At 35.6% G+C, this 59628-nt stretch overlaps 2 protein-coding genes across 3 annotated transcripts; both read left to right on the forward strand.

Moving 5' to 3' along the window:
• Nucleotides 1-4239: 4239 nt before the first annotated feature.
• tdo2b (tryptophan 2,3-dioxygenase b) lies at nt 4240-9469 on the forward strand. Of its 2 annotated transcripts, XM_058791874.1 has the most exons (12): nt 4240-4352; nt 4533-4635; nt 4786-4876; nt 4999-5069; nt 5405-5532; nt 5975-6161; nt 6245-6352; nt 6452-6563; nt 7210-7267; nt 7356-7435; nt 7525-7615; nt 8487-9467. In XM_058791874.1, the coding sequence occupies exons 1-12, from the start codon at nt 4318-4320 to the stop codon at nt 8644-8646; spliced, it is 1224 nt and encodes a 407-aa protein (XP_058647857.1). In that variant the 5' UTR covers nt 4240-4317; the 3' UTR covers nt 8647-9467. The 2 variants fall into 2 exon arrangements, with proteins under 2 accessions (XP_058647857.1, XP_058647856.1); XM_058791873.1 differs by having other exon boundaries at nt 6245-6563; nt 8487-9469.
• An 8295-nt stretch (nt 9470-17764) lies between these two features.
• On the forward strand, nt 17765-55544 carry col6a1 (collagen, type VI, alpha 1). Its single transcript, XM_058791863.1, is given in 37 exon segments — nt 17765-17962; nt 18319-18673; nt 19874-20003; nt 21466-21666; nt 21761-21920; nt 22242-22355; nt 22845-22865; nt 22963-22983; nt 23071-23115; nt 23244-23274; nt 23277-23296; nt 25388-25432; nt 25540-25566; nt 25697-25723; nt 25817-25861; nt 26857-26910; nt 28190-28252; nt 28397-28459; nt 28638-28691; nt 28820-28855; nt 28992-29054; nt 30758-30820; nt 33489-33551; nt 33650-33712; nt 33816-33866; nt 34321-34356; nt 35291-35353; nt 47078-47143; nt 48079-48114; nt 49366-49402; nt 51759-51767; nt 51908-52032; nt 52326-52435; nt 52620-52806; nt 53709-53880; nt 53977-54006; nt 54088-55544. Coding segments are annotated over 36 exon segments (3012 nt in total). The 5' UTR covers nt 17765-17962; nt 18319-18585; the 3' UTR covers nt 54681-55544.
• The last annotated feature ends 4084 nt before the right edge of the window (nt 55545-59628 follow it).

Consider the following 59628-nt stretch of genomic DNA (forward strand, 5'->3'; position numbering starts at 1 on the left):
AGTCAGTTATACATATACATTAATCTAGGGGCAGTCATACTGGTGATTTTTATTTATTTTTTACTTCCTATTATTTCTTATCAATGTTGAAAACTTTAATGTTTTTGATGAATATAAAGATCAAAAGAGCTTTTTTTATCAGAAACAAATCTTTTGTAACATTATAAATATAAAATATTTTTCTCAAAAAAAAAAAAAATTGCTGACCCTAAACTTTTGACTCTTATTGTAATCAAAAGTGATAAATACAATAGAATAACAGTTAATTTGTACAATATATGAGCCAAATTTAAAATAGAAAATCGTGTCAGCGGTTCTGCGTTTTGCTCTTTTGTTTGCTTTGTTTTTAGCGTTTCCCTGAATTGCTTTTCATGACATTCATTTCTTTTGGCTTCCAGCAGCAGCAGTAGTGCGAAGAGCTGACAGGGAGAGGAGTGTAGCACAGAAAGCTTCCAGAAAAAAAATGCTGGCCGTGAGGGGAAATATAGACACAATTCATTTTCAATAAGGGTAAGAAATCCTCTCACAGGATCAGCATCTTCAACAATAATGTGATATGGCCAGAGAGATCTTTCTTCACCTGCTGGGTCTCAAAGGGTGGCCACCTCTTTGAACTGTGTAGAAATACCCGTGTGTCTGGTAGAATCTTTTCATTCTTATGTCAGATCATGTGACCCGAGCAAGTGTCAAGGTCAGTTTGTTTAGGCGTCGTTTTCTGTGAACTCTTTCTGACGTGCATGTGCCACGGAGCAGGTGATTTGTTTTTACTATGTGTTTGCCCATAAATTTGTACATTAACCCGACTTAAGCCCCCATTAAAGCTATGACATCCTTTGACCTCAAGCTCTGTGTCTGAAATATCGATTTGTAGACTTTTTAGGTCAGGCCTTCTGGTCGGGCTCCAACTGATGTTCTGTTTCAGGATGCTGGTCTAACATGAACATACCGTATGCTTCCACAAACGTCTGCTCTTATGTAACAGCCAATCTTGCTGTGATCCCCAAAGGACCTCTCTGGAAAAGATGTAGTGACTTGGAGGGTTTGATTATATATATATATATATATATATATATATATATATATATATATATATATATAAACAAAAAAATGGACACCCAAACACCACATATGCTTGTGGAGTATTTAATTCAGTTACTTTTTACCAAGTAATGCAGTCTTGAAAATGAGGATTAAATTGAAGTTTTCTTCATTTTGATAATGTGCTTGTAGCTTTATGGTTCATCTCATTTTCATTTATTTTCTGCAGTAGCTTCTACATTGAAATGTATCCAGTTAACACCACATGACCTTGAAATGATAAGCCCCTGTTCATTGTGCACCGCTATTGGCTGTTTTTGTTGAATTTGCTGATAGTATAGAAGCTAATGCAAAAAAAAAAAAAGCAGAAAATCGAAATGTAAGTGAACTCTGAAAACAAAAACAAACCATAACTCTACAAGCACATTATCAATATATAAAGGAAATTTGGCCATCCACTTTTTGGCAGCTTCCAAATATCCCCAAGGATACTTATTTTAGTATCACTGTGATACTACTATAGTTTTTATTGATGGTTTAAATTTGTTTTTACTTTTGCATTTCCCATTATAATTTTAGTTCAAGTTTTAGTAGTTTTGTTGTGTGATTTTGTGTTTTTAATTTTTAATTTTATATATATATATATATTATTTTATATTTATATATATTCTGCCTAAATATGACCCAAAACATAATAAGATTTCCACACAAGTCCTGAAAGTAGACAAAGAGGACCCAATTATACAAATGAGACTTTGTCATTTATTTATTGAGAAAAATTAAATTTAAGTGTTACATATATATGCATTGTAAAAGTATGAGAATCTTTGATTTCAGTATCTGGTGTAGCCCCCTTTTGCAGCAATAACTGCTGGTAAAGTTTCTTGTAACTGCTAATCAGTCCTGTACAACATCTTGTAGGAGTTTTAGAGCATTCTTCAGTACAGAACTGCTTCAACTCTGTGATGTTGGTGCTTGCTTCAGCTCCTTCCACAACATTTCAACTGGATTAAGGTCTGAAATTTGACATGGCCATTCTAAAACATTAACTTAGTTCTTCTTTAACCATTCTTTGGTAAAATGACTTGGGTCATTGTCTTGCTGTATGACCACTTTCTCTTGAGACTCAGTTCATGGACAGATGTCCTGACATTTTCCTTGCTGGTATAATTCAGAATTCATTGTTGCGAGCCATACTGGTGCGTCCTGGTGGACTCATGATCATTACCATTAGCCAATGTGAGAAAGGCCTTTAGTTAGTTAGAAGTTACCCTGGGGTCCTTTGACGCTTTTTACAGTGATATATAATTTTGGATAATTTTTCTAAATAAATAAATGACAAAAAAATATTTTGTCTCATTTGTTTGATTGGGTTCTCTTTGTTTATTTTTAGGACTCGTGTGAAAATCTGATCATATTTACGTATAAATATAGAAAATTCTAAAGGGTTCACAAACTTTCAAGCAGCTGTAAGGGAAACGAGGTCAATTTAGCTCAAAGGGAATCATTTAAGATTTTATAGGGAATTTGAACAGAATCACTGTTTTACAGTCATCAACCTGAATCAACTCTGCAATGGATATTAAAATCCAAAATATAGTGAAAACACTATTAATAAGCACAGTAACAAGATCGGCAGTTTAAGACATGAACTTGGAAGCACAAAACACAAGATACTTCTCTTTTCAATATAAATAAGACTTTATTTGATAAATCTAAGACATGTAAACTAATCTAACACATGGACACATACATTCATACGAGTTGCAGAAAGAGAGAAAATGAGGAAAAGATGAGTTTAAGAGAATGAAAATGTGAAATCCCAAGTTTATAGCAATATGTGCAATTGCATAGACCTGAACAACCATCATTCACTAAATTGAGTTTCTCAATGAGGCTAAAATTTATATTAAATACACCAGCTCAGCTAAAATCTGGAGTTTACTTGCTTGCGTTGCCTTTGTGTTAAGGGATTCCCTTTTGTTGTTGTCTTTGCAGAAAGGGGGTTTCCCGAGGTTGCAGTTCAGTAGTCTTTGAAGTGATGTCTTGGGAAGCCAATGGTTGGGCGTTGGCTGAAGATGGTTTTGGAGTCAGTTGCTGGTTGAAGTTTGAAGCGGGTGCAGTCGGAGCTGGACTTTGCGGCAAACTTAACTTAACGAAACTCTCAACGGAAAGAAATTAAAGTAAAAGAATAAGGGGATGTAACGAGACTAGGTGGTTTTTCTTCTCATCGAGGTGTTAAGTAGCAGCTGGCATGTCAGATCACGCTGGAACGGCGCTCGAAGAATTCACGGGCAAAAAGCATGGCTAACAGGGGAACCCACCCAACGAAATCTCTACTAAGGATTTCCCTCATGTGACGGTCATGATGTGCTGTGTCTTTGACCATCAATCTTGATTACTTGCCCCAAATTTGACAAACTCCTTCCTGAGTTGGGATTATCAATGTGTTCTTTTGTGTTAATGTTGCCAATTGTTAACTGGAAGAGGCTTGTTAGTTAGGCTTGCTCCAGACTCATGGTGCCAGGGTACCGTGGACAGATTTATGACGATGAATTTGGCTCTTTGGGTTGTTCAGCACCAATTTGATCGAGTCTTAATTTGTCTGATTCGCTCTCTGATATCCTACACAGCACTGTCACTGTAAAAAGTGAAAGTTGACTTAACTTAAAAAAATTGAGGAAAGCCGTTGCCTTAAAATTATTAAGTACATAATAAAAAAAAAAAAAAAAGTTAAGTGAACTTGACAATTCAATTAACTTATTTTTTTAATTATCATTTACCTAAAAATTTTAAGGCAACGGGTTTCCTCAATTTTTTTTAAGTTAAGTCAATTTATCACTTTTAACAGTGTACACAGTCTGCATAGTTTTTCATTTAATTATCTTAATACATCAAGTTAATCTAAATGAAAAAGAGAACTGGTCATTTAGCAACTAGCTGGAATAAAATAAAATTTAAAGTTATTTTTAGATTTCAGGTAATGTTCATTAAAGTAACAAAAATGGTTTTAGTTTTAGTTAGAAACTATAACAACCCTGGTCTACATGGCTTTATTTGGCTTGAAAAAAAACAAAAAAAAAAACCTGTACACAAACACACACACTCACATGCCTGCAAGCGTGTCTGATTTGATAGGCAGGGTCTGGCTCTCCAGCATTTGATTGGACTCTGAAAACCTTTAAATGCTTCACTTTGCAATGAAGCACACATAACCTTGTGAAAACCTTCAGTAAACATAGATAAGCTCAATTTCTGTTGGACATTTTGAGGAAAAACATGAGTGGATGTCCTTTTTTGGGAAGAAAGTATCCGTATGTTTTCAGAATTCGTTTTTAACTTTATTTGTTTTTAATTCCTGTCAAAATCAAATGAAATACAATGTAATCAAAATTAAATGTAAAGTTTTTTTATATTTTAACTGAACATAATTAAAATATAAATGGGTGTATATATATATATATATATATATATTTTTTTTATCTTAAAATTAGATTGTTCACCAGTAAACCCAGTCAGGCAGAGGAAGAGGATGAATCCCAAAAGGGCATCAACAAAGCCATGAAAGGAGGAATCGTCTATGGAGAATACCTACAGGTAAAAAGTCATCAACCTTTATATATGTACTGATCCAAATATTAATTATTCATATTTAACTTTGAGCAAGTTTTGCTGCAAATGACTTAACCACATCATGAAATGCTGAAATGCATTAAGGTGTAATAACTTTGATCTGTTTGCTGTTAGCTTGACAAGGTGTTGAGCGCTCAAGTTTTGCAGAGTCAAGAGAAAGGTAACAAAATCCATGATGAGCATCTCTTCATTGTTACCCACCAAGGTAATCTATTTCTATACTATATGAAAACCTGTTAGCTCTCACATAACATTATCAAAAACATTTTGTGGTTTGAGGGTCCATTTCCACATATCCTGACTGTTATTCTGTGTCTTCACTTTTAGCTTACGAATTGTGGTTTAAGCAGATACTGTGGGAGCTTGATTCAGTTCGGGACCTGTTCATTAAAAACCATGTGAGTTAAACTAACAAAATCAATATTGAGTTGTGGACAGGAAGAATTGATTGCTCCTCAAGCTTTTAAAATAAAGGTTTGTTTTTGGCATCAATGGAATCATGAAGAACCTTTAACATACATGGAAATGTTTCCATTCCACAAAAGGTTCTTTCTAGAGGAAATGGTTCCTTAGATTTTTTAAATGTTCTTCACACAAAGTTCTTTTAGGAATTGTTCACTGAAAGGTTCTTTGGGGAAGCAAAAGTGGTTCTTCGGTGGTATCACTGTGAAACAGTAGGTGTATTTTTTGTAAAAAAAAAAAAAAAAAGATTAAATGTGGACTTTGTCCACAGGTTCGGGATGAGAGAAACATGCTGAAAGTGGTGAGCAGGATCCACAGGATCACCATGATCTTCAAACTACTGGTGGAGCAGTTTGCTGTCCTGGAGACTATGACTGCCCTGGACTTCTTTGATTTCAGGTAACATCCTCAGTCAACACACTCTCATGGCAATTCATAACTACATTCATACAATCACATGTTTGTGTATGATCTGCATATGTCCCACTGACAGTCAGATTTAGGGGTGGACCTCTGTATGTGTTTTCCCCCCTAAAAATCATGTTTCTGTATGAATCACATCATACTAATTCATACAAAATTGCCACCTCATAAAATACTTATGTTTTCTGATGAGATCTGGATGGCCTCAGCTCAAACAACCCTGAAAAATAGATCTCAATTTTACAAAATGAAGAAAAAAAAAAGTCATGAGGTTAATATAGTTTACATTTGCATTGACATAAAAAAATAAGTAGATGAATGAGATGCATCCTTTAAGTGAATCATTTAATCCAGAAAAACAGTTTGAGTGATTTGTTTGCGAATTGGGCAGGTTTAAGATGTTGCTTATGTGTTGTAGGGAGTATCTGTCCCCAGCCTCGGGGTTCCAGAGTCTTCAGTTCCGTCTTCTGGAGGCTAAGATTGGTGTGGCGGACCATTTGAGAGTCCCCTACAACCGACGACACTACAGAGATTCCTTCCATGGACAAGAGAGCGAGACGCTGATGAGTTCAGAGCAGGAACCCACTCTCCTTCAGCTGGTGGAGGTAAAACTCTCATCTTCAATAATGAATTTTTGCACTATTTATGGCACAATTAGTATGCCATTTCAATTATATAATGATTGTAGCAATGGCTGGAGAGGACTCCTGGACTGGAAAAGGAAGGATTTAATTTCTGGGGGAAACTCCAAGCCAACATCGAAGAGGGTCTCAAGATGGAGAAGCACAAAGTGGAAGTTCGTCCTGCTTTCTTTTCCGATCACAATGATTTTTTCCATTCCGTTTTCTCAGAAATGTTGCTATGCTCAAGGTTTGCTCATTGCTTTGACTTACAGAAAATGGAAGATTCTGAGGTGAAGGAGGACCTTCTGGCAGATCGAAACAAACAGACTGAGGTCTTCACCGCCCTGTTTGATCCAAAACGCCATGAGCATCTTTTAAGCAAAGGTGAGGATTAGCTCACAATGCTTTGCTAGTAGTAGTGTAGTAATAGACTATTCAGAGTTATTATTGTTAACTAAACTATTAAAAACCTTTTTGTTGATTGGAATATAAATATTAAATGAAAAAAACGAAATGCAATAAACACACTGCAGTTACCAAGGCTGACTGGAACAGGAAATAAATAAAAACTAAAATGGAACTAAAACTAAATCAAACCTTAAAATTAATATTTAAAAAGAACAACAACAACAACAAACTAATAAAAATGACAAAAGTGCATAATAATGACTAAAAATTCAACTAAAATTCAATGAAACTGAAAACATAAAAATAAAAGTTAATTTAAACTATTAATAAAATTAGTGGATGCCATTTTGGACAGGGCCTATGGACCCATTTACCCATACAAAGGTAAAATGCAGGTAATACCATGTTTTTAGATACTATTATAATACCCATTTCAGTTCTGTACTGAGAAAAAAGTGTAGAACTATTTTCACTCAGAAATGTCTAGTAAATTTGTACAGATAATACTATTAATACTATATTTCCTTGTAAACTGTCTAATAATCTGTTTTATTTACTATAACTTTGAAAAGTATTTTTACAGTCTATGGTGCATAAATAGTTTCAATCTTTTCCCCAAAAGGTGAACGGCGACTTTCTTACAAGGCCCTTCAGGGAGCTCTAATGATTAATTTCTATAGGTATGTGAGGTTACATTTAATCTACTATATTCACTATATTCAATATTTTTATAGACAGTGAATATCTTCATCCTTTTTTGTATTCCAGGGAAGAGCCTCGATTCCAGGTGCCCTTCCAGCTCCTGACTGCACTGATGGAGATCGATACGCTCATGACCAAGTGGAGATGTAAGTCTTTGATTCTAAGCACAAATTCAGGAATCTCCACGTATACGACAGCCATATCCCACACTAACACCACAAACCTTTCCCTCCAGATAACCATGTCTGTATGGTGCACAGAATGATTGGGAGTAAGGCAGGGACAGGTGGATCTTCAGGCTACCAATACTTGCGCTCCACTGTCAGGTTTGTGTCTCACTAATGATCTGAGAAACATGCTTTTTTGTTCCAATCTGAAATACTGAACTACTCTAGGGTTTTGTGTTGTTTTGGTCATTTTCTTACTCTATGGTGGCATGATTACAGCTCATCACCTCATCCTGATCTCAAGTTATGATCCATAATGCTCACTTATCTTCGCTGATATGGTTTACAAGTGTTTGACACATTTTCATTGTGTTTATTGGAGTTCACACAGTGATAAAAATCTGTGATAAACAGTAACACTTTAACCTCAGAAAAGTTCTACACTGTAAAAAGTGATAAGTTGACTTAACTTTAACAAATTGAGGAAACCCGTTGCCTTAAAATGATTAAGTAAATAATAATAATAAAAAAAAAGTTAAATGAACTTGACAATTCACTTAACTTATTTTTTTAATTGTCATTTACTTAAAAAATTAAGGCAACGGGTTTACTCAGTTTTTAAAGTTAAGTCAACTTATCACTTTTTACAGTGGAAACCCGTTGCCTTAAAATGATTAAGTAAATAATAATTTAAAAAAATAAGTTAAGTGAATTGTCAAGTTCACTCAACTTTTTTTTACTTTTTTATTATTATTTACTTCATAATTTTAAGGCAGCGGCTTTCCTCAATTTTTTTTTTAAAGTTAAGTCAACTTATCACTTTTTACAGTGTGAGGAAACCCGTTGCCTTAAAATTATTAAGTAAATAATAATAAAAATAATAAGTTAAGTGAACTGTCAATTGTCAAGTACTTAATAATTTTAATGCAACGGGTTTCGTCAATTTTTTTAAGTTAAGTCAATTTATCACTTTTTACAGTGTAATAAGATTGACCACAAAATGAAGATGCCTTGTTCTCTCATCTTTCAGTGATCGTTACAAAGTGTTTGTGGATTTGTTCAACCTCGCGACATTCCTGGTACCTCGTGCCTGGGTGCCCAAACTGAACCCAAACATCCATAAGTTTCCCTACATGGCCGAGTTTTACGACAGCTCGTACAGTTCATACAGCAGTGAGGATTCAGATTAGAAAGATCAGACTTGTTTGTCTGTGCTTATGAAACAAAATGATGTCCAGAAACTCAGGAACAGACTCTGTATTGATCAGCCAAAGTTTGTGTTTTTTGTTCCATTTACATGATTGATTGATTTGCTGAGGCACTGAAGGTCTAGAAACTTCTCTCAAGATGATGTAAAGTAAGTTTCATGATGAAGTGATTATGCATATACTGGAAATCAAGAAATCTTGTGCATACTATTTATATTTTAAACATTTATGTAAAAAATGTCTCTTTTGTAATATATTTTTGAATGAAGCACATATCCATATATGAAGCACACATGTATATAAATATATGTATGTATTTTGTAAGCTGTGCATGAACAATGATAAAATAAAACCTGTCTTAAGTAGCATGGGTATATTTGTAGCAAAAGCCAACAATACATTGTATGAGTCAAAATTATCGTAAAGTAAAGATCATGTTCCATGAAGATATTTTGTACATTTCCTACCATAAATTTATCAAAACTTAATTTTTAATTAGTAATATGCATTGATAAGTACTTCATTTGGACAACTTTAAAGGCGATTTTTTTCAATATTTAGATTTTTTTTCCTCCTCAAATTCCAGATTTTCAGATAGTTGTATCTCAGCCAAATTTTGTTCTATATACTAACAAACCATACATCAATGGAAAGCTCATTTATTCAGCTTTCAGATTATATATAAATCTCTATTTCAAAAAAATTGACCGTTATGACTGGTTTTGTGGTCCAGGGTTACAAATGTAATTTTTACTATACAGTTAAAATGCTTATTTTATGCTTAAGGTGAAAATACTGTGCACCACATTAATAAACAAAGCAATATTTTTCACTTAATGCTACTTGTGAAATAAATACTAATACAGAAATTTCTCCAAGTTCACTGGCTTCTGTTGGTAAATATTTGTTTGATCGCAGTCACTCTCACATGATCTTTTCATTTTGAATGAAGGGTCACTTTTTTTTGCCCTTTTTTTTAAATGAACATATGAACTGTTCCAATTCAGTGAAAATAGACAAGAAGTATTTTGTTTCATCATTTAAAAAAAGGCAAAGTGACCAATCATTCAAAATGAAAACACTAATAGATCATCTGAGTGACAGCGTTAAACATATATTTACCAACAGAAGCTGGTGAATATTGTGTAATTGTGCTAGTTGTGTTTTTTTTAATTGATTAATATCTATATTAGTAATATGAACTAATACTGAACATTGCTTCTACATAATCTATTTATCTTCTAGTAAATATCAATATTTACTAATAATTTTTTAAATCAGAAGTTCTGTCTGTTAACAGCTACTTCAGTGTGAACTCACATGAATAAATATTAAAAAGTAATATAAAAATTCCCATTAAAAAAAAAAAAATTAAAAAATAAGTTGGAAAGCTGAGATCCACCTCACTGTAAGATCCACTCTCTCTCTCTCTCTCTCTGTCTCTCATAGACATAGACAAACACTTTGACCCTAACCCTGCTGCTGTTAACTATAACACTGATTTATACAGTGAGGTACAGTGGTACAGCGATTTGTGTAATATATAGGGAAACAACATGTGAGTTCTGTTAAAAAATTAACTGCACTGTCCACAATCAGATGTACAGAGGGCATGAATCTGCTGAAGGAGTGTTTGCATTGAAAATAACAGAAGTGCACAGTCATTGGCTCTGACAGAAAGAGCAAAGAGTAATAGATACATTTGCACTCAGAGTTTAGTAAATAATTACTGTATATATTTATTTATTTAAAAGGACTTTTCCAGGAACATAATATATTTATCAACTTTCAGCTGATATATATGTGTAATACACACACACACACACACACACACACACACTCACTCACTCACTCACTATTTCTTTTTTAAGAAATGGTGTGATCTTGGTCCACTCTTCTTCCAGTCTCTTCCACAGTTAATGGGTTTCTTAGCCATAACTTTGTCACCAAGGGTTTTCCAGAGATTTTGAATTGGGTTTAGATTAGGACTCTTGCCCACTATTTTTTTATTTCAATGTTTTCAGGTTCAAGGAATTGCTTTACCTGTTTTGCAATGTGACATGCATATTGTCTTGCATGGAAATTGCAGGCTGAATGGGAGATGAACACAGGTAAGTAACCACATGTTGCTACCCTGCCATGTAGCTGTATTAGCACCCAACTTTTTGATTCTTTCTGCTGATAAAAGGTTTGGTCACCGCAGAGTGGGTTTTCAGTCCAAATTCTCTTAGGGTGTTTTCACATGGTATATGTGAACAAACCATGTGATCTCAGACCCCCCTAAAAGGACCCAAAAGCGAACCGTACTCAGGAGGTGGTCTGAGTACGGTTCGTTTGTGGGTCCGTTTGTGGTTCAATATCTTCATGATATGTGAAAGCAATGAGATCCCGGCCCGCTTTGCGTTTCATTTCAACATGTGTACCTGGAGGCTTGCCATACCTGCAGCCATGTTACGTCACTGCTGTAACAACAGAAAAACACTTTTCACCATGACAGGTTGTGGGGTTGTGTTGTCCCAGGAGGAGAGTTGTGCACTTATTGAAATTTGGAAAGATGATTACATTAAACGCCAACACGCCAACCCATAAAAACATAAAAGTGTTTCTTTTGTTTGCCCAAAAAATGAAGGAAAGGGGATATAACAGAACTCCGCTACAATGCCGCATTAAAGTGAAAACACTTTGCCAGAAGTACATGAGCACCTGAGATAAAATCCATCGAAGTGGAGAGTCTGTGGAAATAAAGGATTCCTGTCCCTTCTATGAAGATTTGGACGAAATTTTGGGTGCAAGCGCTTGTGCTTGCCCCACAAATGTTGTCGAAGGTGGAAGTGTGGCAAGCAGCAGCAGTTGTTGATAGTGTTGGAAGAAATTTTTCTTTTTAGTTGCTATCCTTTTCCTTTTCCGTTTTTTCAGATGCTTTCCTTTAGTTCTGCTTTGTCTGACTCTTTCTCTGTTTGTCATTTGCTTCAAAATGTGCCACATCCATGTGATGACAACATGTGAAGATGCCATTTGAATACCCAAAATCCACTGCTGCAAAGAAAGCTGGGGTCTGAGTTCTTATAAAGTTGTGGTGTGAACAAGAAAGGGTCTGAGATCTCTTCATTGCTGAAGAGGGCCAAAAAAAGAACTTGGTTCTCTTTTGAGTCCACTACATTGTGAACACCAAAAGGACTGAGGTCACTTTCGGCTGGTTCCCTTTCTGGTTCACTTTAAGTGAACTGGGTTTGGTTCTCTTAAAACAAACTATATGTGAAAACACCCTTAAATGTCGAGACACTGTATGCCGAGACAGATCCTTAACCTGTTCAGCGCTGAACTGGCAAGCAATTCCAGCTGCAGTGTTGAACCGATTGAGATTCTCTGCATTATCCTGTCCTCCTGTGCATTTGTCTTTCATAGACGATCAGCCTTTTTGGAGGACTTGGATGAGTTAGTGACATTGTAAAGATGCAGTATTCTAGAAATCACAGATTAGAAACGACCAACTTCTCTTGAAATGGTTGCTATTGGCCTTCATCTGGACAACCTGCTGTTAGAGGGTTTCAGTCACTTTAGAACGGCTCACCATCTTGAAAAGTCAGTGAAAAATGCAAAGTTAAGCTGTGAGTTAAACAGTGTTTGTCAGATAAGTAAGGAGATTAGCAACAGGTGCCAAATTAATATCAATAACTTGTAGGTATCTGTAAGTGTTGTCTAATTTTAATTAGTGTTCTTTTTCAAATATCTCGTTTATTTTTTAATTTTTTTGTAAGTTGTTCTTTTTGATGACACTCTGTGTGTGTGTGTTATATATATATATATATATATATATATATTTTTTTTTTTTGTCAAATTTATTTTAACATTTAACATGTAGTACATGTTAGAAAACAACATGTTATGATGTAAGTCACCCAACCAATATTTTTATTTGTTTCAACTCTGTTTGATTTCAACATAATTTCAGCGTGTGTATGAGAACTTCTTGAAAATTTCCAGTTCATTTTAATAATACTGTGATAATACTGATAACTGTGATAATTTTGGTCACTTATAACCGTGATCTGAAATTCTACCTTTATTCATTTGATCTAATAACCATAGCTAGCTTATGTAAAACAATTCTGATAAAATCTTTAAAACAGATAAAAATAAATCAATAATGTTTTTAAAGAAAACATGAAAATGTACCATTACATTATTGGAATATTTGCTTAAAATGTCAGGGGGTACTTCAGGGAAATAATTTATGCTAAAGATTTTCAGCTGACAAAAAAAAAAGAAAAAGAAAAGATAGATCTAGATAGATAGATAGATAGATAGAGCTGTACTTATACACTAGAGGGCAGAATATATCCAACAGTAAATGAAGGTTGTTCTGGCAATGGAAGCATCATGTGACAAGAAAAAAAAAAAATCTTGTACTTTCATCTTAATCCTTGGTGAAAGAAAGCAGCTTTTGAAATCATGCTAAGTGCCTGACTGACTATAATTAGTAGACTACAATGTAAAGCGTTCTTTGAAGGATGTAAGTGACAGACGGATCGGCCTGTAAAGAGCGTTGCTGGGCTGGAGCAAGGACATACTTTCACTGGGCTGGACACCAACTCAGGAAATCTGTCTCCTTTGAGAGATTCAATTAGTCCCCTTAGTATCACAGTTGATTGTTCTACAAGCATTTCCTGCAGTTATCTCCAACCAAAAGCTGTCGACACGGAGCTGCACCACAGAGGCAGGGAAACAAAAACATACAGACAAAGCAACATGTTAAGAAAAACCTCCTCCTTGCCAATGTAATTCATCTTGAACTAGGTTTTCCTGTCAAAACGTTTCTCATGAAGGTTTCAGTGGAAGTCCATTCAAGATGTTTTCATTAATGTGCTATTATGGTAGCCTGTCCGTCTTTCTCTGGAGAAGTGATTCTGCACAAATTGTTTCTGTGGAAGTCTCATACAATACATGTCAATGCGGATTGGGATTTTGGTAAACATCTTCCCAGAGTTCGGGAGAAAGAGCAAAGTGACTTCACCAGCTTTCTCCATCTGGTTGGCAGACTGCACTTTAAGATTAATGGAAGTGTCACAGCTCTCGCAGCCGTTTGAGTGCAGCTCAGGTCTGTGTTTAATTAGCTGCAGCTCTTCAAGCGTGATCGACCTTGATGACTGCCCTAAATTGATCCTCTGAGAGGTATTTGTAGAGTGATTAGACTCTTGTGGTCAGAATGCTGTTTTCTTCGGTGTTTTACTCTCATTCTCTCTCTTTCAGTCTCATTACACCCTCAGGAGGTGATTTAATTAAAGTCAGCTTCAGCTAAACACTGTTCATTTTTCCATGACACACTTGTGAAAGCATCATACCTTACCATGCTGAGTGAACACTGGTATCCAAGATCCCATTCACCATCTTACTATGTTTTATCTTCTCTTTTTATAAGAATATATAGGCCTACCTAAATAACTATGCTTACAGTTTATTCTCCGCCACCCCACAAAAGCTCATACGGGACACAAAAGAAACAATAGGCCATGATGCCACTGTATGAGTGAATTCTGATTGAGTTCAAATGGAATTTAGCATTGAATATGTACAGTAATGGCCTAATGGTTAGAGAGTTTATTAAAAAAATGTTCTCTCTGTAATGACCGTAGCCTTTGCTTCTCCTCTCCTAACAGGTGTTTTTGTAATAATGTGTTTTCCAGACATTATTCCAGAGTAATGTGCCTCCCTCGATCTGTCACATGATCACATGATTTGGAAAATCATGGTTTTGCTGAAGTGTAAAACAGGAGATGACACTAATGTGCATCTGTGCCGTCTGGGATCAGTTTGTTTTCTCATTAACATGGCTGCATATCACCTGAATTAAACTCTCCATGTTCCGACAACATGTGTAGGTGATCTAACGTCTGTGACAACATCTGTTCACCATCTTAAATTAATAGAGGAAATGGGGCAGAATTATTCGTGTGCAATAGAAATAACGATCTGATCCACATAGATTGCTTCGGATTATATTGCATAACGTAACTCCTCCATCATACGGTTTCATGCACATGCTATAAACGTTTTCATAATTCTAGTAAAGTTGGCATCTGTATTCAAATGTGCTTGGAGCAATTCTCAAGCGCTTATGATCTCATCCCATGGAAATCTCACCGGCTTTCCTATTTGGATCCAGATAGGAGTAGTAATCCAGTAAGGAAGGCCAGGGTATTCATTTGGTGAAAAGTTGGGATTTTTCCCAATGCTCGAACGAAATCTATGACTGATGAATTATTCACAAGAAGGTCAAAGCACAAGGATTATTGTCTTTTTCAGATCTATGCTTTCCTCTGTCTCTCCTTGCTATAGACAAAACTCCCAGACTTCCAAATACATCTCACCAGGGCTATAGAGCTGGAAAAATGAAGTAATATGCATAAATAACGACATAAATTACAATAAAAATGAATTTTGACATTCATCAGACTTTTAAGCTCACCAAAAGATTTATATTTCAAATATATGCAATTCTTTTTTTTTTTTAATTGACTGTTTCCACTAAAATATTAATACGAGCACAACTGTTTTCAAGACTGATATAAGAAATGTTTCTTGAGCAGCAAATCAGCATATTAGATGATATCCGATGATGAGCTTTGATGCTAAAAATTCAGCTTTGCCATCACAGGAATAATTAACATTTTAAAATATCACAATATTGCTAATTTTACTGCATTAATGAGCAAATAAATGCAGCCTTGGTTTGCTATCAAAAACATTTAAAAAAATCCTACCGACCCCAAAGTGTTGAACAATACAACATTCAGAGTTTGGGGCGTTTATGTTACCTGCTGTTTTGTGATTGTAATCTAAACCCTTGAGGGTCCCTAGACGACCAGAGGTTGAGCTTAACCCCTCCCTCACCCCCCATTTAACATGTCGAGATAACATTCATTTTAAAGGCTGTGCACTTTGACCTGTCAGTCTGCCTTTAACTTTGAACTTTCTTCTGTTCTCACATCTGCCTTCTGCAGTTCTGCTTCAGCAAAAAAAAAAACTTTTTTTTGCTGATTATTGCACTGTCTTACAGTATGCTTCCCTCTCGCGCACAACATTGAAGAATCCTGATGTCATTCACCTCGATGAAGGCCGAATGAACCAGCGCAGCTGTCAGATTCTTCGCAGATTTACAGTAAGCCTCCACTATTAAATCCTGATTATTGCCAGATGGTTTTCCCCCCTTTTTCCTCCCAGTCTTAGGGTACAAAATTATTTTTCTCTTTCTTTCTTTCATGGAAGAAAAAAGCTAAGAGAATGAGATCAGTGGAAAAAGCTTCCTGAGCTCTGGCCAAACATTGGACTCCTGTAAATAGAATTTTCAAGGAGAAATGAATCCTTTCTTTCGGGGGAAAAACACACCCATTTCCCTTCAGTTGCCACTAGGCAACTATTTTGATCCAAAACATACAGTAAACATCCCATTTCACACTTTCACCCTCCCTCTCTGAAGTATAATCATGATATTTTGTACCTTATAGTATGACGTAAACATTATAGTACCATGGTACCACCACAGTCCTTTTTTTTTTTTTTGTAAAGAACCATGACTAGGTTTCCCCAAGGACCACCCTGATCTCCCCTCTGTGTCGTTCCAGCTCGCGCGGTGTTCATTACAGACCGAGAGAGGAAAAAAATATTCCTCTAGTGGTGAACCATACTGCTTTTTTCCCTCCTCTATTTTACGCAACACTGCTAGATGTACAATGAATGTAGTGTCTTCACTTTACTGACTTTACAGTCACTCTTTCCCGGTTTTGAAACGAAGCTGCTCTTGCTTGGACTCTCTCAAAGCAGTTAGATATTTTCCCATCCTCTCACATGCGAGTCTGTCGTTATGCGAATGAATGATGAGGTCGTTCTTCACTCACAATGTTGTAATTATAATGTTCCAGAGTGTCATCTTGAATTTACTGTAGTGCTAATGGGAGACATTAACCCAGACACAAAGCATCATTCATTAACTCCCGAGTAAAATACTGTTCCACTGTGGTCCTGTCATCGTTAAAATACTGTATATGAACATAAAGGTATAGATCATCATTTATCTCAATCGATGCCTTCATTTGGTGTGTTGATTTACATCAGCTTCATGTTATAGATCTCAATCCAGAAGCATTAGGCCTGTAACCACTATGGTGAACCCATTCCACCAAATATTCAGATTAGTGGTCAACCAATTATGTTTTTTAATTGTTTAAGTAATACATGTGTAATAGCCAGATTAAATTTGTCGTTTCTAATTTGAAATTGTGATTTTAAGGCTTTTTGTTTTTTAATTCTGTGAAAATGTGTATGTATTCTCATCTAAAGTTGAATTACATTTTTATTTGTTATTCATTTTGAGATATGATTATGCATTCAGAATGGGTAACATGGTTGACAGTTAATGCTTCACATAGATATGTATCTCTATGGATATTCATACAAGTATCCACTTATCAGTTATGTTTACATATATTATATAGGCCTACATATTCATTCAAAAGTCCGGGCTCCGTAATTTTTTTTTTCCCTCAAAGCATTTATTTCATTAAACATACGTTAAAAACAGTACTGTGAAATGTTTTATGCAATTTAAAATAAAATATGTTTTGACACACACAAATAAAAACATGTTTTATAGATATAATATAGGCTATACAACATTTGTGGAAGGAAACATTCTGTTATATAGAAGTATGAAAAACCTCATAATCATAATCAAGATCTCAGTGAGACAACATTGAGCAAAGCATGTTCTCATGTTCTCTTCTAAAATGTTTAAACCAGTGTGACTTATTAAAATCCGCACATGGGTGGCGCTGTTTCTCTTTCAAAAACAAACGTTAAGAAGGGAGTGGCGCTATTTTTTGCCGTTCATATGTTCCTCTTAATTCTTTCTTTCTCTCTGTCGTCTCATCAATTGGTCTACAAGTAGACGAGATGCAGATGTGGAAAGACCTTTACCCTCCCCCTCTGGAAGAGAAAAGACATGTCAGATGTCTCGCTTATTCGTTATTCTCACTCTCTCTCCCTCTCCTTCAAACTCTTCACCTCTCAGCTCTTGACAGTTGTGTATCTTTAAGTGCACTTTTATAACCTCTCATACACACATTTCATCACAAAGACTGCATCACACATCACTGACAGCACGGCTCTTTCTGCATAACCTCATTAGGATGGCTCATTCTTTCCCACAGAGCATCATTCTGCTTCTGCACATCCAAACCGCAGTGCTTCATGCCGCTTGCACGTTCTCACACACCAGAACTTTACCCATTTAGTTTCCAAGGTAACCAAACTTTATGCAAAAAACTGGACACACTTGGACACAACTGGTAACTTGGTATTATAGACCCATTGAAGAAAACAAAAAGAAATTGAATTTAATTTAAAAGCAACAAATAAATCTTCTTGAAAATATATTTTCTGACAAATTGATTTATGATTTTATGATAGTGGCAATATTTATATATAATTTATAATATATATTCTTAAAAAAAAAAAAGTTGTATTTTGGTTAGGCTATTTCCAAATTATCATTATGCAACAAAGCGTTTTCAAACAACAGAATTAAGGTGCATTTGCCGCATTAAATAGATTATAATCAAGTGCGTATTGATTTTGAATATACCTCATATTTTGAAGTGTTTCAGGGCCTAACATCGGTGTGCAGCAGTAGGATGAAGCCCTGAAGTAGTGAAGAGTGAACCGAACTCCTCCTCCTCCTCCCTCCTGCTGTAAGGCGTTTCATTCTGCTGTGCGCTCTGAGCGGACGCGCCACCGTGCCACTGTCCGCCACTTCATCTCACCCGAGCCTATTTCTATATTTCATCTGAAATCATATCACTCCTTCTGTTCTGTGTGTCCCTAAACCTCAGTTTGCACGGTTAACGTGCAGTAACATCAGGATCTATGGCGCTTAATGGATATATATTGACCGCTCTGTGCGCACTGTGGGGAGGGATCATCGCTCAGGATGTCCAAAAAGTCTCCTTCAACGGTAATTATAAATATATATATTTTTTTTTCCGTCCATGTTGCATTGATTATCTTATTTGTAAAGTATAAATATGTTTTGCATGTTCGGTATTAATGCTGTCGCTGTGCGTAAAAGTCGGTTATAAGTTACATTAGACTGATATTAAATGCAGCTGCAAATAAACGATGGACACATTCTGCACTATATGGCTTTTCAATGCATTTAACATTTGCTCTTTTGTTATAATAATCATAGAAAAACGTTATAATAAGTTATATAGAGGTGTTTGAAATTAAAGTATATGATATTGTGTTGTGAGTGGAATCATAGAAAGGTATAGGCTAGTTTAGGATGGTAGTATAGTAAAATATAGTATAGTGTGATAGTTTAATGAGTATAGCAATCGAATTAATGGAAAATGACATATCCATCCATCCATCCATCCATAAATCAGGAGATAGCTATGATGATGTGATGCTGCTTGTTTCAAAGTATATGCAGGAGATTATTATGTTTGATGCACCAACAATGAGCAAAATGATGCTTCATAGCAAATTAAATCAGGGTAGTGAGTTCATTTTTGAGATGCATCTTATGTATATGAAGAACCCTTGTGCCTCTTTGCAAAAAAAAAGGCCTTGGTTTAGGCCACATTTATGAATTCTTCCTATATAATCTGTGCTTAAAAATAAATAAATAAATAAATATAAAATCATTATTGTAATTGAGTAAATCTTATCTGACTGTCCCAAAATTGGATTTTGAGGTTCATTTGGTTAGGTAAACATTTTGTGACTGTTGGGCGGTTTATTTTATAATTTACATCTTAGTGCATCTGTAAATCCTGTATACACTATCTCAGTCACTTTAATACTGTATTCAAATGATATATAATATCACATGACTGCAGGGTTTAGGTCAGGTGATGCTAATTTCTCAGATTGATAATGGAGCAACAGCTTTATCACCCACCAATAGGGGGAGCTCGTTATTTTTCCTAACTAACCATAATTATCATGACTAGGAAGTGAACTAAGTAAACACTGAAAGTTAATATTTATATAGCATTGTGAACATGAGAATGCATTGCTACTGTTTACACACAACCATTTTCATGCTGTTTTTTTTTTTCTAGCGTATATTTTTCCTGAAATCAAGTCCTGATAGACTGGACCCATTAAAAACTGATCATTTTGTGATTCTCCTTCTGTCTTCCTGCAGAGTGTCCTGTGGACTTGTTCTTTGTGTTGGACACGTCTGAAAGTGTGGCCCTCAGAGCCAAACCTCCAGAGTTTTACATCAACCAGATCAAGACCTTCACAAAGCTGTTCATTGATCAGCTAAAAAATCTGTATGCTATCTTTAAATTACATATTCTGATTGATGTATTTTAAATATTTTGACCAGGAAATTGAGCATTTATCGATTTATATCATATCTAGCATATGCTTTACGAAGTATATCTTAAAAAATGCAGATTCTTAATATGGAGCCTCCCTTTGGTGGCTGCCATATTGAGATCACATGACCAGGTCAAACAATATTTTTTCTAATTGCGTGATGCTGCATACTGTCAAGAGGTGCTATTTAGCATTTTTGCATACTATTATAGTTTTTACTAATGTTTTAAATTAGCTTTTATTTTTATATTTTCAGTGTGTATTTTAATTGTACTTTTTAGTAGTTGTGTCATGTGCATTTGACATTATTACTATTGCTATTATTATTTTCAATTATTACAGTTTTATTTATTTATTTTTTCTTCCAGTTTTAGTTCTGTTTTGGTTTTAATTCATTTTCAGTTAGCAATCTTACAGCTTATTCCGTTAGTTACCGATTAAGCCAACATTTTTAAATTTTCTTTTAGTTTTTCATGTTATAGCTATATTTTACTTCGGCTTTATTCAGTAAACAAAATGTTTTTAATAGTTTTAGTTTTATTTTACTTACTGATAATATTTTTGGTCAGTGTTGTTGTATCAGCCAGCAAACAAATGTTTTCTTAGTGCGCCTTTAAAAATGAGTTTATGTATACATTTTCACTTTATTGCTTTGCTTTTTAACGTTAGATTAGGGAAAATGTATACACTATTAACTAAGAATTTTCCCTCATTAAACTCCTAATTGTCTGCTTATTAATAGTTAGTAGGGTAGTTGTTAAGTTTAGGTATGAGGTCGCGTTAAGAAGTCTAGAATGTGGTCATGCAGAATATGGCATTAAAAGGGTCATGAACTGGTTTACATAAAAAACCCCATCATAATTTAGAAACAATAAGCTATTTTCTGTCCTGTTTTGAACCCCCCTCATCAGAAGGCAACGCAAACACTGTTTTTCCACAACTTGGCATTGCACAGCGTCTTGTTGTCTTCAGAGCCATCTTTATCATTTGGTTTCTGTGTAGACCTGCGCGTTTGCCTCTTTCGTAAACACTATATGCACGAATCGGTGGGTGGGGCTAAACAGGCAGTGATGTCGAAGCAGGCGTTGATCTAAAGCTGCAGAAGTGGTGCTTATCCACACACTTACATCATAGAGTAGAACATTCCACAAGCTGTAATTTTGGCAGACTCAAAATAAGCTGTTTGTAGACCAACAACAAAGTTTTGAGTTCTGAAACTTACGGGATGTTTTTATAGTACAATGACCTCTCATATGCCAAAAGATAAAGGAAATTTGGTTTCTCAGTTTATGACCCCTTTAATACGTGCCTAATAAGTACTAATAAAAAGTCAGTACGCTAGTAATATGGATGCTAAAAAGCAACTAGTTAATAGTGTTATCAATTTGATCATATCTGTTGTGTTGTTGCCAGACCACAACCATGTGATCGCAGTGTGACGTGGAATTCTGGAGCGCTGCATTACAGTGACGACATTGAGCTGGTGATGGGACTAGTTGACTTGAAAACAAGGCGTCTCGACCTGAAGGCAGCCATAGACAAAATCAAATACATCGGCAAAGGAACATACACCGACTGTGCCATCAAGGAGGGTATCTCTGAGCTGCTCCGAGCGTATGTGAAATTCGATATTGCTTAAAACGCCATTTCAAAATGTGATTCATACAAATAGCCAGGTGTGAAAACAGTCACATGCATCTGTCTGCAGGGGCTCACATTATCATGAGAATAAGTATATCGTGGTGGTCACGGATGGCCACCCTGTGACCGGCTACAAGGAGCCATGTGGTGGGATCCAAGAGGCTGCCAATGAGGCACGACAACATGCCATCAAAGTGTTCGCTGTGGCCATCTCACCTGACCAGGAGGTACCATACAAATGCTACTTTTCAAGTGCATTGCATCACATTTTCTGACGTGTATAAGATTGAAGCATACAAAGGGTTTTTAGTTAGATGCTGTGTGACTTTACTTGATTTGAAACACATGGCAAGTAAACAATATGAAAACTCAGACATCCTTTTCCTATGAAAGTGGGCGACCATAATGAGCAGCAGTGAGGAGTAGACATACAGATGGTCAAAAGTCTGGTCACACCAGAAAACACGAAATGTGATGCTTTTGATGAGAAATGTATTGCGATTGTATTTGGACAAACAATGATTTTCTTTGAACTGTCTTCTTCTCAGGACACCAGACTCTCTGTCATTGCCACAGATGCGAACTACAGACAGAACTTCACCGCTGCAGACAACTCCCGCTCCACGCAAATGAGCACTATAGACTCTATCATCAACATGATCGTGAGTGTCATAACACAAACTCACCACAACAATGATGTTTACGTGCTTTTACTGTGGATTTCTGGGTCAGACTGACCCAAACACATACAGAATTGATTTGCCTGAAGATAAAGGATTGGGAACTTTGCTTGAAATTGCATAATTATATGTTTATTTGAGAAAAGAACTATATACACTACTGTTCAACATTTGGGTTGAGTAATTATTATTATTATTATTATTATTAATTCACTGAAAGAAATTAATACTTTTATTTCAGGTTCATTAAGTTGATCAAAATTGGTATAGACATTTATAATTTTACAAAAGATTTCTGTTTCAAATTATTGCTGTTGTTTTGAATTTTCTATTCATCAAAGAATCCTAAAAATACTTGTTTTAAGCAGCACAAATGATTTCAATATTGCTTTCAACCTTGAGTTCATGCCAGTTGTGTGTGTAGATTTTGTCTGATGTTGTCCTCTTCCCTTTTTTTGCTTTTCATTTTAGACAAACGAAACAAAGGATGTGGTATGTGGCTTTTCCATAGTTTTTGTACATTTTTATGCATTTTATTTTTATTTTGTATATTAGGACATTAATGTTGTCTTCTCAATCTTTCCTTCAGTGCTGCTCCTTTGACTGCAATGTAAGTAACATTACTTGCCTAACCCGTGCAAACAGATCTTGTATGGATGTTTTCAGATTTTAACTGTTTCATGCAATATTTTGAAAGGCTCCTGGAGGCCCTCTGGGACCCCCTGGTGATCTAGGACAAAGAGTGAGTATTAAAAAATACATTTTTATGTCTTTATGTTGGCTCTTCATCCATACGCATAGAAACCAACTGTTGATTCCTATGAAATGCATGCACAGACGACTGTGGCCTAACCTTTCCTTTTCCTGCAGGGAGAGGATGGAAGACCAGGCATGCCAGGAGAGAAGGAGATGTTGGTGCTCCGGTAAGCATCTGCTATCTTTTACATATACTCCTGTTCAGAAGTGATAGTGAGTGTTTGTAGGAGTACATCTGACATTTCTGACCTCCTCCATTCTGTTTCTGATCCAGAAAACACTCGAGATCAATTGCAATGCTGAACTTTGATGTTTAAGCAAGCATTAATATTATTATTGCTCATATTTAGACAGGGTTTTGAAAAACTCTAAATCTTAACTATTAAACTTTTGCATAGAACTTTTCGACTTAAAATGTTCAACTGGCAGATGATAAGATTCCAAATTTTAGTGCTGTCAATCAATTAATCACGATTAATCACATCTCAAATATGTGTGTGTACTGTGCATATTTTTATGTATATAAATAAATATACATAATAAATATACACATAACCCACACATGTATTATGTAAACAAAACCTTATTTTGGAAGCAATTTATTGAGATTAATTTTTACAGAATTAATAGAAGTGAGGTGTCAGAACTCATTTCTAAAAGCCTATTCACACCAAGGATGATAACTATAAAGATAATACTAAAGGTAATGTTTTAAAAATCATTCTATGATTCTATAAGAATAGGGATGTTCACACCACAACTTTTAAAAATATGTGACACTGGACCACAAAACCAGTCTTAAGTTAGCCAAAAATACATTGTATGGGTCAAAATTTTCTTTTATGCCAAAAATAATTCAAATAAAGATCATGTTCCATGAAGATATTTTGTACATTTCTTACCGTTTGTTTAGTAATATGCATTCCTAAGTACTTAGTTTGGACAACTTTAAAGGCGATTTTCTCATTACTTTGATTTTTTTTTTTTTTGCACCCTCAGATTCCAGATTTTCAAATAGTTGTATCTCAGCCAAATATTGTCCGATCCTAACAAACCATACATCAATGGAAAGCTTATTTATTCAGCTTAGAATCAAAATATTGACACTTAAGACTGGTTTTGTGGTCCAGGGTCACATATCAGCACAGAGAAGCAATATCATTGGGATCACTCTCTCAATATTTTTTTCCAGCTGATGAATGATATAAACATTGACAACCAATCAGAATCCACCTGACTTTCAAAACTGCAGTGTGCGCTTATTATAAACAGAACGATATCATGCGTTGGGGTTGACGCTAAAATAGTTATCCTAATAGATATCTTTATAGTTTTTATTGTTGGTGTGGCTGGGCTTTTCGCTAATAATTTTACTAATAATTTTTCAGCTTAAACTAAATGTGCGGTCACATTAGCATTAGCAAAGAAGTTTTCGGTTGGTCAACGTCAACTTGAACCTGTTGCGAAATCTGCATAAGGAAACTTTTCACCCTCACACAAAACTCCTGATTGTGTAGATTTCATAAATACATTATTTAAATGAATGAATTTTGCCTGCAAAACTTAAGAATGAAGAATGAAGTCAAAATATACAACTGTCAGGTGAAAAGTCAATTGCATGTTCCTATTATTGTGCTGATTAATACTTTTCACATGGCTATGAGATCATTGTGTCGATTAAATGTTCCATGTGTTCCTGGATTTCTTTGTTGATAATCCAATCAAAGCAAAACCCTCGACTGACCCAGAGGTCTTTCATCTTCTGCAGCTGTTACAGTTTCAACGATCAGTAAATTTTTTTCCCCCTGAATTTGCTGGTGGACTTCCTGTCTGCCACATGCGCAGAATTTTACAATGTTTGTAAGGATATATTCAGAGATTTGGCTCTTATAAGTGTCATAAAAGATGCACACACACCCACACACTGGAAAACATCCAGCTATGCCATTAAACAGCGTATGGTGACTGCGCCAGCTATCCTGTTATTTTACAGCAAATGCTGATTGTGTAGACATAATAATTACAGCATACATTTGACTCCATAAAGCCCTGTAGGAATGTTTTTCTTGAAGATGTTATCTTGATGACTTTAATTTGCCTTGTTTATCCTCACCTAAGGCATTTGGGGTGATCTTAAATGGGGTTTAGAGGGCAGCCATATTAACAAATGTCTTTGCATTAGGGATTTAATATCACAACCACATCCAGCAAAACTCTGTTTGGCTTTCTCTCTGATGTTTCTTTGCTTCTCCTATTAGGGAAAAGTTGGTGATCCCGGTCCTGTCGGTTACCAAGGAATGAAGGTCTGTCTTCCGCTCTTTCTCACAAGTGTTTACATTCTGTTTATATTGCAGTTGATTTGTGCACTCTTGCTGAAACGATAATCTATATTCTTTTCCTTTCCTTCCAGGGAGACCAAGGAGTAAGAGGTGATAAGGTAAAAGAAACAGAGCTTCCTTGCAGATTCAACGGACATTTTTATCAAAAGCACATTCCAAGTGTCTGCAGTCAGTTATTTCATTCTGGAACTGCAAAATGTCACAAATGCACTTTTGTTTTATCTGCAGGGAGATAGAGGTCATAAAGGCTTTAAGGTGAGCTTGTTTATTGACAGTCTCTTTAGTTGTTGAGTCTTCCCATTTCCCAGTTGTTTATTGTGCTGAACTGAATCACAATCCTACTTTTAGGGAGACAAAGGTCAACATGGTCTTGATGGCGTTGATGGGCGTAAGGTAAGTGCTTATGTCCTCTTCTTATATAATACAAAAACAGCATTTTAAAGGGATAGTGCACCTAAAAATTAAGATTCTGTGTAGTTTTTTTCTTCCATGGAACAAAAAAGAGAAATGTTGCCTAACGTTCGCTGCAATTTTCCAAAAATTAACAGTGAATGGAGTCAAGGACCGTCTAAGAATGACTAAAAAAACATCATAAATGTATAAATAAAATGGCTAATATGACTACATTTTAAAGAGACAAGACTGAAAATTATTATTTGTCAGTACCGCATCCCCTTTACTTTCACTGAGCAGAAAAGAGCAGTGTGAATGTTCTGCAAAATATCTCCTTTTGTGTTCCATGAAAGCATAAAAGTTTAACAGGTTTTAAATTACATGAGGGTGAATAAATGAATTTAATATTGAAGAATAATACGCTGCTGTTAGATTTGATGTTATTTCTCTCTCATCTTCCTGTGCTGCTTTCTCTGGCATCCTGTGTCAGATTTCAGTTTAACAGTATGTGAACAATACTGACTCTTGTCTGTCTGACACTTGTTCCATTTCTGGTTTGTGTCTTTTCTTAACTGTGTCTGTGCTTTGGGAAGGCATTCCCAGTCTTGTGTCTCTGACCCTTGACTTGATTTCGTCTTCATCCTCGGGTCATTTTGCTCCTCAATTAGTTCTCAACATGTACTGTAACTCTTTCCAAGGCATTATCCATTCAACAAATCACTGTCCTTTGACTTCACTCCCCCATCTGCACGATACATCTGAGCTCACAGTAAAATTTGATCATAGTGTGATTTACAACATGCATCTCTTGCTGTTGTTATTTTCAGTCTCCATTGCATACAATCTTGTTTTGTAATGCTTTATTTAGTACTTTATTTCTTCACTCTTTCTTTGCATGATGTCACCCTCGAGCTAATTAAATGCAGTTCAGGGTGTTTGATTCCCACCGTAAAGAAGGGTGTTTATGCTTTGTGTGCTTTTATTATATTTCATAGGGTGAGGCGGGATTCCCTGGCCTTCCAGGCTGTAAAGGGTCACCGGGGCCAGATGTAAGTACAACTGATAAAAAATATGTACTTTTTTAGGGGGGAAAAGTGTGCATCATCTGCACTTTTTATTATTTTATTTTATTTTATTTTATTTTATTTTATTTTATTTTATTTTATTTTATTTTATTTTATTTTATTTTATTTTATTTTATTTTATTTTATTTTATTTTATTTTATTTTATTTTATTTTATTTTATTTTATTTTATAGATGTAAAAAAATACCACAAAAGCTAAACTGCATAGGTTACATTAGGTTTATAGTATAAACCATTAAAAAAGTGTGGGAATAATATTTTTGTCGATCTAATCCTAGATTCTGCATACTCATATTCTTCATATTCAAAATTCAGAAAACAAGTCTTAATATTTCTTGCATTTAAAATGATCTTGTTTACAGGGTATTTAGGTATTTCTACTAAAGGAAAAAAACAAGAAAATATTTTTAGCAAAGCAACATTTACAATCTTTATTCTTTCCTATATTTCTAGTTTTTTGTACCTTTAAATGTATTAGTATCACATGTGTGGATGGCAGTATGCATAATGAAATTACATGCAGATGAAGTCATGCATAATAAATCACATTTTAAACTCCATATATGGTTATTTTGGCAAATGAATTTCACATGTGCATGTATGTTTATAAATCTGCTAAGTGGGATTCATAAAGTGAACGTTGTGCAGGTTAGAGTGCAAAAATATCTAACCTAGTTGTTTGCAAAATCTTCCTTTTGTGCATAAACATACTTTTAGGATGGAAGGTTTTATACTTAAGTACTTACTTACTGTAAGTGTTTACAGGTGTTTTATATGTTCATGGACTCCCATGACTGTCTACCAGCTGAGTGCATGTTTACATCAGATTACTTTGATCCAGATGCATTTGAGATTTATAGATTAAGTTATAGATCCACACGTTTAGATATCAGAATCTAATTGGCTGATTTGGATCTCATTCTCCTTTAAAGCATCACCTCGATAGGACTGTAGATGCTCCCGCCCCTTTGAGCAATGTTCATAGGCTGTACAGTGTGTCAGTCAGTTTCACAAGCGTCTGTTTCCACTCAGCCTGCATCTCGAGGCCAGGACGTGGGATGTTTGCCTCTTGAGCAGCCAAACATTGACCAAATTTGACATCCAAGCTGCTTTCAGAACTCTGCACAGAGTTTGTACTTTGTTTACATTCTGTTGTAAAGCATATGCTAAAAGAAAAGTAGGATATTTGGATGTATGTTCTTCTCCATTATTCATAAATAAACTTTTTTATTTGATTTGGTAGGGCTTGCAAGGAGAACCAGGTCCTAAAGGAGACCCTGGCCAATATGGACCCAAAGGAGGAAGAGTAAGGAATTTAAAATGTAGATGCTCACCAAGGCTGCATTTATTTGATTTATTTGACAAGAGATCAGTGTGTGATATTATCTTTTTGTAAGTCATTTCCAGCAGTAAACCATCTTAAAGCTAAAGGTTTGATTGTTGCTTTCAGGGAGATCCTGGCAAAGACGGTGAAGCAGGAAGACCTGGAAACTATGGGTCTGCGGGGCCGAAGGTACAGAGGAAGATTTTGATCTTGTATTAAACACAGTTTTACATCATGACTTTTGACTGGTAAATGCAACATAGCCTTTGACGTAGGTTAGTTATGATTCACTAATGCTGTTGTTTGGCAGTATAACTAGTTTAAATGGACATTGGCTCATCTGCAAACTCATTGTTTGTTGTTTCAGGGAGATAGGGGTCCTCGTGGAGCCAATGGCGATAAAGGCGAGCAAGGAGATGACGTAAGTGTTTTCACTCTTTTTTTCACTTTTTCACAGACTTGGATTCTGAACATTCAGTGTAGTAATGTGTGACAGACCTGCTTTTAGTGTTATCTAACAGTTTCTTCAATTTCCTGTTCTTTTTTTAGGGACTACCAGGACCAGATGGCCCAAGAGGAGACAGAGTAATCAAGCATTTAAATGAACTTCTGTTTTAGTGTGAATGGTTGTGTTTTAAGCTGTTTGCAAATGTGTTTTTTTTTTACATGTGAGGGTCAAAATATGCAGGTGATCTGATGTGTTTTTCTGTTTTTCTGTCAGGGCACAGCTGGTGAGAAAGGTGAACAAGGTTCCCGTGGTAACAGAGGGCCCAGAGGCGACCCTGTAAGTATATGTCACATTTAGAATATATCCCACAATGCATCTCTTCCAAACTCAATGGTTAAACCCTGCTAATAATTTAAAGTGCATTTGAAATGACTTGAAATGACATTTACAAGCCAATAATAATAACAGTAATTTTGCAGACCTGAGCATCATATACAGTTCAACAGATGCATTTTAATACTTAAAAGCATACAAATGTTCCTCCTTGACAGAAATATCTTACACTCTGTGTAGTACTACACCATGTGACAATATATTAGGCTGTAGGGTCGAATGAATGTCTGGAACTCATTTAGGCTGTAAATTCCTTCAAAATTACATCATAAAAAGTCAAAATGATGGCATACTAGGTTATAATTATGTCATTAAAACTTTATGTCATAAAATCGACTTTTTGTCACAGTTAGAGCTTTATGTCAAAATTTTTACTATGTAATTTTTTAGACTATAAATTCCTCCATAATTATGATATTAAAGGACAAAAATGATGAGAAACTAGGTTATAACTATGGCATAATTTGGAATTATTGTACACAAACGTTTCGGCTCACGTTTGTGTTCTTGTCCTGTTGGTGATAAAGAGAAGATGTGAGTGCATGTGTGGATCATGGTTTTTTACAATAAGTGATTTAATGAATTGATGCACCTAAATGAAAGATCAAGTGACGGAAGAGCGTGGTGCAGTCAGCTTTGTGTTAATTTGGAATTATCACATAATAGATTATAACATTATCATAAATTGTAATTATGGAATAAAAAGTAAAAATTATGACATAACTCCATTATAACTATGACAAAAGTCAAAAGTATGAGATAAAAAGTCATAAATATGACATAATAGATTATATCTATGGCATAAATTGTAATTATGAGATAAAAAATTGAAATTATGACATAATATATTATAACAATTACATAAGTTGTAATTATGGAAAATAATGACATACTAAATTCTCACTATGACAAAAGTCAAATGTATGACATAAAAAGTAATGAATATGACATAATAGATTATAACAATGACATAAATTGTAATTATGGAATGAAAAGTCAAAATTATGACACTGCATTCTAACTATGACAAAAGTCAAAAGTATGAGATAAAAAGTCATAAATATGACATAATAGATTATATCTATGGCATAAATTGTAATTATGAGATAAAAAGTTATAATTGTGGAATCAAACGTAAAATGATGACATACTACATTCTAACTATGACAAAATTCAAAATTATGTTATAAAAAGTAAAATTATGACATACTAGGTTATAACTAACATAATTATGACAAGAAATGTTTCTATGTAAATTTAACATGATTATAACTTATAATTTTATTAATAATAACAATATTTTTGATTGTAATATTTTACAGACATTTTTTTTTTCATTGAAATAACACAAAAGTAAATTTCTTTTTGATTTCACATTGACACAGTATTCTCATTAATAAGTGGTTCTAATTACTCCCTTTTAGTCAAACACACATTTTCATAAATCAAACGTATCTGACATATAATATATGCACAGATGTACATAATGTCTGTTTCAAACAAATTCATTAGTTATCAATTGTTCATGTTCTGTTCAGTAAATTGTTTGACAACTTAAGCCTCTGGATGTTTATGCACTCAAGAAGAAAATAATATTGTGAAAGAATGATACAAGTGACATGAATGTGGACTTCTTACTCTGACAGGGTGAACCTGGGCCCCGGGGTGAACAAGGACGTGAGGGGTCAGCAGGGCCAAACGGAGATCCGGTGAGTGAGTGACGAAAACCATCATGAGTGCTATACGACAGATTTGAAGTGTGTAAGAGTGGCTTCTTCAGCATTATCCTGCTTGAACTGAGACACTGCGGGAGTTCAGTCTTCTAAACTCAGTCCTTTTATCATCTTTATACACTTCCTTAAATGTAAATCCAGAATTATACATTGCAGAATTGTGTAGTATGTAAGGCATAAGAGCTTGAACAAGGTTGAAAGCTTATGACCTCAGGACACAGGCATTCTGAGAGGCCCTCTGTAATCTCTGAGATCATTGGACCTCTGGGCTGTGTTTAGGAGGTAACTTGAGGATCAAAGAATTACGACCATTTGTGATGGTTTGGGCAGTGGGAGGAGAAAGAACGAAAGATATATATGTTCCCAAGGTCAGATGGACTCCAGATGGACAATGTCAGACCGGCTGGGCGAGTTCAAAACTGAGCAGCAGATACAGTTCAACACATGCATTTTAATACCTAAAATCATACAAACGTTCTTCCCTAACAGGAATATCTTACGCTCTATGTAGTAAAAGATGACGTCGTTTGAGTGTCCAAAACTAATTTAGACTGTAAGTTCTTCCACCCAGGCCCTAATCACATAAAAACATAGATAATTTTAAATAGAAAAGTACTGGTGATTGTTTTTTGAAAAGAAAAAAGGAAGACATGTAAATATTCATAGCAAGTATAACCAGTAATTATAAATTACGCCCTAACGAGGTGATCTGGACCACCTCCACCATACTTTGGTAAATCATAGATAAAGTCATGATCGTGACATGAAAAATTGAACTTTTAATGTCATAATGTCATGTCAAAATTTTGACTGGTAAACTTTTCAACACATGATTAATTTCATTTTTTTCATGATATTTGCTATTTATCTCATAATTATTTACTTGTATTACTCTAAAGGGGTCTGACTGTTAATTATCCAACTAATTATCCATACAGCTTCTTAAAAAATTAATGTGAAATGAATTCAATTGTGATTTTATTGTTATTATTTTTTTTATACAATTTTTATTTTGTGAAAAAAAAAAAAAAAATCCCCTAAAAAGCTTTACCTAAAATCTTGAGTATTTCTTTTAAAAAACACTTTTGGTGGTCTTAGCTTGGCCAGTCTGGAAAACCAGTTGAGATGAGCAAACTGCAGCAAAGGCAGTTTTTTTGTTTAGTTTTTTTTACACAGGGACCACGTGAGTAAATTGTGTTTATCTCAAGACAAACATTCTTGTCTCAAACACACTTTTGACTAGTTTTGAGGCATTGAGTAACATTCATTAGAATGGTTCAACTTTAGGAAGGACATTAAGAGCGATTACACTTGCCAGACCTGACTCAAGATTCCCTGCTGAAACAAGCTAATCTGCTGAGATTTGGACCCAGGAGTCTTGAGGCTTACAACATCATCAGCAGCTGCGCCACAGAACTCTGTCAGCACTTGATTTCTCTCTACAGCTCTTGTAAACTGCCAGACCAACTGCGAACAGACCAACAAATTTCCGTTGCCTCTCAGGACTCTAAATTTCCTGTGCAGTTTACGTGAGAGTGTTCAGAGCATATGCGTGCCCGAATGGTTCCTCAGTTTCATGGTTTTCTCAAAGTCATCTGTTGTTTCTCAAAAACAGCTGCTCTCCCATAATCTTCGTTAGACTGCCGTTATCCCAAAAATGCTCAGTTTTGTGCTTGAAGTTCCCAGCGAATCATGAGTTTGACTGTTCGCTATGAGTAACTCTCGTTTTTTATTGGTTTTGTCCTGGCAGAGATATTTTCCAGTAGAGTTGAGTGGGTGGGATGGGAAAGAACCGAGTGTTCAGATAGGTGGAAATCTGGATGCGTTTCTGAACTCGTGAGCCACTGCTTTCTCAAAGCCTGTTTTTTTACTGATTTAATTTGCCTGTGTGTCAGATTCCCCTCTTCGAAATGTAATGCTGCAGTAAATAAAGAAAAAATATATAACAAAATATTTTTTCTTTACTGAGTCATTTTCCGAAAGTATATTTTTAGCTGATGACTCAGATGTCTAAGGCCAGCAAAAAGCTAAATGTAATAACGTATGATATGATAACTGTATGATTCCAATATGTGGTCATTTTGTCATGAATGGCTCTCTGTCTTCAGCCCTTGACTCTGGAGTGACTTTTATTCTCCACCTTTAAACAAGACAGTTACTACAGTTTATTATAAAAAAATTAATATGACACTACAATTTACAATTACAATTTAAAATAACAGGTTTTTGTTTATTTTAACATACTTTAAAATATTGAATTCAAAATTGAATTTTCAGCATCATTACGCCAGTCTTCAGTGTCACATGTCGATTCTTCAGAAATCATTCTAATATACTGATTTATAAGTGTTGGAAACATTTGTGCTGCTTAAGATTTTCTGGGGCCTGTGATACTTTTTCCAGGATTTTTTAATAAGTAAAAAATTAAAATGAACTGTGTTTGTTCAATATAGAAATTTTGTGTTACAATATACACTACTATTCAATCTAAATTAGTTTTCTTAGCTGGTTTAAGATGATCTCCCTACTTGGTCATTATATAAGAATAATAATATATTAATAGTTTTTCAACCCAGACAGAGGGATCCTAATATATTCAAATACCTTTAGGAATATAATTATAATTTTCCCCCATTTCCAACAGGGTGAGCCAGGAAGGGTGGGCGCCCCAGGTTACCGTGGCGATGAGGGTGCTGCTGGGCCAGAGGTGGGTGATATCAACTAGTCTTGATTTACCTTTTAACCTGACTTGCTGCTACATCTATGACTGACCTACATTTCCCATGCTGCATGTCTGTGCTTTAGGGAGCTAAAGGGCCCAGAGGAATCAAAGGGGCCCCAGGAGACAGAGGCCTGATAGGAGAGAGGGTGAGTTGATCCTGTTGATCTTTAAAACTGGTTTTAACTAACCAAAGACAGTTGTCCATTGCTTTAATAAAGTTTTTTTTTGGTTTGTTTTTTACCTTCTTAGGGTGAAGATGGACCACCAGGAAACGGAACAGAGGGCTGTCATGGTTTCCAGGTAGAAGACCTCTCAGTTTATTTAACGTCTTGCCTTTAAAGTCCGTGTGAACAGGAAGTTGCTGCCGCCATTATTTCAGTATGGTGACGTATTTCGAACTGAAATGGAATATTGAATAGAGGGCAGGGTTTTATTTTTGCGCTCCTCCTCTCATCTCTCACTCGCAGCAAACTAACGGTTGGAGGGGCGTGGTTAAACATATTCTTCCCATGCCATGGCCCAAGCCTCAAACAGGAGTGCCATTCCAGAGCTGAAACAAAAGATCAGATTTTGATTAAAGTTTACCAAGACAAACATTTTCAGTGGATTAACTTGCATGGAATAATTGCACACTTTAAAACTAGTAATGTGCACTAACAAAATAAATATTGTAAATTTTGATTTAATGCAGACTTTAAACTCATATCTAGTGGAGTATCAGTATTGTTTACGTGCATGTTTTATGTCATTTTAGGGTTATCCTGGGCCCAGGGGAGATCAAGGAGCACCTGTAAGTATCCTGAACCCTACAGAAGATCTGTTTTTGAACACAACCCAATAGTGTTCCAAAAGTAAAACGCCCATTCATTTCTTCCACTGAGAAACTGATTTTGATTGATTATGAATAACACATTTAATTTGTTATGTAATGATACAAGCTTATTTCATTTTTTTTTTAAATATTTCCAGTGAAGAACCAAATTATTCTGCAGAGAGATCCATTAATCAGAGTTGCCGTTGCAGAAAAACCTCCCACTCTCATAAATCATTGAGAAGAATTTAATCCAATCTCCTTATGCTATCAAACAGTTATATATTTGTTAAGTATATATACATATATATATATATATATATATATATATATCTTAGTTAAGTGTATATACGTATATATACACGTATATATATATATACTGTATATATATACACACACACACACACATACAGCATATATTTTGAAAATATTTAAATGTGTATATTTATGTCATGTGCATATAATTTATATATATATATATATATATATATATATATATATATATATGGAAAAATTAATTGAAAAAATCCTCCACAACTGAGTTTATAATTCACGTCTGTGGTTATCATGAAATTCAAAATGATTTACAGATTAAAAGAAATCCTCCATATGGAAGATGGTGTTAATATTGAGAATGATTCATGTGATTTCTTAGTGGTTTTTATTAGCATGCCTAACTGTTGATTCACAATGTCTTGATTCATCAGGGGTTAGTGCATGTGTGTCTCACAGCAGGGACTGTGTATCGCAATAGAAACACAACAGCTCATCCCTAGCAGATGTAAATCGTCTAGACTGAGGCCGAGTCCAGACGTTAAGAGGAGACAGTTGATGAGCTGACACAGCAATACAATTCCTCTCATCTAATCTCCCTTCTTCTCTCTTGCACTTTCTTTAACTTCTCACTTTCAAGGGTGGAAAAGGAACCCCTGGACCCAAGGGAGATGATGGAGAGCCAGGTGACCCTGGATCAGATGTGAGTCACTTTATATGCATTTGTGCTTATCACTATATATAACTGTCTTTTCTTTCTTCTCTCTTCTTTAGCCTCTTTATCATTTTTTCTCTGTCTGAGAGAAGTCCAAATTTTTCATAGCGTGCATATCACTTTTCTCGTTTTCCTTCCATTTTGACTGGTTTTTCATGAAATTCTTCACTTCTGAAGGAATGTTCTGGGTTCCACACAAGTTAAAAACTGTCCAAAACACTATCATCAATGGTTTAAATCAGGAATATGCAACTCTTTTGTTAAAATAGTTGGCAGCATAAATTCAGAGTCATGCAAAGGAAAGAATTAACATACACCATTGTGCAATTCTCAGTTTTTCTGATAATAATAAAATGAGCAATATAAGTGAGCAAAATAACATGGCTGCCCCATGATGTGACCTGCTGCATCTTAAATGCAATTGCTTTTTTAGGCTACTCTTCATCTTATGTGATTGTACATCATTTTAAGCACATTTTTAAAATGGAACTATGGGTAGTTGACATATCAATGTGTCCTATGGTGTGATGGAAAAATGTAAAAAAACTAAATAAAAAAACCCTCTAACACTGAATATAAACCTCTCGCATGTTATTTGTATGTTGTTGTTTTTTTCTACATTTTTGCTATGTCACACCATAGGACACAGTCCAATTTTTATTTGTCAACTACCCCTATTTATTTCTGCATTTAAAAAAGGAAAAAAATGATGGAATGTTATGTGTTTGTTAAAATGATAGTTCACCAAAAATGAAAATCCTGTCATCATTTACTCACCTTCTTGTCGTTCCAAACGCATAAGTCTTTGGTTAATCTTCAAAACACTAATTAATATATTTTTAATGAAATCTTTAAGCTTTAGCTTCCGTGTGGAGGGACAGAAATTTCATTAAAAATATCCTAATTCATGTTTCAAAGATAAGCCAAAGAATTATAGGTTTGGAATGATGTGATGGCATAATTTTCACAGTGAACAATGAAGCACATATATCATGAAGAGTCCTGGAGCCTCTCTCAGCGTTTTGGTCGCTGTCTCCAGTGTTGAGTTCATGCAGCTGTGTATTTCTTGTTGTCATGTATACAAGGAAGCAAAGTTTAAGGTCTTGATCTTTTTTAAGAAGACTGTATTTTTATTTACACTAGTTTTAAACAGTTACAAAGGAAGTCTTAAGATATTTGATTTGCCTTTTTTCATGAGAAAATCACATCAGGGCCAAAGTTTGTTTTTTTTTTGTTCGTTTTTTTCTCCAGTAAACTTACACATGGTAAACAACTTTGTCATTGTTGAATGCATGCATTAACAAACAAATCTTTCTAAAGGCATATAATAATTGAAATCAGTTTGGATAAACAAGAGAGCAGAAATTTGTTGGAAGTTCATGTTTAACACTTTTCTAAAGCCAGACTCCTCAGCTGGGTTACATTTTTTTAACGGCCCCCACACACATTCAGTCCAACAGAGAGATCTACAGCACTCTCACAAAACAACATGTGCTGCAGAAGTCACAGGTTTGGGCACAGCGCTGCTTTTTGTGCCTGATGATTGATTTTAGATGGTGGAAATTGTAGCAAAGATGTTTGGATTTGGTCAATTAAATTAAGGTTCTTGCTGTCTGGTGAGATTTTCGTTATGTTGTTTTAGAACAGCTAATAGGACAGTTGTTGCAGTGGAGGCATTATTGGCAAACATCTTGCATCTTGCACCTTTTTTGGCCAATGGGAATTTTCAAGATGCTTGATTTAGCCACTGCAAAAACAGCCTTTTGTGAAGATGCAATGTCCATTTAGTACACTTTTAGGTGTATTAGTGGGCTTGCTAGTACATAGTATTTGATTCAGCTCCTAAGTTTAACAATTTTTGCAGTCCATATGTGCTACATACTGTACATGAAAGCCATAAATCATACAACTTGTGAAAGAAAGGTGTGCTATTACTTTTATAAGTGGACTTAATTATTATTTTTTTTTCCTTACAGATAATAAAAAATATGAGAAAAAGGCCATAAACTTGCACATGAATTGTGCTTGAGCCTTATCTATGGCTGTGTTTTGTTTTTGTTTTTTTTGTTTTTTTCTAACCCCACAAATGTACAAACATCTGAAAGATACAATTATTCTCAGCCTTGTCTGTATTTACATGTGGAAATAATCTGATTTCATTCCAAAATAAACTTCTCCATCCATCTGGGTGGTCAGAAAACCACTAGTAGCCTAGAAGCAAAGAGTTTGATCCCATGCATTCATCATTCAGATTTATTCCCATCAGGAGATGGAAGTCAGCGGGGACTTGACAGGGAACCAACAGCAGATATGATGGCTAATATTGTTGTTTATGTTGTCTAGCTGTGCGCTTCTGCAGTGCAAATGTTTGAAGAAACTGCCCACACATTCAGTGCTTTGATCATTCCATCCATTTTGCACATCTGCAGGATTAAGATAGCAAAAGCATGGACTGCAAACATTTTAATGTCACACCATACTGTAGCCACTTCCTTACATCTGGAACATATGTGTTGTAGCACTGGGCAGTATGACCCCAGACTGTATATTGAATTCCTGACTAAAAAAAAGAATGATATCATGATATATACTGTGATATAAAATGACCTTGAGTGGCGAGATGAATGTCATCTGTAAACATATCACACATGCTTATATCAAAGCTCAGAGCTCATGTTTAATTTTTACATCAAAACAATCTGAGTCGCTTCATTGTGGTTGAACAAGCCGACGCAAAATGGCAGTAACTACACATGCTCGCTAGCTTTCATCTTCAGTCATCTGGAGTTGATTATTGGTGATCTAACGCCCAGACTACTTCACTATTCATCACTGTGTTTGTCTTAGTCCATGCTAAACCAAAAACTTCAAGGAAGTGGTGGAGACATGCATATGTGGAAAGATTGTTTTGCAGCTGTTGGCTTTTCATGGTCCTTTCTTTAGAAATGATGTTCTAATTTTAAAATTACTGTTCTATCACAGCAAAAGAGGAACATTGAGAGAGAGAGATAGCTTTTTGTTTGTTTGTTGAGTAGTGATTGAACACACACTTGAATGTTTGGGCTCCAGAAAGGCCTTTATTAATCATACGGGATGTTTACATGCCATACACATTTTGCAGCAGATGTGTGTAAACTGTTTACACATAGTGATCTTTCTGTTAAAGGCATACAGTATACCCTTTCTGTAGACTTACGATATTGGATGTGTTTGCTAAGGCAAGCATCACTGTTATTATTTCTTATATTTAGTGATTTGAATGAAGTAAACACATGCTGTTAAACTTTTCTGGACTAAGCAATTGGCTCATCCAAAGGAAAAAATAAGTTATTTTGAACTTTTTATTCATCAAACAAATCTTGAAAACATGTATCATTGTTTCCACAAAAATTATAAGTAGCAACTGTTTTCAATAATAATAATAATAATAATGATGATAATAATAATAATAATAATAATAGTAATGATAAATGTTTCTTGAGCACCAAATTGGCATATTAGAATTATCTCTGAAAGACCATGTGATACTGAAGACTGGAGTAATGGCCCAGCCATCACAGCAAAAAATATATATTTTAAAATGTATTAATTTTATTACATTAATTTAATTTATGAATTAAATTAACAGTTATTTTAAATTGTAATATTTTTTCATAATATTATCATTCTTTTTTAAATTTTATTAGTGGTCAACTGATTTTACCGATACCGATAGCTAGGTTGGACCACACTGGCCGATAACCGATTAATTAAAAATTGTTTTTAAAAATAGGTACTGAATGAAAGCTAAAATAGTGAACTTTAAAAAAAAAAAAAAAAAACACAGTACTGAACCACATTTAAATTGGAATAAAATGTTAGTATTAAATATTAATTATACATCAATTTTAGTTTATAGTTCATTAACTAACAGATGCATTGAATTCAAGCAGTGGTCCAAAACTGTTTATTGAATCCCCAAACAAGCAAAAGTTAACTTCAAGAATGAACAATGTTGTGTTGATGAGTTTGAAGTTTGGTGTTTGACAAAACAAAGCAAAACAGAAAGAGAAAGTGTGATATATATTATAGCACAGTACACAATCTCCAATCCTAGGTTGAAGTCATTATGTACATTAACAGTAATGTGAGACAAATGTAATGTAATTTAATGGAAAGGTGTGTGATAGGCGCTCTGTGGCGTGGAAGGATTTCTGTCAGTTGCATTAACATATCATATTGCTTTGTCACGTCACTAGCTTTAAATATGCAACTTCTCTGAATTAAAGATGGTAACAATAAACTAATGCAAATAGATGGTAACAATCATGGCATTACATATTTGGGGCAGATTTCCGTGTGTTTTGGTCACATCGTTTTAACTGCTTAATTTTCTACTAATGTTAGTGTCCTCTCAGCTTTAACGGCAAACATACTGTTGTTTTTTCTCTACTAAAGAAGCATCTAGTCAACAAATTAATTACTTTATAATGATATGGAAACATGTACTGTAGTGTACTGTATACGTACGGTTTCGTTGTCAATCTTCCGCATGTGAATTGTCCTGCTCTGTGCAGCGCAAGGTGTCAGTGATTCGCTTCTAAAGACAGCGGACCCTCCTCAGCTGCTCTAGCAACTGACGCAACCTGGAAAACCACCAATATGGATTTTTGGAAAACAGCGATATTTTCAGCAATCGACTATTGGTCCCAATTAATCGGCAAAACCGATCAATCGTTCGACCTTTATATGTATTTTTGATTAAATAAATGCAGCCTTGGTAAGCATAAGCATTTTTTTAAGCAAGCAGCATACAGTATATGTTGTTTTGTTGTTTAATTATTATAATTATATGTTATTTAATTATTATAAAGTATTTTATTTTTGGACATTTACACCATTGTCTTCTATAGTGACCCATGTGGCAAGGCTGGAAATGCAACATTGCACTGTGTTATGAATAGTATTCAGACACATTTCGGAAAGACAACTCGTTTGTTTAGCCAGAAGAGATCACTTAGAGCATGTCTGGTGCCTAAAACATGAAAAAGCAATGGCTTCAGACAGATGCTCTCAAAGATCAAACACACACACTTTACAGTAATTAGAAACGTACCCTTGTGTTTATCACCTCTCTGTAACACTCTTCAACTGCTCACAAGATCCTGTGCTAGTGCTCGTTTCGGAGGGTTTCATTTTACTGGCTAAAGACCCCCTGTAAAAGTTTTGAGTAGTTTACCATACTTAAGTTCATCTAGACAATGGAAACATGCGTTTGGTTGCGCAAAGATCAAAAAGAAGAAAACTGACTATAATTCCAAAAGTAATCATTAGCAGAATTGCAGAGACCATAAATTAAAATGTTTACTATGTGTTTTACAACTGAATCTTAAAGCCTGGCCAGAGGCTCTTCATAATAAACACCAGATTTGGAGGGAATAATATACACAATAACATGGAGGGAAGAACAATTTAACATGTTCTTAACAAAAACTGATTTAAAGTAAAGTTAAACTGCTGCGATTAAACACACACTTGAATGTTTTTGGCTACAGAAATGCATTTATTAATCAAACGCTATGTTTACATGATATCTAAACATTTTGCACCATATGTGTTTTGGATGTTTAAACTTTACACGCAGATGATCTTTCTGTTTATGAAGACTTCTGTTATTAGTGGTTTTTGTTAAGACGATCACATTACTATTTCTCATACTTAGGGTGTAACTCGTTGAACATTTTGTTACTTTTATAATCAATTAAGCATGATAGCAACCACCAGAACACCTTAGCAGCCACATACAGTAGCATGCTCTAGAATGCTAACATGCTAATTTGTGTTGATTGATACATAGAGTTTTGTTGATAGAGTCAAACTCGAGTTTGTAACTTGCATTTGGGAGATATGCTGTAAACTCACAAATCTCAGAAGAAAAGCCAGAATTTTGAGATATAAATGCGCAAATGCTAGAAAAATGTCTGAATTGTGTGATAAAAATTACCTTTTTATATTTTATTTTATGGTGGAAAAAAGCAATTTTTGCGAAATATAAATGCAGAGTTGCAAAATATTAACTTAATAAAAAAGTCAAATACAAGATGTTAACTCGCAGTTCTGAGAAGAAAAGTCTTATTGCATTTGTAAATGACTTCTTTATTATTTATGTTCTGACACTATGGGCCCTATTTTAACGATCTAAGCACATGGTCTGAAGTGCATGGCGCAGGTGCATTTAGGGTATGTTCGAATCCACTTTTGCCAGTTTCAGAATCAGCATTTATTCGCCAAGTGTGCGCAAACACACAAGGAATTTGTTGTGGTTTCTAAGAAGCTCTTGGTACATACATACATACATACATACCAACCTGGTCTCATAAAAATACGTACCTCTGCGCACTTTTTGTGCGACACCGTTTTACGTACCTTGCTGCACGTTTCGCCGCAGTTTCAAATAGAAATGTCCACTGAGTGGCGCTAAAACACAGGTTCAATATGTGAACCCTGGCACGTTTTTATTACGTAGATATCGGTACGTATTTCTGTTTTTTTATTATGTTGCTTCAGATACGTATTGCGGCAGTTCAGAATTCAAATATCCGGGGACTGTCGCTAAAGGTTAATGCTCTATCGTGTTGGAAATATTCCCTACACCAAATCCAACCCTAAACCTACCCGATAGTGTTAACAAATGCAAAACTGATATAAACACGTATTAGCTGATGCAACTGTGCCATTTGAACTTCCTTTTATGCAGATTTTAACTGCTTTGTCGAACCGTAGTTAGACGGGATTCAAACCGGTGCTTCTCGTCTTCTAAGTCCGTCTCCGTACTCCGTGAGCTACCGAACAGACTTATCATCTATGAAAACCCATATATATGAAGCTGGATGTGTGCGATGCTAACGTTCAAAATCTCCCAGCATATTAATATTGTTTTGAAGTCATGGCATGATATTCTTCAAGTAACTGTGCGAAAATTACGCTTTATTAATCACAACTCTGTAAATTTGTGTGAAAGTGTTCATTTATTTTGGAAACTGCTTGATATGTACTTATTGGTATGTATTTCATGTCACGCTAAAAAGTGCACCCAGGTACGTAAATGCCATGAGACCAGGTAGATACATACAGTACATACATATCTGATATGAGAACAGAAACATTTAAATAAGACTTAACAATAAATAATAATGTGTATGAATCTGGAACAGAAGATTTATGTACAGATTTGTGCATTATTTTCTCTATATATACAGCTGTATAGAAAATATGCATATGTGACCCTGGACCACAAAACCAGTCTTAAGTGTCAATTTTTCAAAATTGAGATTTATACATCATCTAAAAGCTGAATAAATAAGCTTTCCATTGATGTATGGTTTGTTAGGATCTGACAAAATTTGGCCGAGATACAACTATTTGAAAATCTGGAATCTGAGGGTGCATAAAATCAAAATACTGAGAAAATCGCCATTTAAAATTGTCCAAATGAAGTCCTTAGCAATGCATATTACTAATCAAAAATGAAATTTTGATACATTTATGGTAAGAAATTTACAAAATATCTTCATGGAACATGATCTTTACTTAATATCCTAATGATTTTTGGCATAAAAGAAAAATTGATAATTTTGACCCATACAATGTATTTTTGGCAATTGCTACAAATATACCCCAGCGACTTAAGACTGGTTTTGTGATCCAGAGTCACAATGTATTTCCATAGTTCTTGAGAGAGAGGCAATACTTAGAGATGGAGAATGAATTACAGGCATGAATTACAGAACACAGTTAATAATTCCTGTGTTACCTGGAGATGGCATGGGGGAAAAAACGTTTTTTATGCCTAGATGTTCTAGTGCACAGAGTGCAAACAGGTTGTATCCGGGGTGAGAGGGGTCTGTGATGATGTTACCTGCCCGTTTCTTCACTCTGGAGTAGTTCAAGTACTGAAGGCTGGGCAGGTGGACACCAATGATCCTTTCTGCTGTCCTAACAGTCCGCTGCAGTCTTCTTATGTCTGATCTGCTGGCTGACCCAAACTAGATAGTAATAGGAGAGCACAGAACTGACTCAATAGCAGCTGAGTAAAACTGCGTCATATGCACCTGTGGCATGTTGAACATTTTCAGTTGACGAAGGAAGTACAACCTCTGCTGAGCCTTTTTCACGATGGAGTCAATGTGAGTGTCCCACTTCAGGTCCTGAGAGATGGTGGTTCCCAGGAACTTGAATGACTCCACTGCAGTCACAGTGCTGTCAATGATGGTGAGTGGGGGGAGTGCAGGGGTGTTTCTCCTGAAGTCCACCATCATCTCTACAATTTTGGGTGTGTTGAGCTCCAGTTGTTGTGACTGCACCAGACAGCCAGCTGCTCAACCTCTTGTCTGTAAGCAGACTCATCGCCGTCCTGGATGAGGCCGATAACTGTAGTGTCATCTGCAAACTTCAGGAGTTTGACAGAGGGGTCTTTAGAGGTGCAGTCATTTGTGTAGAGAGAGAAAAGCAGTGGGGAGAGAACATAGCCTTGAGGAGCTCCAGTGCTGATGGTGCGTTTGTTGGATGTGAGTTTTCCCAGCCTCACTAGCTGCTGCCTGTCTGTCAGGCAGCTGGTGATCCACTGACAGATTGAGATGGGCACAGAGAGCTGGGTCAGTTTATTCTGAAGGGTATCCAGGATGATGGTGTTGAAAGCGGAGCTGAAGTCCACAAACAGGATCCTTGCATAAGTCCCCGGTTTGTCCAGATGTTTTAGGATGTAGTGCAGTCCCATGTTGACTGCATCATCCACAGACCTGTTTGCTCGGTAAGCAAACTGCAGGGTGTCCAGCAAGGGTACAGTAATATTCTTCAGGTGGGCCAACACCAGTCTTTCAAATGACTTCATCACCACAGACGTTAAAGCAACAGGTCTGTAGTTTTTGGTTTCTTGGGTACAGGGATGATGGTGGAGCATTTGAAGCAGGAGGGGACTTCACACAGCTCCAGTGATCTGTTGAAGATCAATGTGAAGATGGATGATAGCAGGACAGCACAGGCTTTGAGGCAGGCTGGAGAGACACTGTCTGGGCCTTTGGCTTTCCTTATCTTCTGTCTTCTGAAGACTTTGCTTACATTATCTTCATAGATCTTAAGTGCAGGTTAAGAAACAGTAGGGGGGAGGGAGGGTGAGGGTGTTGATGGCTGTGCTGTGAGACAGTCAGAGTGGGTGTGGGGTGTCAGACCAGGCTTTTGCTTTTCAAACCAGCAGTAAAACTCGTTCAGGTCTTCAGCCAGTTGTTGAATGGCCTCAGTGCTGGGGGATGGGGGGACTACTTTCCAGAGTAGTTTTTCTTTGCCACTCTTATCTCCCTATTTAGTGTGTATTTGGCCTGTTTGTACAAGGCGTTGTCCCCACTCCTGTAGGCATCCTCTTTGGCCTGGCGAAGCTGTTTGAGTTTTGTGCTGAACCAAGGTTTGTCATTGTTAAATGTTAAATGAGTCCTGGTGGGTACACACATGTCCTCACAGAAACTAATGTAGGACGTCACGGTGTCCGTGAGCTCATCCAGATCAGTAGCTGCAGTCTAAAAAAAAAATCCCTTTTTTTATCCTTGTTTAACAATGAAAAAAAAATGGTACATGGTCCAAAAGAGTTGTACCTATTATTTTATTGAGTCATGGGTGTGTTTTGGATGTAACATGCAATAAACCAATCAGTCTCATCTCCCATTCCCTTTAAATGCCAGTTGCGCTTGCACCATGGCGGAATTTGCAAGAGCAAAAACTGAATGCTTCTCCAGAGAGGAAATGGATCATTTTAAATATTTGGCATGTTTGTGTGCTGCTGCGCGTGTGTGTAATAAGCAGAGTGTATGTGCGTTGTGCACCCGCCTTTAGGCACATATTAACACACCCTATAAATAAATGTAAAAAATAATACTGCGCCATTGACTTTAGGCCAAGTTTTAGTTGGTCAACTGCCTCAAAATAGCAACGCGCCAACAATGCGCCTGAACACACCTCATTTTTAGACCAGTATGCCCATGGGCGAACAGATGGGTGCAAGTGCATTTGCTATTTAAACAACGTGGCGCTGGATGTGAAAATGATAACTGCGTCGAGCTGAAACTAGCAAAAAACACTTACGTTGCACCTGGTGTCACATTGTGCCGGGTATATGATAGGGCCCTCAATCTCATAATTCAGACTTTTTCTCACAATTGCAAAAATCAAAATTGCATGATTTTACCAACTGCGACATATAAGCACGGAACTGCAAGATATAAACTCGCAATTCTGAGAAAAATTAATTTAAGGAGAAAAGTTTTATTGCACTTTTTTCTCCCAATTGTGAGTTTACATCTCACAAGTCAGATTTTTCTGATCTAATTTTTATAGAAAATATTTAAATATTTATTTACTTTACTTAAAAAAAAATATTTATTTACTTTGCTTCTCCTAAGATTCTTCTAGTACAGCTGTTAGGTGATTTGAACACTTTACAGTATCTGCATTTGTTTGAAGCGTGCATAAATATTGCATTCGCATTCTGGATTCTGTTGATTATACATATTAACAGTGATATACATTTATTTTTCTTGGTGAATGTGTTATTACTTTAAAAATGGATGTTTTTAATATGCTTGTGCAAATGCTAAGCTTGATTTAATGGTGTATACATTAAATCATATATATTTGTATATATTGATATATATTGTATATATTGATATTCAGGGCCTAGAATCTGCTCCATATGAGCCATGAAGGTGCTTTGCTCTTCCATATGTTTGACTCCGTCTTTCTGCTGGCCAAGAGTGTTTGGAAATGTTTTTCTGTCCTTGTAAACAATTGATTGGGCTCCTCCGGCCTCTCCCAAACCCGAGGGGCCCACACTTGGTCTCGTATCTGTCAAGGTAATCACAATGAACCAAAACAATATTGGCATGACGGCATCATTTAACCTTGTCCCTACTGTGAGCTTGCTGGGAGAACGTCTGTGACAGTTGTGGACTTTGAAGTGAGGAATTTGGAGGTAATTGAAGCAGCATGGGAGAGACAGCTTGAAAATAGGGACAGGTGGTTAGTATTATCTCACCGCCTAACCGTAATCTGGCACAAGACACACATGAAGGGATGAATGTATCTGCTGGACTGGAGGCAAAACTGTGCTGAGGGAGCTGAATTATTGCAGACCATTTAAATTGTTTATTTGAAGCAAGATTGTTGTCTGTGAGATTTTTAAACAGCTGATTGCGATGCTTATAGCACTGATTTAACAGTGATGTCCAAAAGTCTGAAAATCTGGAATTAAGAGTCTAAATTAAACCTAGAAATTAACAGATTTTTTGGGTTTTGAAAAACTTGTTTTAAATATTGACATAAAATTACTATTTGAAGTAATATTTTAGCTGTGTTGCTGATAATTTCATTTGTAATGTAAAAAATATTATATTACAAAAAAGCACAGTAAATGCATTTTCACTAGTGGATCCCACTGTATAAAATCGCAAGTAGGACATATGGAAAATGCTAATTAAATTAAAAGTAATTTTGTAAATAGTAAGGTAAACGATTGTATAAAGTCTTTCTAAATTCACAAAAATATAAAACAGATGTTTTTTTGTTTTTTTTAAAAATTCATTTACACTGTAAATGACATACATTAACCATATTAAAATGGTACAGTTACTAATAACTCTGCCAGCATTGTATTTTCCAGGCTGAATGTTCATATCTTGTGTTCCACAGAATAACAGTCCAGGATCACCTGGGCTTAAAGGAGCCAAAGGTCACAGAGGACCTGAAGGAAATTCTGTAAGCGCACCGCTTCATGTATTTAGCATGTGTTTACTGTATATTCCCTTACTGGAGTATGATAAAAGTTGACATATCATGATTCATGTTCTCAAATGAATGTTCGTATGAGTACTATATTCTGCACCAATTATGGTGCTTATGTCAGTATTCTGGTATAACCACTGTATTTGTATTGGGGATCAGAGAAACATAAACATACTGGTCTGCTGTCTGAATTGAGTCTTGGAACATTTGAGATCTAAAATGTTTGCACCAAATGTCTGATGTCCACAGGTGCGTGAAAGTTCAGTTCGACCTTTTGTTGAGAAATTCAATGGAATGTGATCAACAAATCTAACCTCAAAATTTTGGCCAAATAAAAGTTAGAAAAACAAGTTTTATTGTTAGCTTGATATAGTATCAAAAACACCACTTGCCACATTTGACATGCTCACTTAACCTAAAATATGTCAAAAACCTGGACCTGAACCTGGTTAAATATCTCCAAATCAGATACATATAGAAAATGATTGGCATTATTATATTTTCAGAAGTAAACAACCAGGCTTTTATACTGTCCAGAGGAGCCAAGAGAAGTGTTTAAGTGTACAAATCTCCAGTTATGTGAAACGCCGCTGAGCAGCAGTGAGTTATGGGAGTGTGGGAAGGGAAATTTCTCTCAGCCTGCAATTTTGTGATGTTCCTCTTTGCCACTGGATGACATCCAGAGAGGAGGAGACTTGACGGTCTCAAAAATGCTCTTATTTGGAATGAGATTCAGAGCTTCTTTGCTCTGGCAGAACTACATCTGTGTAGCATGTAATAAAGCAGACAGTGACCTTTGCACAGACCTTTTTATGTTGTTCGATATTACAGAAGCAGTCATATTTGCATTTGGTGTGTGAATTCAGTTTGCACATTGTACATTTCATTTGTCTTGTTTTCATGCACAGGGACCACCAGGACCACCTGGGCCGCAAGGAGCTGATGTGAGTGAGTTTAATTTAAATAAACGGAGTTTTACTGAATGCACAAATCAAAGAAAGGCACACATTATTGGATATAGTCTAATGCAAATGTTCCAGCACAGTTTCCTGTATGAAGAGACAAAGAGAAACGCAAATGGTGACAGTGCTCTTGATAAATGACCTGGACATTCCACAATTCACTTTCCGTTATTTTTGTGAATTCCACATCGTTGACAGTCAGTAGCGATGGAAATCTCTAGCCAAGGCCCAAGCACATACTAGACTACTCCTTTTGTGGAATAAAAGCATCTTTAAATAGCACACAACAGCTGCCTTGTTCCGACTGCATATATAAAGAAATGAATGCATGACACTATAGATGTGCAGTTTTCAAGAGTGTCATTTATAGAGGTCATTTTGTACTTTTTATTTATCGATTTATTTATTTTATTTATTTATTTTTTGCACTGAGGGCCACTTATAATGCATAATGCAAAGTTTAATATATATATATATATATATATATTTAGTGACCACTAGACAATTTTGACCATTATAGAATTGAACAGGCTGTTATTTTGCTGCTGTGCCTTTAAGACATCTTTTTAAACAGTCTTTCACATTTGAAATGAGATACAAGTTCAATGTAGTTTTTAATGCTCCATCATTAAATGCTCCGCATAAACTTTTAAAATCAGACTTATGACTAACGTCCTTCAGAAGGCGCTGCAGAGCCGTAGGTGCTACACCACCAGAAACTGCTCAAAGTGGCCCACATTTTACTTTTATTATTTTTTATCCTGGTATTTAGGAATATTATAATCTCTCTTTTAGTACTGTGACTTTATTTTTCTTAATAACAAATATGCCTTAATATGTAAATATGTTAGTTATGTGAAATATATAGTTATGTAAATATGGTAGGTACAAAGTACTGTATATGCCTGATTTAAAAAAAAAAATTGTATTAGTATAGAATGAGTCAATTGTTTAGTTGCTAGTTTCAATAAATGGTCTCTCTTTTACGTGTGAGAAAGATTTGCAATTTTTTAGTACAGTAATCTTTATCCAAAAATCAAGGGGGGATGCGGAAATGCACTTTTTAAAAAAGTGTATTGCAGTAACTGTGAGTCTTTGGGGAGTGCTGTGCAGCAGAATTTCCTGTAATTAAAACAACATGGACTTGTGGCTCCATTTTGTGATACAAAATGGCGACAGAGAAAAACAGTTGCAGAAGCAGCAGTCTGTATTACTGTCTCTCTCTATTTGTAGGAATGTGAGATTCTGGATATCATCATGAAGATGTGCTGTGAGTAGACCTGTTTTTGTATTTACCCATGACTCACTACTCAGTTCCACTGCCTCCATAAATGGCGTACTGCCTGTCACCCACACTGATTTAACAACGTAACGTCAACTCATGCCATGAAGTGATGATGCAGCAGTCCACCTAGCCAGCTCAGTGTTCACAATACTCTGCAGACCAGTAGTAAACATGCAAAAAGTTGGGTAAGGCATGAGAGAAATGACACCACCATTCATGTATAATTGTGCTTTTTTCCCCAAAACACTGTTGCAGAAATCATGCATTCATATATATATAATATGTCTAGTTAAGTTAATCAAATTATGTCTTTATTGCTTTTGAAAGGATATTCATTATTTTGTTTCATAACTCTCGTTGGAGCTGTAGACTTTTACCCAGAATGGATTCATTTAAATAATCATATTGTGCAAGTTTATCATAAATATTAGTTTTGGAAGCTTAACTTAGATATTTAATATCACCATCCGGGCATGTGAAAGCAGGACATAATCCAAGAGAGAGAAAACACTGATGCTTTGAACAGAAGTGTGTAAAAGTTCAGTGTAAGGTTACACATTAGCTTGAAGGAAGGGGATTCGACAGTATTAACCAATCAGGTGCAAATAATGTGTTGTGGGCTGCTGTTTTACTTAATATGGCCCACATTTTTGGGATATGAAGGTTCTACCTGTACGGCCCTTGTGCATTCATCTTGAGTTGCTATTTATATATATATATATATATATATATATATTAAAAACTACTGACTCTTGTTGTGATAGTATTTAATTTTATAAATTACTTTAGTCATGTAAGATTAAACACAATGAGTAAAAGCAGAGTTTGAAATGTATTACTGTATGAATGAAACCTCAGGGACCAGAAAAAAGCAGACAAAATTGTCCAAAATAAATGTTTATATATATATATCTGTTTCAGCCATCGACGACAAATAGCTCCAACCATTCATTTGAGATTAGGCTGCTTTGTGTCTTTTAGAGTTTTATCATTTGTTTTTACTCCCAAGCATATTACTTTTGCCTTGTTCTGTCCAGATTTTCGCAGATTGGTTTATTTTACGTCTGTATACTAGAGGCTTATGTAAGCCATTGTTCTGTTCATTATTGCCACCACAGATTAAACACATATTATGGTCTTTTTGTGGGGGAAAAAATTATTTGATCCCCTTTTTGGCAATCACAGAGGTCAGATGTTTCTTGTAGTTGGCTACCAGGTTTGCACACATCTCAGGACGGATTTTGTCCCACTCCTCTTTGCAGGTCCTCTCCAAGTCATAAGGTTTCTAGGCTGACGTTGGCAACTCGAACCTTCAGCTCCCTCCACAGATTTTCTATGGGATTAAGGTCTGGAGACTGGCTAGGCCACTCCAGGACCTTAATGTGCTTCTTCTTGAGCCACTCCTTTGTTGCCTTGGCCATGTGTTTTGGGTCATTGTCATGCTGGAATACCCATCCACGACCCATTTTCAATGCCCTGGCCCTTCAGTCCTTCACGGCGTAGTGTGTTACCAATTGTTTTCTTGGTGACTATGGTCCCAGCTGCCTTGAGATCATTGACAAGATCCTCCCGTGTAGTTCTGGGCTGATTCCTCACCTTTATCATGATCATTGAAACTCCACGAGGTGAGATCTTGCATGGAGCTTGTGGTTCTTCCATTTGCAAATAATCGCACCAACTGTTGTCACCTTCTCACCAAGCTGCTTGGCGATGGTCTTGTAGCCCATTCCAACCTTCCAGGTCTACAATCTTGTCCCTGACATCCTTGGATAGCTCTTTGGTCTTGGCCATGGTGGAGAGTTTGGAATCTGATTGATTGATTGCTTCTGTGGACAGGTTGTCTTTTATACAGGTAAAAAGCTGAGATCAGGAGAACTCCCTCCTAATCTCAGCCCCTTACCTGTATAAAAGACACCTGGGAGCCAGTAATCTTGCTGATTGATAGGGGATCAAATACTTATTTCACTCATTAAAATGCAAATCAATTTATAACTTTTTTGAAATGCGTTTTTCTGGATTTTTTTTTGTTATTCTGTCTCTCACTGTTCAAATAAACCTACCATTAAAATTATAGACTGATCATTTCTTTGTCAGTGGGCAAACGTACAAAATCAGCAGGGGATCAAATAATTTTTTCCTCCACTGTAAGTGTTAATGAGTACATTTTATAAACGTTTATTATTTCCAGACTAGATTCTTCCTTCTGTGAAATAGTAAAATAATTGTGGATGCCTTACTGTGAATGTTTTGATAGAACATACGTTTCTGATTTGCCTCATATTGTCAAATTTGATGGAAATGTAATGTGTTTTCTCTCTCTTTCTTCATTTCTTTCTTTCAGCTTGCTGTGGTAAGTCCCAAGACTTTGTATATTAAGTATATTAAAAATGTTTCAAATGGTGTTTTTATTTAGCGTTTTGCAATGCCATCTTCAAACATGCTTGATGCATGTTTTTTTTTTTTTGTTGTTGTTGTTGTTTGTTTGTTAAGAATGCAAATGTGGACCCCTGGACATTGCATTCATTGTTGACAGCTCTGAGAGTATTGGAGCTTCTAACTTTGCCATCGCTAAAGACTTCATTGTGACTGTAATGGACAGGCTCAAGTTAAGACAGGTAAGCTTCCTTTTTAGATCACCAAGAGACTCAATAACATTTCAGTTAACTGTCAGCTTTGATTTATTAGAGTTGTAACCATCATAGACACTAAGGAAGACACGTTTCCAATGTTATTCAGATTAGTGGTTGACCGAATTGGGTTTTTCAATGATTGATTCATTAATTATTACATTTGGTCTTCTCCAATCTTGAATGCATGGTGGTTACATACTAGATGCATGAGCTCTTCTGAATAAATTTCACTCAATGATGTACTGTATTTAAGCTGAGTTTCTTTATTTTTCTTTCAGTTTGGTGCCAATGAGTCTCGTATTGGTGTGGTGCAATACAGCGGTGCCAGTGCTCAGGAGGTCGTACAGCTTGGTGATCCCAACATTAAGACCTTAACAGACCTAAAACAGTATGAAATATCAATGTTCTTTTGTTAAAAGCCATAGTCTGCACACAATATGGCAAAAAAAACTTCAAGATACACTTCTGTGGCTTGAAGGAATTTGCTTCCTCTTCAGATGAGCTTGCATTTCATGTGTACGTCTGGAATTGTGTCTGAAGAAATAAAAAAATAATTATCTTTTTCACTTTAGAGCTGTGAAAGAGTTGCGCTGGCTGGCTGAAGCCACATACACTGGAGAAGCTCTGCAGTACTCGCTAAACAACATGATTAACAAGCTTGTGACGGAGAGGAGCGTGGTCCTTGTCCTTACTGATGGACGCTCTGACACCAAAAGAGACAAAGTGCCCCTAAACGTGCTATGTGGCAAGGGACTGAAGGTAAAACTAATGAGCTCAGACAACATAGGCTTTTTGGAAAAAACATGCTTCAAATTTTGCAAAACTATAAAAAACATACCTACACGTACAGTACAATTCCAGTTACCAGTTGAAATAAACACTAGTTACAGTAAAACACCAACGATTTTTATTTCTGTTCACACAAATTATGCTGATTATCGGTTAATCGGGATTGGTTTTATGCACAGTTACTTGCGCAAAACTACATATTACCACAAAGTACTTTTACCATAGCATGTGATTTTGACAATTGCATCACATAACCAACTCCATATGTACTGCTATACTGACATAGTAAACTTGCTTGGTAACGCACCTGATACAGCATTGCACTTGCGATGCGGAGCACTCAGGTACAAGTCCCCTGAAATATGAATCACATTAAAAGAGATTTTGTTGCTTGATTTTGTTAAGAGCACTGGTTGCTGCTGCAATATGTGCAGCAACCAACATAAAAGTGATAAAACATTGCCAAATTCACGGACATCTGTTTCAGATTAAGCTGAGCATGCTTCAAGTGCCTCTCACTGGATATTTAAGTTTGAAAGTGTATGCAAGTATGCAGGAAGCAATGTAATATCATTCTGGCACATTTTCCCATTGACCCTGTGTTGAACTTTGAGCTAATGAACTAATGCAGTTGTGTGGATTTTTGAGGAGGTGTACAGAAACTGCTTCCACAGAAGTTGAATTCATTATTCAGTGATATGAATCGAATATCCTGCAGATGTGATGTTTGGTTTGGGAAAACTTGTGATTCGATGACATTTGATGTTATTGGCATCCAAGTATGGTCCCATGACATGGAGTTAAATGAAGTCCACAACCAGAAAGGATGTACCAGTAGACGGAAACCTTGACTCTCTTATGATTTCTGGCAGGTTGGTGGCGTTGGAGTGACGGATTATGCAGAAAGGCAGCCCAATCCAGAGCAGCTTGATGAGGTTGTGTGTAAAGATGATCCCAGAGAAGGCTTCTCTTTTGTCTTAAACAACTTTGGTCTTCTTCTGGATGACAGTTTCCTGCAAAACCTGACTGAGAGGATCTGTGAAGGTAGGTTAAATACTGCATCTGCTGCAGATTTAGGGTGCTTCGTGAGTTCTGGATTTGAATTTGAGAGATATTTACAATGTTGTGCTTTCTTCACAGACAAGAAGTGTCCCACCTATACTTGTCCAAGTAAGTATTGATTTAAGAGCCACAATTTTCACTATTTTGACTACGAGATAATAACGGTTACACCTTCTTCCCTTTGTCCAGTTTCATTTAATGGCGACACCGATGTCCTCATCATGATGGACAGCTCGGCCAGCGTGGGCTCCAAGAACTTTGAGATGACCAAGGAGTTCGCACAAATGCTGGCTAAGCGCTTTATATCAGCAGAAAGAGGAAGCTTCCAGGTCCGGGTTGGCGTTGGCCAGTACAGCAACAATGCCAACGTAGAGGCCGATTTTTCCTCAAACACCACTCAGGTGGTTGCTCAAATTGCAGAAGCAAAGTTCCAGAATGCAGGTACACAGGTAACAAACGCTCTCAACTTTGCCATTGAGCGCTTCAGGGGCGGCAGGACGAGGAAGAAGAAGCTGCTGGTGTTTTCGGATGGTCGTTCCCAAGGCGTCAACAACATCCAGATTGAAAAATCCGTGGAACAGGTGAGCAACGTGGGCATTGAGCTGTACGTGCTGGCTGTGGGCAACCAGGTAAACGAGGCACACCTGCGCACTTTGGTGAGCCGAGGACGGCCATATGACAATACATACGCCTACCGCCACCTTTTCAAAGTATCCGACTACCGCTCATTGGTCAATGGGGTCTTTTACCAAACTGTATCCCGCAAGATTTCTCTGGAGTAGAGGGGGTGATTGGATAGCGGGAGGGGATCAGGAATAAAGGGGGTGGGCAGCAGTATAGCACAAGCTTTGATTGTTTTTGTTTTTTGTCTGTTTTTTGTGTGAATGATATATCTGAACTTAAAAGGGTTTTCATAGTCTCTTAAATTTCATAAAAGACAGTAAATGATTGTGTCAGAATTCTTAAAAAATATTTTTGTCACTTATTTCTTTGTAAGTAAAGAGATTAATCAAGTCGTTTCACAGATTACACCAATGTTGGAGTAGGTTCTAGAGCTTTGACTATATGACTGTATTAAGCTGTCCATGACTGCCAGAAATTAGCATTAAATGATATATCCACTGTTGAGGGCACGAAAAATTATTTTTTTCAGTGGTAAGGAGCTGAAATCTCTTTGATGTCATCTCTCTTTGATGATGCAGACTTAGACTCTTTGAAATTCATTTAAAAAAAAAATCTTGCAACCAGGGTCCAAAATGAACACATTCTTCAATCACTCAATCAATCAATCAATCAATCAATCAATCAATCAATCAATCAATCAATCAATATATCTATCCATCTATCTATCTTGGAATTATTTTGGACCCTGCTTGCAACCAAGTCCTAGCGATTCTTTATTTGCATTAGTCTGTGGTAAACTTATTTGTTAGCATTAAAAATAAAACTTGAATATAAATTTGGTGCTACCAATGTAAACACTACACTAGCTCCTTTAGTTATTCAAATGCAGGTTTCTTCAAAATTGTTCTTTATGCCTTTATCCAAAGTGTTTACCAATAGGCTTCTCATGTCAGAAATGTATTTGACACCAGCCTCAGGGCTATTGTAAAGGTATTTGAAATAAAGGATGCTACACCCCACCACTAAGGCCTCTGTCATGTGTCTGTCTTGAAAAACATCTGCATTCCACAACACACCAAAAGATGCTGTGAACGATTAGTGTCAGTTTAGTTGTTAAATGAGAATGTTGTGAATTGCTTTCCTCCATAATTTATCTCCTTGCATACGCCACAAACATTCTGAAGTATTTACTGTTTTTCATAAATTTTCGGTTACTGTACATTTTAAATTTTTGCTTTGGCCAATGAATGCTACAACAGGGTTCCCGCGGGTCCTTAAAAAGTCTTAAAAGGTCTTATTTACTTTATCAAATTTAAGGTCATAAAAAGTCTTAAATTGTCTTAATTATGATTTCAGGAGGTCTTAAATTTGGGTACAGAGCAGAATTGCGATACAGCTTAATGTGATGATTAAACTTCAAAAGGCTATAAATAAAATATAAGTGCTGCACGTTTCAAAGTCGGGTGCTGCGCTGCCTTGTGTTCTGCCGTTACCGGGGAAACCGTTCGAAAGCGCCTCCTGCTGGCAGAGAATGAATCTGCACGTTCAATAGGGCTGTTGTTGTGAGTAGCCGGAGGCTGTAGTTTCAGAACTGGATTTCTAGGACCCTATAGTTTGTTTGTTTTTTAATTTAATTTAATTTATTTATTTTTTGCATGTATGTATTGTGTCAGGTCTTCCAGCTAGTTCTATCAAACCTTTACAATTAATCCAGAACGTGGCAGCAAGATTAATTTTTAATGAGCCAAAAAGAATGTAAGAGAGAATGAAGAACGTCACACCTCTCTCTATTATAATTCTATTCTTAAAAAAACAAACAAAAAAAACCTAACACTAGCTTTTCTAATCTTTTTGTATTCTATGATTTCTTTTTGTTTATTATATAATTAACAAAAGCAAAAAAGGCCTCTAACACTAGCTTGCTCTATTCTTTTTCTATTCTATGCTTTCTTTTTGTTTATTATATAATTAAAAAAAAAATCTCTTGCTACATGTACTGCGTTAGGCTAAATGAGACTTGTTATAGCACTTGCATATCATTGCTCTTTTGTTGATTTTGATTGCTTCCATTGTCCTCATTTATAAGTCGCTTTGGATAAAAGCATCTACTAAATGACTGAATATTAGTGGCTCATACTATTTTATAGCACTTGGTATTCAATTCTGTATATTATTATTTTTAAGGAATTATGTAGTTATTTAATTGTATACACTTAATTATTGTCCTAACCAACTCCTAACTCTAAACATACCCGTTGGTAACCCTCTTGAAATATTTAACCTAATTTATTTCAATATTCAATATATTCTGGTTTAAAATTCAGTTTTCTTGGAAAGAAGACTTGTGTCTGTGCGAGACTTCAGTTAATTAGCTGCAGCGCTTCACGTCTGATGTGCTGTTTGTTTGCATCTGTTTGTTTGATGTTTGAATCAGGTCTCCTCTGTTGGAATAGATGGTGCTGTCCCAAAAAATAGGGTCCAATGCAGTCCTCGAACTGCAGCCTCCAGTATTGCAGGAACATTGGGTTGTTTTTGTTCAGACCAATGCAAAAATCGACCCATGTTTTTACCCTGCAAACACGCATAGCTGTAAATGTGAACTGGTGGATCGATAAGGAGATAATTCATTACAAAAATCTAAATCTTTGTATGTTATTTAACTAATATGTGAACCTGGACCACAAAACCAGTCTTAAGTGTCAATTTTTCAAAATTGAGATTTATACATTTATACATTAGCTTTCCATTGATACATGGTTTGTTAGGATCTGACAACATTTGGCTGAGATACAACTATTTGAAAATCTGTAATCTGAGGGTGCAAAAAAATCTAAATATTGAGAAAATTGCCTTTAAAGTTGTCCAAATGAAGTTCTTAGCAATGCATATTACTAATCAAAAATTTACTTTTGATATATTTACAGTAGGAAATTTACAAAATATCTTCATGGAACATGATCTTTACTTAATGTCCTAATGATTTTTGGCATAAAAGAAAAATCAATCATTTTGACCCATACAATGTATTGTTGGCTATTGCTACAAATATACCCCAGCGACTTAAGACTGGTTTTGTGGTCCAGGGTCACATATAATAATTTATTGATAATTGCTTAAATTAATATAATTAATACTTTTGACTCATCCATTTTCTTAAAAAAATGGTTTAAAGGCTGAAATGTAAAGTGTATAATTTTATAAAAATTTTTGTTTCGTGAAAACTTCTATCTGAACTGTAAATCATGCTTTTTACATTCATTTTACAGTTTACCATAGACATTGCCCTACCCTGCTCATATGGTATTAATTTTATTTGTGCAGGTCTTAAAAAAGGTCTTAAAAAGTCTTAAATTTGAGCTTAAAAATCCTGCAGCAACCCTGTACAAAGGAATAGTGATATAAACTATAAAAGTAATACGGTTCAACTTGAAATAAGTTATTTCAGTTTTGCAGTTTATAAGCTTTTCCCCCCTTAAAACTCCTTAAGTAAAGGCAAATGATTAAATATGATTAGAAAGGAATATGCAACAATAAATCAAATCATTTTTGTATTCTCCATTTTTGTCCCTTTGGATATTGACTTGAGATATTCTGTTTATCCCATAAGGAATAAATTCTGGAAAGGAAGAGCACCGCTTCACTTGTTGAACAGTGAATAAGATTGCCTATACATTTGTACAACACTAACAACAATAATGCCAAGTCTCCAAATGGAGATTTTGCTATGTAACATATGCTTTCTTCACCACAAAGAACTGATATCATCTGACATGGCCATTTAAACGTATCCACACAATAACTAGTTAGAGGAGAGACAGGAAACAGGGCAAAAATGCACTTGCTAGACTTCAGGATACACTCTTCTGTTTTGGTAAGAGGGAAAAAATATGTAGGATTTGACATATTTGACACTACATTCAGACTGTATATAGGCTATATTTGGGGTTAGCAAGAAAGGCTGGATTTATTCAATCAGTAAAAAGTACAGTAGAAACAGTAATGTTGTGAAATACTTTAGTGTTACAATTTAAAATAATTTTAATAATTATTTATTAAATCTTAATACATAGCCTTTATTCCTGTGATGCAAAGCTGAATTTCCAGCATCACTACGCTGTCTTCAGTGTCATATGATTCTTCGGAAATCATTTACTATGCTAATTTGGTGTTTAATAAACAGTTCGGTAACACTTTATTTTAGGGTCTCTTAACTAGTTGCTTATTAGCATGCATATTACTAGAATATTAGCCATTTATTAGTACTAATTAAGCACATATTAATGCCTTATTCTACATGACCTTATTCTACATCCCTAATCCTACCCAATACCTAAACTTAACAACTACCTTACTAACTATTAATAAGCAGCAAATTAGTAATTTATTGAGGGAAAAGCCGTAGTTAATAGTGAATAAGTGTTCCCTATTCTAAAGTGTTACCAACAATTCTTATTGATATTTATCTGTATATTTGTGGGACTTTTTGATGAATTGAAAGTTTGAAAGAACAGTATTTATTTGAAATAGAAATATTTGTTGACATTATACATGTCTTTGCTGTACCTTTGCTGATCATTAAATACATATTAGTTTCTAAAAGAAAAAAAAAAAGTTGTATATATATTATTATCTTCATTCATTCATTCATTCATTTAACTTTCCCATTCATTTCTCTTCTCTTTTAAGAGCCAGGTGAATGAGATCGGTGAATGAAGTAAACTCCTGGTTCAGTTTATTTAATACCCCGAGGTGAGAAATCATGAAGAGGAAGCTATGGTGTGATTCACTTTAGCTGTAAACAGATCACATGTGGATCCGTTTTAGCCATTGTATGATTTCTCATTAACTGACTTCAATTTCTGCTAGAAAAGACATTGAAGAACAACTGTGATACATTAAATTAATAGTCTCACTGCATTCCTTTCAAATAAGCAAAACACTTAACATTTGCATTTGCAAGCATACACTGAAAAAAACAATAAGTAAATTTACTTAATTTTTATTTGGCAAGTTTTTGCACAAATAAATTTTAAGTAAAATGTAAGTACTGAATTAAGTAAAATCTACTTGGCTAAGTTAGGTAAAATTAGCAAAGGAAATAAGTAA

Source organism: Onychostoma macrolepis, chromosome 11 (assembly GCF_012432095.1).
Source record: "Onychostoma macrolepis isolate SWU-2019 chromosome 11, ASM1243209v1, whole genome shotgun sequence".
In the NCBI taxonomy this organism is placed as follows: Eukaryota; Metazoa; Chordata; class Actinopteri; order Cypriniformes; family Cyprinidae; genus Onychostoma; species Onychostoma macrolepis.

Bases quoted from the DNA above. Each gene is read 5' to 3' on its own strand.
- tdo2b (XM_058791873.1), top strand. From the start codon at position 4,318: ATGAGTGGATGTCCTTTTTTGGGAAGAAAGTATCC. The intron at 4,636-4,785 runs GTAAAAAGTCAT...GTTTGCTGTTAG, and splicing joins TCTATGGAGAATACCTACAG to CTTGACAAGGTGTTGAGCGC. The intron at 4,877-4,998 runs GTAATCTATTTC...CTTCACTTTTAG, and splicing joins CTTCATTGTTACCCACCAAG to CTTACGAATTGTGGTTTAAG.